General features: G+C 38.6%; 1 protein-coding gene across 6 annotated transcripts; it reads right to left on the reverse strand.

The window, feature by feature from the left end:
• Positions 1–858: 858 nt before the first annotated feature.
• On the reverse strand, positions 859–50844 carry CCDC68 (coiled-coil domain containing 68). Of its 6 annotated transcripts, none has more exons than XM_068563253.1 (12): positions 50710–50825; positions 45352–45477; positions 33873–34001; positions 32656–32742; positions 30607–30747; positions 29483–29608; positions 27808–27936; positions 22166–22248; positions 14117–14222; positions 12714–12797; positions 4274–4350; positions 859–1849 (listed from the first exon to the last, which is right to left on the reverse strand). In XM_068563253.1, exons 3-12 carry the CDS (start codon positions 33987–33989, stop codon positions 1792–1794), a joined length of 1008 nt encoding a protein of 335 aa, XP_068419354.1. In that variant the 5' UTR covers positions 33990–34001; positions 45352–45477; positions 50710–50825; the 3' UTR covers positions 859–1791. The 6 variants fall into 6 exon arrangements, with proteins under 6 accessions (XP_068419354.1, XP_068419355.1, XP_068419356.1 ...); XM_068563254.1 differs by having other exon boundaries at positions 45352–45496; XM_068563255.1 differs by having other exon boundaries at positions 50760–50814.
• Positions 50845–72089: the final 21245 nt, after the last annotated feature.

The following is a 72089-nucleotide window of genomic DNA, read 5'->3' on the forward strand; positions in this document are numbered from 1 at the left end:
ACCAAACATTTCTTAATGATAATTTGTAACAATATATGTAATCAAAGTGAAACTAAGTTTCTTTTCACTTACCACCTCCATGTGGTTACTTCATAGCCCACCTCAGACCTTCTTATCCAATATTTTGATTAGTATAATTATAAGTACAAATACTTTGACTACAATTGAGGTTTTTGTTTTTGTATTTTGTGTGGTACTACTTTTAGACTAATAAATTTCATTCTCCATTGTAATGATTTTTTAATCACTCAGAAATGTTTATTTAAAGAAACAATTCAAATGATGAAGCCGAAACGATGAGGAGATAGGAAATAATCCATACCTGACAAATACATGATCTACTGATGTTAGTAAAACAATACTTTTGTATTTGAAGAGTTCAGATCTTTTTAGGCTTCTGAAGCTGCTTATTCTTATTCTCAAGAGAGCCAAACACCATCCCAAAGTGAAGCTGGAGACCACATGAGCAGGTCCTACCTGTATTACATTGAACTGTACTTCTGTGTTCAAAAATGAATATAGTGAAACCCAAATAAAATTCAACAGTGTCCTTCCATTTTTGATTTGAAAATTCATTATTCTAATGGAAATCATCCAGGTTGTTAGGTCAGTTAGATGGGTCCATTCCAAAAGCTCACATTTATTACAACCCAGCATGATGGTTGGGGTATAAGAGGAACCTAAGTGATCTCCAAGTGAAAGGTGAAATCTCCTACCACACAGCAGATGCTTAAAGCAGAATTCATGATCCCAACACCCCTACACATGTGCCAGGAAATGCATTACCAAAAATCTTCAATGTGGCATAAATAGGAGATGAATTTATATCACGGTAAGATATTTGTTATTATCCAAAAGTCAACTTTAAAATATATCATTTATTCACACACATACACACACACAGATATCGCAGGTTCAGTACCAGAGCACCAATTTAAAGAGAATATCACAACAAAGCGAGTCACATGAAATTTCTGGTTTCCCAGTGAATCTAAAAGTCATGTTTACACTATATTGTAGCCTGTTAAGTGTGCAATAGCATTATATCTAAAATATATATATATACATACCTTAATTTAAAAACACTTTATTGCCAAAAAATGCTAACCATCATCTGACAATGCAAGGTTGCCACAAACCTTCAATTTGTAAAAAAAAAACCACAGCGTCTGTGAATCACAGTAAAAGGAAGCATGCCTGTATATTTTTCCTTACATTTATGTACAGTCAGCCCTCTGTACCTGCAGGTTCCACACTGATGATTGGTTGAATCCATGGATGTGGAAACCATGGATACAGAGGGCCAACTGCACTCTGCCATTTTATATATGGGACTGAGCATCTGAATGGGTTTTGGTACCCGAGGGGGCTCTTGGAACCAATCTCCTGTGGATACCTAGGGATGATTGTACATAAAAACCACTATCAAAAGGTCAAAGTTGACAACCTTAACCAGTCCCTTCAGCAAAAATCTGCCAAAAAAAAAAAAAAATTCAGTTTTCTTTTTTAAAGTTTAAAGCAAAATTCATCTTCCATCATGGGAAAGCATCTGGTTTCTTCATCCATTAGTACGTTTTGAAGAAAGAGTTCCTTTCTTTGAATATATATTTGTTTGATTTTCTGAAATGTCATCTTCCCGCAAAGTTATTGATGTATACATTAAATATAATACAATAAATTCCATTAAATACTGGCACTGAGCAGTTTTAATATGTAAATTTAGACTGTGTTTCAAGGAGTAAATAAGACGCAGGTAGTGATCTTTCTCATTCAGATCTTCAGCCAGGCGGCTCATTTCCGTAGCCTAACCAACATCAAATATGGGGTCATGCCTTCAGTCTTCAATTCACTGTGGAAAAGACCACACAATTATCAAAATCGAGCACATAAAACTTTACTGATATAACTGCTGTACCACTCCATTACCATCTCCACTACTGCTGTACTACCAAGTCTGAACTAATTGCTTTAACCTAATTGATGATGGTTAATTGATTGATTCTAATTCCCCATGAGGCACAGTAGAAGCACATTATGGATGCATTAACCTTATGTAAATGCATCTGGTTGTAAGAGGACAAGAGTGAGAAAGAGTGAGAGTGTGTCTGCCCTTCTACTCAGTGAAGACATGCACCAGAGTGACTTGGAGATGGGACACACAAATCGACTGTTCCGTCAGGACGTTTTAGTTCTGTGGGTTTCTCATAGCCTAAACTTCTCTCCTCACTGTGTGAGTCTAGTTTTAAAAACATGTATATACACACACACACACACACACACAAATATACACATGCATATATCAACATGTGTGTGCACACATATATGTATATATGTGTGTTTTATTGTTGCTGTTTTCTAACAACCTGATCCTCAATATCCAGCAAACCATTTCTTTGGTGTTCAACTTAAGAAACATCTATACGTTCTAATGCTTGGGGAAAAAAAACTTTTTTTTTTTTTTGTACTGACTGAGAGAATTCTATCTTATGAGTGATTTAAGAGATTTGCCAAGATTAATTTTTAAATATATGTGATGCTTGTTTTTCTTTGCATTAATGGCTACTTTTACACTCTAATTCCTCCCGAGAGTTATAATTCCATTCTACGTTGGTGAATCTAGACTTACCGAACCATACAACCACTTACATTCTCAAATGGCCAATTGGTCAGATTTCATTTTGCAAACATGAGACCTACCATTATAGATACATCATTACTATTGGAATTTCTACCAAAATCATAAAACAAAGGGCATATTCATTCCAGCTTCCCTATTTCAATTAGGAAAATTTCCCATTTGACCTCTCCTCAGTCATAGGGAGAAAAAAAGTCTTTAAAACTACCTTTATGAATGAACTGCAGCTAAAGAACTAGCCGTAGAAGTCATTCTCTCAAACTCATCCCCTCTGTACCAGCCTGAGTCTCATCACGCAATACTGGGGTCAGTACAATATGGAGACCACGTGTTGCTCCCTCCTCTGCTCTACTCTGGCTCCGTTCCCTCCAGGGTCAAAACAGCTGAGGGGGGCCATGATACCTCACTACCCCAAGAGGATGTATCTGGTAAGGGAGCTAAAATCGACCGTCCTCCCTTTCCTTGGAAAGTCATGCTTCCCTTTCTATTCTAAACTCTTCATCTCTTCCTGCTCTGAAGTGTCTGCGTCTCTTACTGCTTCTGAAATGTGGGCATTTCACTTCCTCTTTTAATACTTCTCAGGCTTAATTTTTCTTTATTAGATGTTGCAGAGCTATTGGCCAAAAAGTTAATGACTTAGCATCCGGGGGCCCAAAGATTTTAGAAAACTTGATGCATAATGCTTCATCTCTAGTCTCTAATTACATACATCATTAGCAAAGTGAAGCATGCTTGCAGGGTGTCTTGAAGAGGGAGAAAGATCTACTTGAATCCCTAGACTGGGGCTAATCATGGGGGATCTGATTCTCCACATCAGGCACTGTGCAGAAGAGAGTTTCAGAAAATGGGTTTCGGCCCTAGAGAGAGTAGGCTGGGAATTCAAAAGTTGCTAGAACAGGAAGTTTTTAATCACTTTCTAAATGATTCATGTAATTACAGACTATGTTTTCTTTTAAGTGATAATTTCATGGAATTTTATGGAAATGAGACTTGAGCCCAGAAGTCTTTTTTTTTTTTTTACAAACCTCTCACTTCTGATTCTGTCAACATTAGAAAGTGATGTGATGGTTTCAACTATTATTTCCATTGCTTTAGGGGTCATTATCATTGCTTCATTCGTTCGTTATTAGGTAGTTGTTGAAGAAACTTGTCCTTAACAATGCAGGAAATAAAGTGAAAAACAAGGAACTATTCCTGCCCTCTTGACGTTTACAATCGACTTGAGAGACAGACATGGAAACTTAAATAAATACACATGATTTATGATTAAAATGCCCATCGGTGACACAGAAAATATGAGCAATGGAGGAACAAGGATGGTAGAGGAGATAATCTGTACTGTTTGGATTAAGTATTGAAGCCAAGACTGGGCTTGTTTTATGCCAAAGAAGAGGAAAAAAGATATCTAAATTTGTTCATTCATTTACTCATAAAGTAAGTATTTGTATATCAGGCTTCAAGGATTCAGCGGTTAACAAGATTAATAGAGTTCCCACTCTCAAAGAACTGGGAGACAGACCGTAAACACGTGATTACGGAAGTATTAATTGATTGGATAATTTCTCAAGTGGTATAAACGTCAACCGTGTTCAACAGGAGTCGTGAAGGCAGATGGCGGTGGGGGAAGAGAGGCCTTACCTTGTAGAGACAGCTTTGGATACCTTCGGCCTAGGAGTTTCAGACCAAAGTGCCACCTTGGTCTTTAGTTCTTTGTTCTGAAATAGAAAAAAAAAATGTGCAGCGATCACATGTGTGTTAGCACATTTACTAGTCACATGCTTAGTGTTTCTGGGCGACCCACCATCTACATCCCTCCTTAGCAGTAAGTCTGTTGCTCCAGTCACTGTATTAGAACACAGAAGGTAGCCAGTTGCGAGTCCCCAAATATTACTTCTGAAAATACAAACACTCCTTGAAAAATGCATAATTTACCAAGGGATTCAAATTTAGTATTCTGACTTAGCCTCCGAAATCCAACAGCTGAACTCTCTGTTTCAATTTACAGTTTCTTTTATATGGACAGATGCAAAAAACTTCACGAAAGAACTCTATTAAAGAACCTTTTGAAAGACACGCACGATATTTATTGCACATTTGTCTTTCTCGTGCAATCTCTTGATTAGAAACTCCATGAAAATAGGCACCATCTGTTCTTTTGGTTCACGGCATCCTTAGCCTCAATATTCTCGTTGAAGCCTCAGTTTCTTCATCTCTAGTAGTAGCGGTCCTGACTACCATATATAAGGTGGAAGAAACAGATATCATATGACCATAATATTTTAAATCTGGAAGCACCTTGGAATTCTGGGAGATAATGCAATGGCTAATGACAGGAAGGGAAAGTGTTTAAGTTTTCAGGTACAAATCCTAGCACAACCACTTGCTAGCTGTGTGACCTCAGTTAGTTTACTTATCCTCTCTGTGCCTAATTTCCTCATCTGTATTAACAGATATGATCATAGACCCTTCTTCACAGGTTCTGAAATGAAATAAAAGTACGTAAACTACTCAGCTCAGTGTCTGGAACAGATTTTAAGACTGAAAGGCAGTTGGTTATGACTTTCTAGTCCAAGGACCGTTATTATATCTAAAAACTGAGGTCCAAAGAGTTTAAGTGCCCAACATCTTGTTCAGGGCAGAACTCAAGACTCAAAGTCAGGTCCTCCCATAAATGGGAAGGAAATCCAAAAAAGAGGGGATATATGTATAAGTATAGCTGATTCACTTTGCTGTACAGTAGAAACTAACACGACATTGTAAAGCAACTATATTCCAATAAAAATTAATAAAAAGAAAAAGTGAAAGAAAACCCCCCCACAAAGTCAGGGCCTCCCAGTCCAGAGACAATACTTTCTCTACAATGCAGCCAAGCCAAACAATTTTCTTTTTACAGATCTGGAAAGTGAGACTTTCCAGCGAAGACTCATGCCCAAGGCTGACTTGCCAGTTGGCTGCATGGGCAGGTCAGAAGTCTTTCAAGGATACATCTGTACAGAAAGTTCTGACCCTGAAAGGTAACCGTGGGGGGAAGGCAGAAGGGGAGCCATGGCTCTCAAAGAACAGCAACACACCAGCTCCCTTCCCTGGTAAGAAACGAAGGACTTAAAAAGTCATATAATTGAAGTTTAAAAGTTATTTTGTAAGACTCCATCTGCTGGTTTGGAGTAAGCCAGCACCAGAATGCATGGTTTTGGGAAATAGACACCAGAATTTTGATGGAAGAAAAAGAGTTGATAATTCTGAGTACCTAGCAAATGTCAAGACTTTTGCCTGGTGTTTTCCAGACATTCTTTTCTTCGATATAAACTCATCTCTGAGGAGTAACTTTCATTGTTATGTATGTGAAAGAAATAAGGCTGGCAAAACTCAAATTGACGAGGAAGCTTGCCTCCAATGACCCACAGGTAGTATATGCAGCATGGGTCTGCAAATGTTCAGGCTTTATGCAGGCCTGCCTGACTCCAAAGCTCATGCTCTTTTCCCTGCAAGATGTTATTTTTCTGTGACCAGAGGAATTCGCCCAGCCTCCTTATATTACAAATAAGCAATCGGTGGACCCCAGGAGATAAAGAGATTCAGTGATTTCTGAAAGGATTCCAGGTATGATACATAGGAAGGAGAAGACAGCGAACTGTCAGGGAATTAATCAACAATGAATCTACCCCAAACATCCAGCCGCCCGCAATACACCCGGTTACTCAGTCCCTGCCATGTCTGCAGCACCGTACCAGGAGCATAGGGAATGTGAGACAGCACAAGAAAGGATAGTATCTTCCCTTTTAGCACACAGGATGCATCGTATGGTGGAGGTGATAAACACGTGACCATTAAAAAATTATAAATAAATTAATTAAATGTGATTCAAGAGATGCCATAAAGCAGCCAGTAATTCAAAGGTATAAACAGAAATCAGTGTGACTAGAATAATTTTCCTACACAAGGACGTTTAACCTGGACCTTGAAGACAAGGTGAAATGGGTTAGGTGGAAAAAAGGGAGAGAGAAAAGATGAAGGCACAGTTCTTAAAGTGTAATCCTGGAATCAACAATCTGAACATCCCCTGGGAACTTACTAGAACTACAAATCCTCAATTCCCAACCAAGCCATTGGACCAGAAACCCCGGGGTGGCCGGGTGATGTGTTTTAAGATGTTCGTCAGATGATTCTGATGTCTGCTCACATCGGAGAGCCACTGGACCAGAGTAGTTTTAAATGTTGGTTGTATATTGGAATTACCTGGGAGATTTACAATCTAGTGATGCCTGGGTCCTACCCCCAAAGTTTCCATTTAGTTTGGTTGTAGTCTAGGTTCAGGAGTTTTCAAAACTCCACAGGTGATACTAATGTACAGTTAAGAGGAAGAACTACTGAACTAAGGAAAGCAGAGACAAGATGTGAATTTTGTACCTTCTTATCCCTCGGCATCTACACGGAATAATAAATAAAAGATGGAGCAAAAATCTTCACACATGAATCATTTCACTGTGATATTTCAAGAGTTAAGCACTTAAGTCTCACTCAGGAAATGTACTTCAGATTTCACAAATTGAAGATATAGATGTTCCTTGTATAATGGAGATATATCGAATATACACTCCAAACAAGTGCAGGCATATATCAGGGCCAAGTACGTGGCTAAGAAAAACTCCTCTCTGTACCATACTTTACAAGTTATGAAGCACAACTTGAAACACAATATCATGATGACTACAAGCATTGGAATAAAAATATTTTTGTGGCTGGACAAGTATGTAGAAGCTATTTGGAGTTTTTCCAAAATAAACTCCTACTTTCTCAAGTTGTTGCCTTCCAAACAATGCAGAAGCATAAGAGTTATCAGCTCAGACGGTCTTTATTTTCATATATTTCAACTTCTGTGATGATTTATTTCATCTACTGGATTTAGGTCTTTATTTTTGATTCATGGGATTTCATATGCTTTTCTTTAACTAGAACAACCAAATGCATGAGTTTTCATCATTAGTTTACAAAATTATAAATCAATGACCAGAGTAAGTCCACCATTATTATGACTCTATCCAAGGATAGTTCACTGACACAGTTTTCCAAAAGAACCTAATTTTTGCATACTTAAACTTCTAGCAACATGCTCTTGGAAGTAAATTAAATTTTATGGATGATGGTGATTACATAAAGTAGGATATTCTTCAAAGTCTAGAAAGTGGAGTAATTTCTGAAGATGCATTTTCATATGAGCATGTCATTAGTGAAGAAGTTAGAAATGTGTGAAATGTGAGACGAATTTCAGAGCTGTAAATTAAGATGATGAAAGATATGCCAAAGTAGAAAGAAAAGTAAATAATTTTGGCAGAGTTAAGCAGAAATTTTCTGGTGATACTTAAAAGAGGTTTAATATCCTGAAAGACTGAAAAGAAAAAAAAAAAGGACAGAGTTAGATGAGTGAATTTTATCCCCTTGTGGAGGAGGGGGAAGTCCTTGGTAGGATAGAAAAGAATACACAGAAAAAAGTATTCATTTCCATGAGTCAAAAAACTGGAAAACAGAAAAACATTTAATGTAGTAACTGTGACAATGGCTAAAATACAGACAAATGATCCTACAAATTTAACATTATATCTGTTCATTTCTAAATATATAGAAATATATATCATTTTTAAATACAACTGTATGTATATTGACACACATGCATATCTGCACATACACACACTTATTTGATCACTCAGATAAGTAGATATTGGGAGATGAAAAGCATGTGCTTCAAAGTCAGGAAGACTCAAATGCAGCTGAGTGATTTTGAACAAGTGTCTTAACTTCTCTTAATCTCAGTTTAACCCCCGAGGGAGTAAATAATAACTTTCTCCCAGAGTAGCTTTGAAGATTAAACAAAATGAAGTATGTAGCATGCCTTAAAAGAGACGAGTTGTTTATTATGGATGAGAAAACTATGCTGTCTGTATGGTTTAGAAAGTTGATGTCTTTAAAAGGGTTGTTCAGCTCTGGTGACCAATTTTTCATAAACTGAATCTGCTCGCACAGTTATTTCAAAATAGGATAGTCCTGAGTTTGTGTGCAAGATAGTACACCCCTGCATATATCCTCCCAGTTTAAGATCTTCATAACGAAGCATTGACTAGGGCTAGACTAGAAACAGGTTCACTCCAGCTCAAGCACTTACTAAATTCAGGTACCTGGTCCAAGATCACAGGCTCAGAGATGCTCTTCCTGACTCCCATCACTTTATAACTGTCACATTGTTCTACTCTTCTCGGAGCAGTTACCTCTCCCTTATTAAGTTGTGTACTTACTTGTTTATGTATTTACTGTATGTATCTTCAATTAAAATACAGCTAGATGAAGTCAGGACAGTGTGTCCTGTTCATACCATGTACCTACCACTTAGAACATTTCCTGGTACATCATAAACACACAAAACTATTTGCTGAATAAATAAACTAATGTGGCTTGGACGGGCTTTTTAAAGCTGAAAAGGGCATTGTAACATTCCCTGCAGTGAAGGAAACGATTTATCTACTGAAGACAATAAATTCTGAGGTCATAAAAGACATTCATCAATACTGCTATTATCTGAAGACTTTTTTAAATAAAAGAGAATGTTAGAAAATAGTAGTATGAATCAATTTCATACAGAGAATCTTAGGCAGTACTGAGAGATGCTGTCCCATCAACGTGGGCAGACTGCATCCAACCAAGAAGTTTCCATGAGGGGAACACAATCTATTGCTTCCTCCTATCACACTGAGTGGCTAGTCAGAAATTATTTGCTAAATTTGGGGATATAGAAGCAGTGCAATGGAAGCAATACATTATTCTGGTCTAACTATTACACCAAAAGGCCAATTGGATAATGTAGTGTATAGGTTAAGTTGCCAGTTTACTTAGGACAATAAAATTAGCTTTGGGGATGATATAAATAGAGACACAACTAAAGAATATAAGATTGAATTAGAAGCAGTAGCACCATTGATGCCCTGACTCTGTGATGAGGGCTAACACTTAATTAGACATGACCAGAGCCTAGGACCATAACGAAAGATCAGAGAAAGACCACAATCTCTCCAATTAAAATGTATTACAGATGTATGATAATTAAAGCAGTAGGGCATTGGAGCCAAATAGGCAGATGTACACCATTGGAACAGATTTCCAGCATAAAAATTTAGTCTAGGATATATCGGCATTTCAAATTCATGAAGGAAGGCCAGACTGCTCAATAAAGTGAGACAACTAAAAAAGTAGATCCCTACCTTACACCGGACTGCCTTGAATTACAGATAAACTTGGGTCTAAATGAGAATTCCGGCTCAAAATAGGAATCTGAGCACGTGTGTTTTTCATCTCTACTTTCTTAGATTTCATTAGAACGATACCAAAGCATTTTTAAATATTGAAATCACTTAATAATAAAGAGGAAAAAAGAGGGCTATTAGCAGATCAGAAATGTCAGAACTGAAAGACTGAAAGAGAGTGAAGAGTTAACTGAAAGAGCAGAGGCAGCTGCAGGTGAGGCCGTGACAGCTGAGGGAGATGTCTGATCCAGCAGACATGGAAATTCAGAGAACACAGATCAACAATCTTAAAAATGGATAGTCTTTGAGTTACCAATTCAACTTCTAAAAATGTATCTTAAGGGAGGAAGTAATTATACAAATAATCAGTAATGTTTGTAAAAGTTTGTTGAATTCATTGCTGTTTACAAAAGCTCTACTGGAAAACAATCCAACAGCAGAGATTAAGTTAACTAAATTATTTCATAGCAATACAGTGGAAACCTTGGTGGCTCTTTAAAAAGATAACGTAAATTTAATTTGCCTGCTAAGCAAAGACCTCCTTGTTATACTGTTCTATAGAGAAAAAGAGACCTTAGTATGGCCTAAAGGCTTTTTATGATCTAGTCCCTTCCTACCTTTCCAATGTCATCCTATGCTATTTACAGCTCTTTCAGATTAGAAGCACCCACATGGCCTCCTGTCTGGCTACCTGACATGCCCTACCACCCAGTTTTCCACAAAGGTCATATTGAAATTCATTTTCTTAGAGAGATTGTTCCCACCCACCAATCTAAACGGTCCATATACATTCTTCCAACCAGGTATTATCGTCCAGAGTATTTTGTCCTTTTCCTGCAGAACCTTTCCAAGATATTATTAGTTACATATTAATTTATTTGTATCTGTCTCCCTCACTAGTTAGTAAATTCCAGAGAGCAGGGCTCATGTCTATTTTGTTCAACATTGTTTATCCAAACTTAGTGCCTACACCATAGTAGCCACTCAATAAGTATTTACAGACTTATGTAACTCGTGATATGAAAAAGTTGATGAAACAAATAAAAGTTTAAAAACACAATAAAATGATGCCATATATAGTCTGTATCTCTAATATATACACACAAGTATGTAACAGGCACAAAATTCCCACAGAAATAGAGATATACACAACTGTGCTGAATAACTGCCCTTGGATGGTATGTTTGAGTGGTTTTCTTGTTATATTAGCTCATCCATATTTCCTAATTTGTATGGGATGAATGACCATATGTCAGTTATGTAAAAAAATAAAAAATAGTTATTAAAATATTATAAGAAAAATATTTATAAGAAAAAACATTTTATCAAGTAACATTTGTCAAAAGCCCACTACATAAGAAACGTTGGGAGGAAATGCCTTTAAAGACATTTCTTAGGAGGAAGGGGCTCTAATGCAACATAAATCACATCACTTGATGTAAACTAACCAATTTACATCTTACTTAGGTGAGAATCTAAGGAAAACCCAAGATGCGATGAGCTTACCCTCTAAAATAAAGAGAACAGTGGTCCCAGGAAGGTAGAAACAGCAAAACAGGGGGATGGTTACAAAACTTAAGTTGCAAAATATTTACAGCCTCTTTATGTTATTATGATTTTTTTCTTCTGTTTGAGGAAAGCAGAAAGAATGTGGTGGTGGAAAGAATGGTGAGGCGTGTGCTGGGAGTCCGATCATGGAGCTCCTCTCTGGTCTGTCCTGGGGAAGAGAACAGCTCCAAAAGAAGAGCAGGTTTCAATGAAGACAGAGCATCTCTGTACTCCACAGGACAGGACAACGTGACACACAGAGAAGTCACGATGCTGAGGGATGAAGCAGAAAAGGTGACCAGGTCTAAGCAGTCCGTGATGAGCTATTTAACAGAGACAGAAGGGGTGGCACTGAGCACAAAGCAGAGCTGGGCTGGAGACACCTGGGGGTCATCAGGTGCTCCAATAACCGCAGGGCTTCTCTGTACTTCCTGTGAGGTAGGGGTACCACCAGCCTAGGACTGCAGCTGAACGCCTGAAAAGGGCTTCCCCAGTCAAGGCGGGGATGAGTGGGCAGGAGTAAAGCACATCTTATCACAGTGTATTTTAAAGTTTTATGATAAGTTTTAAAACACCGAAACATAAGAAAATTTCAATTGGCTTCTTGAAGTAGGTGAGCCCTGAGGCAAAGCCTGGATGCCCTGATGGATATGGATGGAGAAAGAGGAGGAATAGGACGTCTCAGGACGGAGGAAAGAAACAAAGACAGGAGACAGCAAACCCGGCTATCTGGCTAGAGCTGAGTTCACGCCAGAGTGGCCTGGACCAAGCTTCTAACTCAAGTCCACATCGAGAGATAGTATCACTGGTCTCCCCAGTAGAGAAAGTATTCTGGAACATTTGAATAAACTTTCAACAATTATTTAATAATACTTAATATTAATAATTTAATAATATAAAATTATGTTTAATACTTAATATTTTAATAATTATTGAGTACCTCCCCCACAAAGCTATAATTCTTACACATAGAAGACGCACACACACACTCACAAAAAGACATTCATACCCACATAGAGACACATGCATGTCCTCACACACACACATAGACACAGTCACACACAATCACACAGACACACACATTCACATACAGACATACTTGGACACAGTGTCACACTGGCACGCCATTGCACACAAGCACTCACACACACACAGGACACATTCACACACAGGCTCACAGATATACTGAACACACCCACACTCACATTCGTACTGAAATATAGAACAGATGCCCTCCCTACCTGGGCTTCCAGTATGTTAACTTTTTCTTTCAGATCTTCAATTCTTTTATCCTGTTCTTTTAAATTATTTTTTAAGCCTTCCATCTAAGATTTAAGAAACACAAATGCAAAAATCTTGTCAGGCAACACAGAATAGTTCCTTAAGTCAGAAATTGTACAGGTTTCTGTGGTCAAGTAATGTTAATCAAATCAACAAAATTAAATCCCAAGCATTAGCGGACTCAGCAGGCTACAGAAAATAACAGGACAAATTGGCACCTGGGGACGAGAGCACACAGACAGTGCAATTAAACACTTTAATCTTTAGAAAACCTGTTTAAACCAAACTCAGCAGGAGTGCATCCTGTGGGAAGCAACACTGGTCCTTGTTCTGTGTCTCAGACACCTAACATTTTCATCCTGCATAGGCAGAGGCCAGGGGACATGATGCAAGGCCGTGGTCTGGCATGGGGAAGCTCCCTGCATCAGAGATCTGGTCAACCAGCAGCATATTAAGGTGAGCCCACTTTGCTTTGGAAGAAAAGCATCTGTTAAGAGGCAACGTCGAACTGGGGGATGTGGGGTGATATCCAGGACAGTGCCAGAAGAGAAGAAACATGTGGATTCCAAGGCTAGCTCTGTCATTTAACTACTGTGGGCCTCAGTTTTCTCATCTGTAAAATGAGGACATGGGATGCCCCCTCTGTCCTCCCTGACTCTCAAGTGCTATGACTCAATTCTCTGGCTGTTTGGTGAGGTCCTACCGAAGCAAGCATGAATGTTACATTTAGGTCAAGAAGGCATTTGAGTTATTTGGAAGGACTCCTTTTAGAAACAAATATTAGGTAGTTTTAAAATAAAAGAATGGATGAAGGTCTGGTTTTAAGTCTAAAGCAGATTCCCAAACCAGATCAATACAAATCTTGACATAAACTATATGAGTATGCAATTCACCATCCATCTGGCTGCCTTCACGATGACCTCTTCTCTTTCACCTGCCAAGATGTTCCCAGTGAAGAAGGGCCAGGTTACAGGCCTGTGCTAACACACCCTCTATGTAAATTAACCACTTATGAGGTTATGAAAAGAGATCATTTCTTCTTCAAGAAAGGGCTGAATGTCCTAATCTACAAAATCTGCTAAAGAACAGTGTGCATTATCTGGCTCAGAACACTTAAAAAAAAACACCAAAACATCTAAAGAGCAAACACAATTTCCCAAATATCTTCATTGAGAACATCACAGGTGTTGGCATAGAGACAAAAGAGGACACTGAAAACAGAGCCTTGTCACATGGGGATAAAAAGGAAACGTCAATGCAGAGAAGAATCTCAGTGCTCATAGAGTCCAGGCAAGCCACACGTATTTGGTCTTCTCACTGTAAACATACTAGCTACCAGAGAAACACACTTGATTAATCTGACCTCCTGGATGACACTGCGCAGGTTCTGATGCTGGGAGTGAATCACAAACTGCAGATGAGAGATCTGCTCCTGGAGGAGGGAAATCTCCTTTTGAAGATCCTGGCAACTGGAAATGCAAAGGAAAAAAGAGAGATGGATTTGCTAAAGCATTATACAGCTATTTTTACAGCTGTGCTACCAGGATCTCCTCACACATGACTCTACTACTGGGCAACATGTGGGTAAGATGCCCAGGGTCCCTTATGCCAAACAAGACACACCGAAGATAAACAGTCATGAAGCACGCTCTGATTAGCTCAGACATGAACTTGAATGAGAAGATCAATTCATGTCAAAAGCTCCTCTCTGGCCACCTGTGACTCCCTCCCTCCATCAGGTAGTTGAGTCAAGTTGCATCGAACCAGGTGAAGCACTTATATATCTAATCTGTCTCATCTAAGAGCATCCACAGACCTAGCAACCATCAGAACACACACATATGGGATAGAACATGGGGCCAGGAATGGAGACTTAACACATATATCAGAAACCAACTTCCAAGGATACAGGGGTTAGTATAGGTTGTGAATTGCCTGTGTTTGTCTTTTTTTTTTTTTTTTGGCTTCCTATTTTTGTTAATTCTACTACATGTAGATAAGGCAAGGAAAGAAAAATTAAATTCCAGCTAATATTTTGAGTCCACATTAACCATGGTGAAGAAAGATGACTGAAGTTTGAATTTAGATTATTCATCCTTTCCCAAAGCTCCATTTAAGTAACTGGCATTGATTACATGGCTTTTGACTATTTCTCTTCTTGCCTATATTATTAGAGTTTGAGGCAAAATGCCTTGAGACAAGACCACTAAACTTGGGAGCATTGTAATTTTGGAGTCACATAACCTTTCTAAGCCTCAGTATAACAGGTATAACAATCCCTACCTTTACAGCATTAAAAGATTATACTGTACACTTAAAGAGATAAAGTGAATGTGCTTTCGGAAAATGAGCGTTTTATAAAGTAATATATTATTTTAGCTTATTAAGGTTTCACAATTAGTAGCCAACATCCAATTCAATCGCAATTCTGATTTTTACAGTCTCTACAAATATTACAAAGGTCATAGAAATTCATGTGACACTATGGCGGAACTTGTTCTCATTTTTTTAAAAAGAGTCTCCATTTTGTTTTACATCATGTACTAAAACATTGCATCTCAAACTTAATAAGCATTGGAGGATCTTGTTAAATTGTCAGGGATCTTGTTAAGATGTACATTCTAATCCAATAGGCTGGGGTAGGGCTTGAGGGTCTGCATTGCCAACATGCTCCAGGTGTTCCAATGATTTTGCTGGTCCACGAGCCAGGCTTTGAGTGTTTTGAGTAGCACAGCACTAATCTACTACAGTTGTCTCAATAATGTTTAATATACAATAAGGTCGCTCAAAGCCGAGTAACTTTCAGGCAATTTGCAATATTTAAGACAGTCTTGATTTTTTCCCTTGTTCAGTTTTGTATGAGAGAGCTTTTAAAAGAGTTTGTTTTACTGTAGAAAAAATTAATTTCTATAAAGCTATAGAAATGTTTGCACAAGTACAAATGATGTATAATGATAGCCATTACTATTTATTTATCCTATGGAACGAAATCATTTATATTATAAAATACTGTACAATTACACAACATATATGTCATAAAATATACGTGAAATGTAGTTCATTATTGTTCATAGCATTAAAAAATGGAAACGATCTAAATGTTCATCAACAGAAGACTGATAAAACAAATTACGCTATATCCATGCTACTTTTATTTTACATATACATATATATAACAGAGATAGACCAATAGACAATTGATATCAAAGATGATGTTACAGAATATTATAAAAAGGATAGTCTTTTCAACAAATGATATTGTGACAACTGGATACTCATAGGAAAAAATGAAAAAGAAAATTAATCCTAACCTCACTTCATCAAAAAAATAAATTCCATGTAGATAAAACTGGAGACCCAAAAAACTCTCAAAAGATAATATAGAAGAGCATCTTCATGAATTTGGAATAGAGAAAGATTGTTAAAATAGAACTTAGAACAATATTAACTGCAAAGTAAAAGATAAGTTTGACTAGACAAAAATTTTAAACTTCTAGTCATCAAATGAGAGTGAGTAGGATAGCCTCAGAATCTCGGTAACATAAATTAATAAAGGCATTGTATCCAGAATATATAAGGAACATCTACAAATCAATGGAACAGGAACCCAGCAGAAAAATTAGAAAGTGACTCAAAAAGGCACTTCACAAAAAAAGATAGGTTGTGGACATAAGGATCAAAGCAACACAGAAGGCAAACAGAAATCTGGCCCACAGCTGGTGCTAAGATTCAAAATTGCTCCAGAGAGAAGGGAAAAAAAGAGAAAAGAAAAGGAGGAAAGAGCAGTCAGACTCAGGACTTTCCTGGGGAATAACGAGAAAGAACTTGGGATGCTTTGCAGAGCCAGGTCAGCTTTGAAAATTCATAAAATATGAAAATACTGTATATTATTAAAGGTGAGTATTCAAAATGGTCTCATCGTGTCTTATGATGACCCAGAACTCGCGGACTGAATGGAAAAAAAAGTCTTTAGAAGGATGGGAGTGGGTAGATATGTTCTCCAAAGTAGAAAACTCAGGAAATTTCCCCATATATTTCATGAGAATATTACCATCAAGCTCACCGTAAATAAATAAAAATCTGAAGCAGGTCTTAAGATGGAAGAAAAGTATTTCTGGAAGCACTCTGGAAAGCGTAGGGGTTTCAGACTTATCTGCATTATACACTAGAACAGTGATTTAAGGAAGTTGCAAAAAAAAATATCTCTTAGGTTTGTTCAATAAACAGAAAACCTAGTCATCCATTTAAGGTCTTTGAATGTGAGAATATAGCTAAATAAGCTGCATTTGAGCTCCCTTTAATCTCTGTTATTTATCTTTCACTTGAAGCACTCAGTGCTTTCAGTTGAAGCACTCAGTCTTAATGTACTAAAGCAAAACAGTAAGAAGAAACATAATGAAGGCCAGGCCTGGGAAAGGAGGCCAAACGTCTGTATCTAGGATTTATGCTCTGCCTCCCAATGCCTCAATATAAATACAAAGTCAATGTTGAAATTAAAATAGAATTGAAAACTGCTGCTTCCAGAAAGATGTAGAAGATGTGTTTTCCCCTATTCTTCCTATTAAGTCAACCCAAAACCTGAACATTATACATCAACAAACACAAGAAAACTCTGAAAGGTGGAAAGAAGAAGGAACACTAGCTTGGGACCTTGGGATCCAGGGAACAACACAATGGTGAGTTCCCTGGGTTTTCTTTTTGCTTCATACATGCTAGGCTTGGAGCTGAGAAAGTCCACAGCCTAGAAACGGCAATGGGAGCAGAGAAAAAGCCCAAACAAAAAGAGGGGAAAACCTTGGCTCCACCCTTTTGAGAAAGGGAACTGAGGATGCTGTCTCAAATCACTACGGATGGAGAGTGAACAGAGTACCATTTCTGGTCTTCATGTTAGATTCCCCAGTGTTCAAGAGAGGAAGTCAATCTTATCTTTAACTTGCAGAAATGTGAAAACAAATGGTGTGTCTTTAGTAACATGGGATGACCGTGGAATAAGTACTAGGCAAGGAGCACATCCTCAATCTCTCTGCTGGCCAATGTCTGCCAAAGACTTGGTCAAAGGAAATCAAGGTCATGGAAGACTGTCTCTCCATCCAATTGTCAGGATACTTTAAAATCTATTTTGGGGTTAACTTCCACCATCCGAGGTAGCATTATTGAGTCCTGCCACACTGCCCTCTGCTGCTCACTGTTAAAATGGCTTTGATTGAATTGTTCTTTGGCGGCATGGTATCCTTTTTAAAAGTATTTTCTGAGGTACAGCTTCTGTGTTTACTATAATGATTTTGTTGAAGACATCGTTCACGGTACTTTTTATGAACATATCCTGGAAATTTTTCTCTCTGGCCTTATAGATACATTAAAAAGAACTGGACATTTCCTAAAGAACTGGTTGGGTTTAGTCACTTGGACATTGTGAATCACAAAACTAATCATAATTTTCTCGTTGGGTTGGCTGCTAGAAAATTTAAAATTGAGTCAGTGGTCCACTGTGAGCACGTGTAAACATTTTGTGGGCCAACCTCATTATATACCTGTTCTTGTATCTCCTTGGCCTTCTCATCTAATCTATTTCCAGTTAAAGGATTATGTTATTTTTATGTAGTTTTTGTAAATGATCTTATATTTTCTTAGAACTCAGGGTACATAAATACGTAATTGCAAAGGGTATGAAGAACATGAGGATGGCCATATTTGCACAATCCCAGAACATAACCCTTTTAAGTCTTTATAAATTGTACTTATTATCAGGGATTCATGCATTATGCTGTTTACAGGAATGAAAATTCCAGAAGAAATAAAAAGAGCTAGATACTGAGAGACAAAATGAATGCAATAAAAGTGGCAACTGAAACTATGTTGCATGTACCAGACGCTGCTACTTCCGGGCACACTACTCATAGCCAGGCATTGGGCATATGAATAACCCCATATGGAATTCCCACTTGAGAGAGAAGATAGTGAGATTGGTGGCATCCTGGAGCTTCTCTGAAGGTATGAAAAACTCATACTAGAGTCACAGGGACTCAGGTTTCCTGCTATTTAGGATTTGATGTTTCTTTGGACCTTTATGGTGGCCATTACTAAATGTGAGTCCCCACTGGAAGAGAGGGAAACTGACGATCACAACCATATGAACAGGAGACGCCAGGTCCTTACCTTTCCCAGGCCAGACCAAGGTGAAAGAATAAGCAAGATGTAGGTATAGCTCTGTTCACATTTGAACCAAAGCTCAGGAATATGTATTACTATTGCCAGTCAAAATCTTCCCCATTGTTGTTTTCAGTGGTAGCACTAAATGGGTGGGGGATGGGGGGGGGGGCTTAAGACAGCCCTCAAAACTACCAAAGATAAATGTACAATGTAAGTAACAACAGTATGCTTTGACAGGCAACCACATCTTCAAGATACCCTGTTTCTTCCTCTAAGGAATGTACCATCCCCAAGCAGCTTCTACAGGTATAGAGAAGCCAACACACTACTTGTCTTTACAAAGCCCAAATGTGTTCCCCAAGGGATAACTCTAAAATGGGCCTGTGTGTTTGTCTGTGACATCACAGGGCAGAGAGAGAAGTTGGAAAACTGCCTTCTACTCGTAGCCACACAGGGGACTGAGGAAACCAGTCAGAGAAAAGGTCTCTGGAGTTTCCAGAAATAAGAGAAAAAAAGTCAAGTCTCCTCTATAGAAGGACAAGCATAGGCTTTGCTACGGCAATACTAGAGCCCAAACTCCCAGCCCTACAACTTCTGGAAAGCTGAGTGATCTTGACAACTCATGTAACCAATTAGAAGCTCTATTTCCTTCCTGAAAGGTCGATGGAAAGATTAAATTAAATAAGGTACCTCGGGTTACTTTATAAACTGAAAGGCACTACGCATGTGTCAGTTAGTACTGATGGTAGTAGAAATATGGGGTCAACCTTGTTTTTAAAAAAGGTGCTTCTGCCAAACCTTTTTACTCCCGTTAACAGTAATTGTGAGTTTCTGCTGTATAACAAAGTGAATCAGCTACGCATATACATACACACCATTGTAAAGCAATTATACTCCAATAAAGATGTTAAAAAAAAAAAAGTAATTGTGAGGATTAGCTTAATATAATGGTATGTACATATCCATATGCAAGAAGAAACTCATTTTCTTCTGAATTATAAAAGCTTAAAAGTTATCCTCAGAGATGCTTTCTAATATTAGAAATGCCAAGTTACAACATATTGAATTTTTTTATCTCTTTATCAAAATTGTAGAATGAAACTCACTGCAAGTCAAGAAAGTCATGGCACCTATCAAACTATCTGTTTAAGGGAAATTAAATCACCCATAGCCCCCTGCTCAGGGAAGAAGCCCTAGGCTATTCTTTGAGTAAGGCGAGGCCACCCACAAGGATGGGAGAGGACGCCTGCCAAAGGCTATTGGTTGGATGTCAATGCAGGGGTTGGTCAAGATGATCTATCTGTCCAATACAGGAAGTAGTATTAGGACAGTCAGACTCTTTCCTCTGGAATCTGAAAGGAAAATACAGAGACTATAAACCAGCTGGTGAAAAATGGTGGGAAAAGGTAATGAATCATCCAGGAAGAGCAAAGAACAAGAAAAGAGTGAAACTGCATAAACACGCATCACTAAGTGGGATCAGCAAAAGAATCTGGGTTTTCAAATCACATTAGGTGCTAAAGGGTTGTCCTCCTGTCTTCCCATGAGTACATCTTCTTTATGGCCATATCTATTCAGTCTTAACCTAACAGAAATCCTATTTATGGCAGCTTAACCAAGTCTCTATTGCTTTAGCTAAAAGAATCTGACTCATACTGATTTCATTTTCTTGTCACTTAGCAAAGTGAATACCTCTACACACGGCTCAAAATAACAAGTAAAATAAATATTTGTGATACCTACAATTTATGGAAACTGCACAAGCCAGGATGTCCAAACACCTTTCTGGAAACACAGAAGCTCCATTTCCCTCAAGATATTTCTAAAACCTCCTCAAGAGCTTTTTGAGAATTCTTTATCCTGACTGCTCATATATAATAGGACTGAAAGAATAGATCAGTTTGGTTTTTAAAACCATTACATTTTTGGCTCAAAGACTGACAAAACCTCTATTATCAATAAAAAATCATTTTGTAAAGAATAAATCAAACTCATTGTCTGGACTCTTAATGGAAGGCACAGTGTACCAGCTGTAGTTCTGCTGCACGGAAAAGCTCTCTTTAGGGAAAAAAAAAAGAAAGAGGTAAGCCAAAAATGTACTTAGAGTTAAATTATGAGTATATACAAGTAATTCCAAAGACTTATGGATATTTTCCATAGTATTTCCTTTATCCTCTACAGAGATGTACAGTGCTATGAAACTCAGACGTCCACCTTCTGGGGCTACATGCGTGTTCACAGGGAAGCATACGAGGTAATTAATATCAGTGGTATCCCAGTGTGTTTCAAATATGTAGGTACAATTGCCAGGGTCAGCCCAGTTCTGGACTTTGGCTTATGAGGTCCAATGAAGAGAAAGAGAGATAATGGGAAAGGAAAAGGAAATAGGAAAAACTCAAAAGACCAAGAGAAAGTGATGTCTGAGCATATGTTATTGAATAAATGAGAATAAGAATATGTACATTCTGAGATTCATAATAGTGCCTAGAGCAATAGCTCTAGAGGGATGAACTAAGATCTTGAAATAGATTTGACTTTGAATGTTATATCAGAATATATAACGATTGTGGTAAGCTTAGAATTAAAAGAAAAGAAAAAAAAGAAAGGAAAGGAAAAGAAAAGTTCAGGAAATTTCATATGATATGAGTTATTCTATGATATTCCAGAGAATTTTTCTAACAGCAGCTGAGTAGTCAAGCCATTCGAGATCCATAAACCCATAAATCCACCCCTACCCCAGCACACAAGGATCAGGACTGCTTGTGAATTACTAGTATTTGTAAGTAAGTCCCAAGAACTAAGGATGCTTTTCACAGTATTTCCTTCCTTCTCTACAAAGTTGGGAGCACGACAAACCTATCTTACAATTCCACGTGTGGGCTAGCTTTAGTGCCGGCTGTAGCAGAGACCCATCAACAAAATCAGAAGCATCAGGGGAATGGAGACCTCAACATCATCCTCTTCAGCACCAAGGGTAAACAGGGAGGGGACAGGCTCATTCACTCTTCAAAAGGATTAACGAACCACCACACACACGTACACACACCAGTTTCCCTGTACCCCCAGCGACCTCTGCCCCGTCCAGATTCCCCAGTGGGTAGGGAGGGAGAGGCACATGACTGTTAATGCTAAGAAATCTCCCTTCCTCCTGCACTTTCAGGCTTCCTTTCCCTTGGGGGATAGTTGCCGTCTATCCACTGGTCAGTGGACCCGAAGAGAGGAAAGATACCAGGAACTGCTTTTACTTAGGAGATCTGCAAACCTTTTAGCATATGTAGCCTTGGATTTGAGATGCAGCAGCTTGTTTTCCAAAGACAGTTTTTTTTCTAGCAGTGTTCTCTTTTCCTAGGAGAAGATAAAATACAATTTTTGCTCATTTCTTTTCCTTTATTTCTCTCTCTCTCTCTGTCTTTTTCTCTCTCGTTCTTTCTCTCTATGTGCGTGTGTGTTCAGCAAGGAATTCTTGCAAACTGTTCGCAAAAGATGCTTCTTGTAATACTAGAAATATGTTTTGAGCTAAAGAGCTAATTTCATCTGGAGCTGTTAAAACCCACCCCAGTGAAGTCCGGGGCAGGCATTCTCCTGCATGCTTTACAAGTGTAACAGGGAAGAGCCAAATCAGACTACATGTTAAATCTGTTTCTTTTACTTGAACCTTTGCTTTCCGCTGCTTCTGTTCACTAAAAGGATACTGTCTATGCATAACGGCCTGCCTCGGGGAACCCTGCCCCTCTGCCTGAATGTTAAACCGAAGTGCCTTTGTTCAGGGAAACATGCAGACCCTGTTCCACCCGTGGATGGCTGCAAGAAACAAGAAATTAACACATCCCCTCCCCGAGGCTGGCCATTCCAGGTGATATTTGCAAAACTTAATGGCCTTTTTACTTTACTTCCTCATCCCCTCCCCCTCTGTGCTATAAAAGAAACTGACATCCAAACCCCGATAAGGTGGTTATTTTGAGACTTTAGTCCGCCATCTTCTCCGTCTGCCGGCTTTCTGAGTAAAGTCGTGTTCCTTGCCTCAACACCTCGTCTCCGATTTATTAGCCTGTCGTGCGGCGAGAAGAGCGATTTTGGACTCGGTCACATACGTCGCTCAAGGACAGGTCAAGACTAGTTGTCTTCACTGCCCTCGCTTGTCTGGAGAGCTTTGCTTTGGCCCCTCCCCCAGTCCACTGCTCAGTTCAAACTTCTCTTCTGTCTCTCCATCCCGCCCTAAATGCTAACTGCTTGCCCATCTCTCTCTCGACACTGGCTCTCCTATCATTCCACCTGCTTCTCCTCCGTTAGTCTGAGTTGTTGGTATCCAAGGATATTATTGCACTTGTCTTGATACCTACCTGCTTACATGGCATCTGTCAGAGGTAGAAAAGTAGTAAATGTATATTTAGTGAAGGATCAAGGCCATAAGTGATAAAGTCACTTCCTAATTAGGATATAACAGAAATTTTGACATTGTGAAAGAATCCCTAAAGAAATACCTTATTGTCATCATTAAACCAAACTGTCTCCATCCAACAGGAAAATAGACAAGTCCATGAAAAACCAAGCTGGGATGATTGTGTTCTTTTTTATATCTGATGGAAATAGATGCTTTGACAGTATTTACAATGCTGTTTAAAATCATTCCTTCTGTAGTATTTATATGGGTAAAATACAAGACAGTGCCGTTATAGCAAAAATCTCAGTCTTTGGACATGGACCAACCTGGTTCTGAAACTTTGTGACTGTGTTAAGTTTTGCCAAGGTTTTAACCCCTCTAGACCTTATCACTGTTAAGAAAAATTAACCAAAACTTGTAAATCAAAATATATTATTTTAATGTCATATTGGGTCATTGTTTAATAAACTGACACAAGGATTTTTTAATTCTCTTGGAGAATTTCTTTGTGTGTGACTTTATTAGTTATTATTTGATTAGAGCCCTGACTTTGTGAAGTTGCATGTTAATTTGTGGGTTTCTTCCTAGTAGAAAAGGTAATCCCAAAGGTTATGGTTTATTGCCTTAAAGAATATTAACTACCTTTGTATCTAACCTAGTAATCCTATTCTCTATTCCTTTTTTCAAAATGCATGTAAATAGCCAATTTCAAAAAAATATTTTATTTAAACCAGCTTTACAGTCTTACTGGTTCCCTCATTAATTAATGAGTTGACTAAAACATCTGACATTCTATATTTGTTTGAGTCATGTTTTTGACTTTTTGAGCATCCCTAAGATGGGGATAATACTATCTATTGAAATGTTGGGACGATTGGAGATGTATGTGAATGGTCTACATGCTTCTCTGAAACATATTAGGACCTCAATATATAATAAATTGAAGGTGCCAAATACTTCATATCTTATGTGCTCTATTATTTTAAAAATGTATACTTTTTCAAAAATTTCCTGTAGCATTCTTGTCACATACATTAGATATTGTTCTGGTGTAGCCTTAGTTGATCTGACGGATCAAGATACTCTTTGCAAGCTTATTATGACACTTGGGTCATCAAAGAAACACATCACTGATAATATATTTTGAGTTTATAGGAGGAAAAATGGTGTTTAACGAACATTCTTTCTAATGGGCTTACTCTCAATTCATGAATCTTTATCACCAGGGTTCAAGGAGACCAGACAGCTGGAGCAGGAAATGTTCTGCCTTGGTCAAGCCTCCAGTATTTAGCTTGGACTCTGTTTTTAATTTTTATTTTATATTGGAGTATAGTTGATTTACAATGTTGTGTTAGTTTCAGGTGTACAGAAAAGTGGTTCATTTATACATACACGTATATCCGTTCTTTTTCATATTCTTTCCTATATAGGTTATTACAGAACATGGAGTAGAGTTTTCTGTGCTCTACAGTAGGTCCCTGTAGCTTGGACTCTTACTGCTCCCTCTCTGACAACATGGAAAATCACACTACATCAGCTAGCACTTCTCAGGGACAGTGTCTTCTGGGAAGGGAAAGGCGTTCACAGCACCACCCAGTGGGCAATCCACTCTTGCCAAAACCACACCTCTGAGGAGCGTAAGGGTTCCCTCACCTTATTGATCAAGGTGGAGTGGACACCAACTTAAATCATTGCCATATGTTAACATCTAAATGATTTAGGAACCAATGATATCCTTTTTATCCCACATCAGAGAAGATGTGGGCATAATGGAAAGGATTGTGAACTGCTACCTGGAGGACTGTGGAATAGCCCCTCATTCGCACTGTCCTCGTTTATAAAATGATGATGAGGAATTAGGTGGTCTCAAAAGAGCCTCTGAGCTCTAAAATTCTAATAGAGCTAAATCAATGACACTGGAAAACAAGTATGATGCAACAGAAGTGCACTGCCAGCCAAAGGAACATATGCCATATTAAAATGCTCTTATTGGGCGGTTTTGCTGGCTTATCACTGTGTTTATGGAATTCATTCTCACTGCATTCCTGATTAAAGTGGGACAGATGGTGAAGGTTTGAAGTAATGTGTTCATTACCAGACCTCATACCACTAATGGCTATTTACTGGTGCAGTGGCTTGTGCAAGTGAGTAGAAAATGAATCCTTCTCCAGGGGGTACCCACCACCAGGGCAGTATTTATCAACCTTTGTTGTGGATGTTCATTTTTAATTTTCATTTCCTTTTTGAACTCCTGGCCTTTTCTTACTAATACAAAGGCCTCAGTACCACCTCCTCTCATTCCGATACACACTTCCCTCCTGAGAAACCCTTCATCACAGCCTTTATCCTCACTATCTCCTTAGACCAAGATGTTACCAAGCTTTGCTTCTTATAGTTGTATTTATTTGCGTGATCATTTTACAAATGTAATGTATCTTTAAACTAAATATGTTTAAAAAATAAAAATAAAACTCCTGCACATTTTCCTTCCACTGCATTCCCACCTACTTCCAGAGATTCCAAAAGACTCCACTCTAGGAAGCCACTGAACTAGAATGTTCTGGAAGGTTCCTGCATGGCCTTGCTGAACCATGGGCATTCTGTCCACTTACTATGTCACAGAGCTCCTAGAGACAGCTCTCCATTATGGGTCAATATCAAGACAAATGCTAGGCCATCACTTCTCAAAAATGTCTGCCAGTCTCTAAGCCACTTAACCTTACTCTGGGGTCCATCCCTACCTTCAGTTGGATGTCAGCTTCCCTAAGGACCCCTGGGAGAATGAATGAAAGGAGATCTGGGCGGTTCCTTGAGTCTCACACCACCCAGATATATTACATTGCAATCTCCACAAAGAGACTGTATCTGGTTCATTCACAAATAGATATCTAGCTTGGAGCTCTGCCTGGTCCACGGTGGGAGCTCAAATATTGTTGAATAAATAGTCCAGTGACTATACCCCGGAATTCTGAGATGAACTCACGTCCAGTACAGATTTCCTGGGGTTTCTAGAAAATAGAAATTACATTACACTATTTTTTTGTTAATTTTCAGGGACTGACAGCTGACCAGTAAACATGACCCAGAGTTACTGGGTTTGAGGTGACCGCAAATCTAAATTTAAATGTCAAGCTGGTTAATCAAGTAGTTTGATTAAACAACTCTGTTTGCATTCCAGAATTGTCTTCCTTTCCGAAATGCAAACGTTCCCTGTGCTATCTTAGTTTGCTAAACTATTTATTACAGGATAAATATTCTAACATTGCAAAGTATTCATCCAAATGTTACAGTTTGTCCAAAACATCATAATTATAAACTGTTACACGAGGGCAAACCAGCTACTTGAGGACATTTTAGCCCTGTGATTTTGGCTAAAGTAAAACACTCAGCATCACCCACCGTGCAACACAGATGTAGCTGTATATTATTATTATTAGATTCAGTTAAGGTTGGGCTTATTTAATTTTCGTGATTTCCTCATAGGACCTTCATTAAGATCACAAATTCAGCCAAACTCACAGTGTTATAAATTAAATTCTTGGGAAATATGTAAAAAATTAATCAAGGTTTCTCAGGCAAATATCCTGAATGTTGAAATGTGATGCTTTTGAAGTGATAGTTCTAAAATAGCTTCAATTCAAGGAGACTCATAAAAAAAAATAAGACTGAGAAGAGTGGAGGAAAATCAGGGAATTCATGTAATAAATATAAAAATGTACTGGGCAATATTTACTGGAAGTTAAAGTCTGTATTCTTATCTACTCCAACTCAGTTTCAAAGATGCCAGTTTTCTATTGGTTTGTTTTACTATTAAAAAATATTGCTTGCTTTACCTGAATTCTAAATTCTAAGGCATGCAAAACGAAATTTATGTGCTCACCTTTTGTGTGTATTTGGAGGGCCAGCTACTTAAAGGAACACTGCATGAAACTTTTAATAATTTTTGTTCTATTATTACTCTTCCCTAAATTTGGCCGAGCCGTGCGGCATGCCCCCTGCACTGGGAGCGTGGGGTCTTAACCACTGGACTGCCAGGGAAGTCCCAAGAATGTCTTTTCTTAATTGTGAACTATACCTGTCCTAGGGCAGCCATAGGTTTTTATAAATCTAAAGGGGACTTGGGTGGCCAAAAATAAACACTTCACTGACTCCAATACATAAAAATGCTACAATTACAGGGATTCGCTATATTATTACTAGCAGTAGGTAGACTTTGTGATCTTTTCCATTATTTCTATTCATAGCCTCACGTTTCCCCTTTCTAAGCCATACATTTACCAGAAAAAAGAAGTGACAGATAATGAATGATTCGACTGCAATATTTGTAAAGAGGTAAATCAGTAACTACAATACACATCATATTAAATGTGTAAGGGAAGAAATGAACATTATTGAGTCCATCCTAAGATCTTACGAGTTGCAAAGAGCACTTTCACTTAACGTTATTTATTTTCATATTATCTTCTTTAATTCTCACCCTAACCCTGTCAGGAAGAAATCCCTTTAATTCTCCACAGGCCTACCTTTTCCATCCTCTGTACAAGATTCTCCAGTTCTGTGATTTGATTATGTTTTTCTTCAAGCTTTTCAGCAATTTGATTCAGATTTTCAACATGTTGCTTCAATTTCTGTTCTTTTTCAAGTGTGTTAACCTTTTGTCAGAAAAACAGTTGTCAGACTATTGTTTTCATTAAACCTATACAGCTATTATCTCCCTCTAAAATTTTCTGAGTAGCCAAAAATATTTAATAATTCACACTTGTTTAGAATTACTTCCTTGAATTCAGTCTTTCTTCAAAATAAACCTGATGGACTACAGCAACACTAAATCAATGGAGAATTAATAACATATAAATATTATTTCTAGAATGTTGACATATGCTACCATAAAGCATACTCTGTGAACTGGTATAAGAAAGAGAGACAAAAATTTAAGAAAAGCAAAACTTTTGACTTTTTCTCAACAAAACTTATCTAGAACAGAAATAGAATCTTATAGGTTCAAGTAAAAAGTGTTTTCTTTTTAACCAGAAAGTGTCATAAAAGCAGAATAATTATCCCCCCTGTGTCAGGGGGTTATCTCCTAGGCATAGAGCAGGAGTTATACTAAAAGACATAGGAGAGAAGTCTTCAGCGGGCAGCCCATAGGCCACACTTGGGAGTGTTTCAACTGACTTGTAACTGACATGCGCACCCACATCTGCTTGTGTGTTTAACAGAACTCAAGATTTTACGGTTAGAAAAAAAAAGTGTCTGACTTCCCTTGAAAATACCAGGTGGGCATTCCCGCCCAGACACTCCCTTTGCTGGGACGTGGGCACTCCCGTCCACACACACCTGCTCACTCTTTCACGTAGGTACTTTATCTGCACCCTGCATGCCTAGGAGTTTGTGACCATCATCACCCCAACCTGAAGCTTGAGGGCGCGTCGCCTGTGCAGTGGATTCCGACTGTGCTTCCCTGGGGACCCTCCTAGGGCCTGAGCTGGCAGAGACCCAGGTGCCCCACCCGCGCCTGAATGAGCTTCACTCTTTTGAGTTTTGGCCAACACACACATACACGTTTCCCTTTTCCAGTCCTAGAATACATTCTCCAGATAAAGCTCTACCGGCCCTAGGACACATATTTCAGATCCAAAAACAACCAAAGTGTAGGTGTGCGTCTATGATATAGAGACACCCATATATACACACATATATATTTGTATGATTTTATATTTAAATTTATATATTAAATATAAAATATATAATTTTATATGAAATATACATATGTACATATACATACATGTTTTTGTTCGTTTACTCTGAAGAATGTATTCCAGGACCAAAAAAATTTTGAAACCATTTATGTAGCCCAACTTTTTCATTTTAGAGTCAAATCAGAGAGACAGAGTGATTCGAACTGGGTCACCTAGTTAGTCAAAGGCAGAAACAGAAGAGAAGCCACTGGCCAGTGTCATGAGGCCAGCCCTGATTTCTAGGCTGGGTGGCAGGGCTCTGGGCAAGGGGGGCATAATATCCGGGTACCAGGCTAAACAGGGGTGGGGGGAGATCAGGGCAGAAGACGGGCAGCCTGCCCTTCCAGGGGCTTGCCAAGTCACGTGGCCATTGCTTGTTTCACATCTAACTCCTCCCCAAAAGAGAGACTTGAACAGCTTGGAGGTTAGTTCACCCGTATGCAAGCTGCTAGCTCGGTACCTGGAGTAAGTGTCTACTGTCCTCATGCTTCTGTCTAACTTCTTTAGACTGTGTTTGATAGTTTTCAAATAATCTCTGGGCCACATTTCTCAGAGCCGCTGCTCCTGCTTCTCTGGAGGCTTCGAGCTAGAAACAAAAGGTCGCTGTGCATGTTTTGACTTTTACAATAAAAAGGGTTAAAGACAGAACAGTTTGATGGGCAACCAAAAACACAGGGGCTGTAACCGTACCATTTGCACCTTCATAGACAATGGGTAAGAGGAAAGATGCTGTTATCTGCTAAGAAGAAAACATAAAATGAGAACCCCCTATTTATTGGGGCTGCCATGCAGGTGATTTGCACTGGCCAGGCCAAAGCGAGCTGTATGAACATCAGTGCCCTGCATATATAGACCACACCCCTGCAAAGTGTCCCCCAGTGCCCCATCGGCTTATACACGTATTTGCAAGCGTTTTCGTATCATTGGCCACAACAGTACTAAAAGACATATTTCCTGAAATAGAAGGAGGACAAGATTGAAGTATTAGGGGCAATATCGACAAAGTGTCATGAATCTTTCAAAGATTTAACCTAAAGAAATAATCAAGGATGGCTGCAAAGATCTACCTACTAAATCACTGTAGGACTGTATATAAAATAAGCCAAAAAAGGAAAATATAAGGCACCCAACAATAGATTCGCTAAATAAACCAATGAGGCATTTGACTATGAGTGCTCTAATTAATATGCAATTTTTAATATCTAATTATTACATATATAAAGACTTTTAAATTTTACTGTAGTAAAAACACAACATGAGACCTGCCCCATTAACAGATTTTTAAGTGTACAGTACAGTATTAAATATAGGCACAATACTGTACAGTAAATCTCTAGAACTTATTCATCTTGTACAACTGAAACTATACCCAGTGAACTTTTGTAAAATCTTTTTAATAATAACAATCGCCTTCAAAATAGAACAGTGAGATTTAATTGATCAAATGTAAAAGGGCTTCTCTAAGTATGTGAGCACATGTGTGGATTTATGGATGTGTGTGGATGTCTATCTAATTTCACAGATCCACAAATCTATCCTATTGGCACAAAGTACAAAATTAGAAATTTCTCCTACTGGTCATACCTTGATTTTCAACACTTCATTCTCTTTGTTCATTTCTAAGAGCTGTAGGTCTTTTCCTTTTATCCTTTCCATGAGCAGATCCAAACTGCAACAAGAGGGATCCAGTTCAGAGTCAAAGCCATTTTGAATGTGTCGACAGTGCTGAAATGAACAAACAAGAAAATCATTCACCTGACTTTTCCTTTTCTCTACTAACTTTGATAACAATAATTATCACTCAGTATTACATATGTCAAGGAGGATTCAGATCAACACAAATAAATCTTTTGAATCTTAAATATCAATGGGAAGTTCCAGATGAAATGCAGCTGGCCTCTATATTTGCTCAAATTTGAATAGATTCTTATATTAAAAGGAAGGTAGAAGTACATCTTTCATGCCTTTTATGTTCCCTACAGTTTTTTTTTTTTTAATAGAATTTTTTTTTAAATTTTATTTATTTATTTTTGGCTGTGTTGGGTCCTCGTTTCCACGCGAGGGCTTTCTCTAGTTGTGGCAAGCGGGGGCCACTCTTCATCGCAGTGCGCGGGCCTCTCACTATCGCGGCCTCTCTTGTTGCGGAGCACAGGCTCCAGACGCGCAGGCTCAGTAGTTGTGGCTCACGGGCCCAGTTGCTCCGCGGCATGTGGGATCTTCCCAGACCAGGGCTCGAACCCGTGTGCCCTGCATTGGCAGGCAGATTCTCAACCACTGCACCACCAGGGAAGCCCTCCCTACAGTTTTAAATATACTATTAAGACCTTTTAAGGAGATAAATGATATCCACAAAGCCAGTTGTTTGTTTTTTTTAAGCTAACTTGTCTGCTGACCTTCTGTGGTTTGAGATGGCCGAGGCAGACATACTGGCAACACAATTCATCTGCATTCCCAAGAAGCTATTCCTATTAAGGTCTCCAACAACCTCCCCATTGTTATAGCCAATGGTTGACAACTAGCCCTCAATTTACTTAACCCACAGACGCCATTTGACACAGTGGTCCCTCCTCACTTTCTGAAACCCATTTTTTCCTTGTCTTCAGTAGCTCCATTCTCTCCTGTTTATCCCCCTAATTCACTAGTCTCACTTCTCAGCCTCCTGTGATAGATTCTTCTTCTTCCCAACATCTAAATATCAGAACTCTCAGGACTAAATGCTTAGATGTTCTCTCCTTTCTATCCACACTGATATGTTTGGTGATCTCCTCCAGTTTCAGAACTTTAAATACCATCCTTACTCCCAAAATCTCTACCCCATAGCCTGGACCTTCTCTACCAGACTTCTACCCTCAACTCCAGAATCAGATATCCAACCTCCATCAGAAACCTCCACTCGGAAGTCTGATAGGCAACTCAACATAGTCAGAACTGAATGTTTGATCTTTCCTATCATTCACAAACATTAACCTCTTTTTCAGTTTCAGAGCACTTAAGAAAATAATTGGAGTGAGTTGTGTTAGTTTAGGAGCTGAGGATGATAAAGAAGACTCTGTTTATACATCTTACGCTATGTTCTAGTGTTCTCTGTGGCCGTCCTACAGAGTGGATAACACTGGCATTGATGAGGTGCATGTGGCTCAGGTGAGGTTTAACCTGGCATAATCCAGACAAGGCTAAGTGCACATTGTTTGACCTTAAGAATAAAAGGCTGGTCACAGGGGAAGGGGTGCATTTAAGCTTATTGACTGATCACACAGCCTAATGGCTTCAACTGGGTGTCCATTGGTGTGGCCCAGGTGAACCTAAAAGCTTGTACCTTTGTCTGTCATTGGAACATGTTGCTGCCATGTATCCCGGCTGAGCCAATATCTTCCCATACAATTTAGGTAAGTAAGCCAAGTTTAAAATATTCAAGTAAGAGCTGGCCATTCCAATCTGATCCTACTAATGACATCTGTAGTTAAATATTTCATACATATGCCCATTAACATCTTTAGATACCAACAAAATATTTAATACTCATCATTCAAAGAATAATTTAATAATATCAAAAAGTTATTTAAAGGAAGTCTGTATGGCTTTATGTTCATTTACTGAAGGAATAAAAGTGGTACATTTTGATAAATTCATTACCTTTGCATCTTGTTTGTGATTTGTACTATTATGTCTTACTTCATCTTTAAATATTTGATTTCGGATCTTTTCCAGAGTAGTTCGAATCTAAAAGAAAAGAAAATATTTTTTTCAAAGGCATTTAATACCAAATACTTTTTTTTTCTATACCAGTTACAGGGTACCAAATTTATCTAGAAAGTGTTACATATATGTCAATCTCAGATTTAAATAACTGCCATCAACCTAACTTGCATTTAGGCTAATATTGTTTAGATTGCAGAAAATGAGCATTTGGTCTTTACAACTGTTTCTTAGGCAAACCTAAAATATAACCCGAATGAATATTATACCACAAAATAATTACTATTTAGTAATTAGTATTTAATACTAGTTAGTTCTATTTTTTTCTATATAGTAATTTAGTACTAATTTGCTATTTGGTAATTACTATAAAACAATTACTATTTGGTAATCACTGCAGAATAATTACTATCCAGTAATTACTGCAAAATAATTACTATCTAGTAATTACTAGAGAATAACTACTATTTAATAATTACTAGAGAATAATTACTCAGAGGAGATCATACAAATTTATGCATGAAATACAAGCCCTGTGTCTTGGTGACCTATGGAATTGCAAGACACGCAAAGATGAATTAATCGCTCTAAGTCACAAACTAGCTATGTCCAAATTTTTCCATCTGTTCTAAAAAATAGTTCATGAGAATACACACCTTTGTCAGACATTATCATTGGATTCTCATAAGATTTCACATTTTTAATGAAGTAACATGCCAACATGTACAAGTCATTGGCGATACTCGCTTTGAACTGCTTGAGAAGGAACAAGGTAAGGAGAGACAGAAACTCAGCAGGCATCATAAATATCTACTTGGCAAGAAAGTATTAATACTTATGAAAGAACTGAGAAATGATGTAAAACAGTAGAATGCAGTGGTGAATAGTGTGGGACAAATTAAGTGCTGATAGGTGTTCTGAATCCTCCTGGCCCTTTATTCAGTCTTAGTCCAAGTGTAGGAACAGAGTTTCGTACCCTCAAGAGAAATGACGACGCATGTGTTTAAATTTCAGCTATCAAGGTTGTCCTTTGCCAAACTAGGTTTGTTCTTCCTCACATGTTCTAGGGAGGGAGAAACAAAGCCCACTAATTCATATCAGACTTTATTGTAAAAAATCATACCATGGTAACATGATTTCCAGTGCCCACATACCTTTTTCACATATTCGGTTTCTTCAGTAATGTGAGCTGACGTGGACTCATACGAGGCAGAATTATCTTCTATCTTCCCCTTCAGGGCAACTGTCGTGGTCACTGTTACTGCCGTCATTGTGAAGTCCAGCTTTAGGAAAACATAAATCAGTTGGACAAAACTAATCTCTTTGATGTTATAATTATGTAGTTTGTAAACTGAAAGGAGTTCTGTATTAGCACTGTAATCAAATATAGTAAAAAATATTACAAATTATGGAAATCTGTATATATCCAAAATCCAGGAATTAATTTAATATTAAAACGACACCAGTTGAAACAATCATTGATTAGAAACTTAAAAATTAAACTCTGAGAATGAAAAATGGGAAAATTTTCTTTTCATTCAGTATCAATTAGACTATAAAACCTCGAGTAGAGACTATGCCTTATTCATATTCATACTCTAGCACACTGTGTAAGTGCTTAATAAATGTCTGTGGGGCTAATAATATAACAAAATCATATATATATATAAAATTTATGCACATGTATGTATATCATTTTATACTTTACAGAGACCTCTAATGTACTGCATTTTATTTAACTCTCAGTAGCCTATGAAGGCCATTTACTGAAGAACTATTTGTAATAGTAAAAGATTCGGAAAAGCCCAAATGCCCACAAAAAGAGGACTGACTGAATGAACTACCTACTTCTATAGAGTTTTCTCTAGGATATATTTATTCAGTGAAAAAGCATGGCGCAGAGAAGGATACATATAATTTCTCTAAGAAGAGAGAGTAGGATAGAAGGGGAAAATCTGTAATTTACAGTTTTGACACTGAAAAATGTAATTATTTTACCTAATTATAAAATAAAACTAAATTAAAAAGAAAATATAAAATCCTCTAAAATAAAAAACAAATTAAAAAAATGAATATATCTGCATACAAACTTGGTGGCATATCCTCATGAATTACTTGAAGTGACTTTAAAACCCGCACCAGGGACTATTTTTCCCCGATGTGATACGTCCTAAGAACGAAAAGAACCCCAAAACAATCTTAAACCGTACTCATTAATAATACTGTTAGTGGAAATATTGGTATTGCTATTTTGAAACTATTATATGTGTGTGCACACATTCACATGACTCACTCACATGAATGCATGATGTAGAATAAAGTCAAGAAGTCACTGTCTTAATGTCTTAAGAACCAAGATTTTTAGCATAAGAGAAAAAGAAATCCAAATTAGAACCAAAAATGTTATGTAAAAACCTTACAATCCAAACTGGAACCGTGAGTAGAAAATAATGATTTATTTTCCTTTAAAAATGTATATTCCAAGTCTATCCACTGAAAATTTAGAAACAAAAGCAATTAACACTCCCAGTGCCCAGACTATGGTCTCAGTACACTATTTTCTACTAAAATGCAACCAGGGCTTCTTGAGTGATTTAGATCTGGAGCAAGAAGTATATAAGGTGAGCCTGAGATATCTTGTCATACCAGAAAGCAAAAAAGTAACCAAATACTACTTGTTTAAGACACAAAAGCCAACCTGAAGAGGAATGACTGTGATGGATTAAAACATATCAAAACTTTTTTAACTCCTGAAATTATGTTGGCAAGAGAAAAACCACCACCACCAACAACAATCCTCAAACTCAATGGAGACGGGCCACGATTATACTAAAAATTAGCCCAGAAAAAGGGGTGAAGGGGACACCAACAAGCATTGATCTTGCCTTTATGATATGAATTTACCATGTATTGCTTGGTAACCAAACAGTTGATTAGGAAAATTTTGCTACAAAATTTCTGCTAATAAACCCAAAAGGACTGATAGAATTAGAAAATCTATATTTTGCAGCCCCTTGTGAAGTAATGGATCTAAGCCACAGTCAACCAGCTCTAAAAACATTAGGTGAGAGGCTGATGAAGAATGCATCAACTCGAGGGACCCCACTAATCAACATTAACAGAAAACTAAAAAAGAGACAACCAGACACTATGTTCTCTAGATGTGGTACAAACACAAGTAGAAAGCATCACCTATGAAGTATGCAGTCCCTCTATCTACCAACGGTAGACATCTGAGAAAGAGGAAACTGTTCAATGACTCTACAAAGGTGAAGGTTGCAAACAGCCAAATCCAGATTATGTAAAATTTTACAGGGCAAATAATTATTCTTTCCACAAATCAATTATATGAAGAAAGATGGGGAGAAGAGAAGAGAAATTGCCAGAAATTATGAGACTTAAGAAACATATGACCAAATGCAATATATGAATTTTCTTTGGCTCCTGATTCAAATAAACCAGCTATATAAAGACATTTTTGAAACAAGTAGGGGAATTTTAACACTGACTGGATAACGGATGATGTTAAAGAATTATTGCAATTTTGCAAAGCATTATTTGTAATTATTGTAATTTTAGGTGTGATAATGGAATTGATATTCCTTAGCAAGATCTTCTCTGTTAGTTATACATACTGAAATATTTGCAGGTGAGATAATATTACCTTTGAAATTTTAAAGAGAGTATTTTACTCTAGTATTTCAAGAGAGGAAAAAATGGGGTGAGGTAAAAATGAAAGAAGTTTGATAAAATGCACGGAATTGTAGAAGCTGGGTGAGGGCACATGGGACCCCTACAGTCCTCTACTATTTTGCTTCTCTGTGAAATTTTCATAATAAATAGTAAAGGACTAAAAAAATAAGATAAAATAAAAGTCCTGTGAGGTAGGATTATTAATCTCATTTTACTGATAAGGAAGCCAAGAATCTAGTAGGTGCTATTAATTTACCCAAGACCACAGTAAAACTAACAAACAGAGCTGAAACTCAAACCCTCGTCTTTTGGACACCAAGATCAAGAGTGTTTCTATCACATTAAGGTCAGATTCCCTAGTGAGAAAAAAATTAAAATTTAGCAATGACCTATGCTGTTAAAACACACAAAGAATTTTCATATTTGCTAGCATCACTTTAAAACTAAATAGCTTCTGGGGATGACTCAAAGTCCTGCATTTATCCTTTAATCTTCAATGAAATTGACAGAGTATGCCAAGAATTTTCCATTTTATGTTAAATCCTCTTAGACAGCCACCGTGGCTTCTGTTCTTTTCAGGGGAACTTGATTTGGCTGTAGCAGCCCTGCAAGTCTGTTTTTTGCAGAATGTGAGCGGAACTACTTCTGTTACTTGGTCCTCTGAAGTCTCTTCCGGGATTAAGTTCTTAGTCCAAAACAACATTTAAATGCTGGAAGTAAAAGAAATGTCCACAGAGGCAATAAACGATGTGTTTGGAAATGAGAGAGGGGTGGTCAGGCTGGAGTGGTGGTCATCAAACCACGGCGGGGAGCCCAGTCTGGCTTCCAGCCTGTTAGGACAGCTTATGAATGGTTCTTACATCTTTTAATGGTTCAAAAAAAAAAAAAAAAAAAAAATCAAAAGAAGAATAACATTTCGGGACACATGAAAATTATATGAAGTTCAAATTTAGTGTTCACAGATGAAGTTTTACTCTAAAATAACCATGGCCGTGCACTTACGTATTGTTTATGCTGCTTTTGCACTATAATAGCTCAGTTGAGTATATTCAACACAGAAAATACATGGCAAACAACGTCTAAAATATTTTCTATCTAACAGGTCCTTTACAGAAAAAGTTTGCCCTCCCCCGGGGTAGAGAATGGCAGCAGGTGGGAGCAAAAGCAGGGGGAAAATAGAGGCAAGCAAAGCAATTGACTTGGTCTGAGTTGTTTTCTTGTTCTTCAATTCAATCTCCCTTGATCTATAGTCTTATTTGTTTGATTTACCTTCTCTTTTCTTTTTAGTGTGTTATATTATTGTGTACATTACAAAATGATAAGGGGCATTTCATCATAGGAATTAATATCACTCTTTAGAATGGATCCCACTGCATTCTCAGTCTTTCATAATTTGAAAATTGCACCAGGCCTCACATTATACATCCTAAAATATATTCTCTTACGTGACTTTTATTCTTAATATCAAAAAATTCTGCCCCACAAATGAACCTATTTATGGAACAGAAATAGACTCACAGACATAGAAAACAAACTTATGGTTAGGGGATAGTGGTAAGAGTAGGGGGAGATAAATTAGGAGTTTGGGATTAACATATACACACTACTGTATATAAAATAGATAAACAACAAGGACCTACTGTATAGCACAGGGGGGGAACTACACTCAACATCTTGCAATAACCTATATCTTGCAAGGAACTCCATTCAATATCTTGCAATAAACTTTTCTTTTCAGAAAAGAATCTGAAAAAGAATATCTATATCTGTATGTATAACTAAATCACTTTTCTGTACACTTGAAACTAACACAACATTGTAAATTAACTATACTTCAATTAAAAAAAACTTCTGGGGCTTCCCTGGTGGCTCAGTGGTTGAGAGTCTGCCTGCTAATGCGGGGGACACGGGTTCGAGCCCTGGTCTGGGAAGATCCCACATGCCGCGGAGCAACTGGGCCCGTGAGCCACAACTACTGAGCCTGCACGTCTGGAGCCTGTGCTCCGCAACAAGAGAGGCCGCGATGGTGAGAGGCCCGCGCACCGCGATAAAGAGAGGCCCCCCTTGCCGCAACTGGGGAGAGCCCTCGCACAGAAGCGAAGACCCAACACAGCCAAAATTAAATTAATTAATTAATTAAAAAATAATAATAATTCTGCTCCTTAACCACTGATATTTCTCAAAATATCCTTCCTCCTCCCCTCACTGGCTGGGCCAACTTAAACAAGTTACATAAAACCTGAGCCCCAGCTTACATATCTGTAAAATAGGGGTGATAACACCTAGAGTTGTAAAAATGAGTTTTTTAAATCCCTGGTTGCAGAAGGCACTCAATGGACAGTAATTCTTAAAATTCTTGCTCCGATCATTTTATATTATGAATAACCACAGAAAATAAGCAGTCCGTAACAGAGAGGGTAAATCATGCCTATCTGGTTGCAAAGTTTATATGCAACTCTATTTATAGGAACTCAAATCCCATTTCTCTTTTGGTTCAGGAAACTTTCACGATCACAGTCTTTCATTTGTATAAAGAAACCAAAGGGGAACTTAAGCCAGGAAAGTCCAAATTGCCATATGGCGTTACCATCCTGGGGAAAATCCATCTTAACATTTTATTTCTGCCAGAAGTAGGTTAAGCAGATAAAATTTTCAAAATAAAACACAATCAGTTAATTAAAGTGAAAAAAGAATTTTATTTGTTTTATGCTAGAGTGGATTGAAGACAGCTTACAAGTGGCATCAAGCCAAGAGGTATTATTTCCTAGATCAGGGCTTTTCAAACAGGGCTCCCCAGGGAAGGGGAGGCGCTGCCCAGACAGGGTTTTGCCGTCTGGACTTGAACCAAAGCAGCTCTGCTTTGTTCTGTCACACGCTGAATTTTTCCATGAGACTTTCTGTGAACAAAGAATGTTCTACAGCTAAAAGGTTTGGAGGCAGACTGCCTAGTTTCATGGCCTGACTCTGCCACTCAGTAGCTGTGTGACCTTAAGCAATTCCTTAACTTCTCTGTGCCTCAGTTTCTTTATCGGTAAAATTCAGATAATATTATTATTAATAATTAATAATAATATAAATAATAAACATGTGGTTCTTTGTGAGTTAACATTTGTCAAGCACTTATAATAGTGCTTAGCACATACAAGCAGTCCGACTGATAGAAAAATGTCCGGTAATACTTTAAACAGTCTGCAGATCGAGCTGGACTGTAAAGGAAAATCCATTTGGGGGGATTTTAAGACTAGCAAATCCATAGTATTGATTCTTTCTTGATAATGCATCAGTAATTCGTCAACATCCCCAGCTGATTATACTAACATCCAATGAATACTTTACCATTTACAAAGCAATTCATACACATTATTGTGAATTATTATCCATGCGGTAAACCAGCACATCACTGGGCACCCAGGATTATGTAACCAAACCTACTTTTCTGATTAATGACATAAGCATGGCTCAACCATTAGACAATAAACACAAAGAAGGCACCTGTTACGGGTTGAATTTTGTCCCCCCTTCCATTCACATGTTGAAGCCCTAACCCCCAGTACCTCAGAATGTGACCTTATATGGAAACAGGGTTGTTGCAGACGTAATTAGTTAAGATGAGGTTACACTGGAGTATGGTGGACCCTAAACCAATATGACTGATGTCTTTATAAATAGGGAAAATTTGGGCACTGATGCACACAAGGAAAACTCCATGTAAAGTTGAAGGCAGAGATCAAGGTGATGATTCTACACACGAAGGAATGCCAGAAATTGCCAGGAAATCACCAGAAGGTGAAGGAGAGCCTGGAACAAATTCTTCCTTACAGTTTTCAGAAGAAACCAACCCTGCCAACACCTTGATCTTGAACTTTCAGCCTCCTGAACTGTGAGACAAGAAAGCACTACGTTTAAGCCATTCAGTTTGTGGTACTTATAGTCTAGAGATTTTAACAAAGGAGTTCCCTTCCTTTATTAAACCCTTGATTCATTCATTCATGTATTAAATATTTATTGAATACAGCTGTGTGAGGAGCTGTGGCTACAGAAATGAGTCAGAGACCCGGCTTTCACGGGACTTTCAGTACAGGGGGGAAACAGACATGAAACAAAACAATAAATATATAGGGAACATAATCAGAGGTGGTGTCACGAAGAAAAGCGGAGGCAGGGTAACAGAATAAAAAGCGGTGCTGTTTTGGCTGGGTGCTGAGAGGCGGCCGATCTGAAGAGGTGGCATTTAAGCAAAAGACATGAATAAAGGAGGTGAAGCCGTGTGGCCATCTGGGAGAAGAGGATTCCAGGCAAAGGGCAGAGCAAGAGCAGAGGCTGGAACTTGCCTGAAGTCATGTTCTAAGAACAAGGTATGCAGTGTCACCTACCTTTTTTTTTTTCTTTTTCTTTTAATGGGCAGGAATTTTTTTTTTTAATAGGCTGCAACTTAAGACTTCCAATTTGCCTAAGGAGTTTTCTCCTTAGCCACTTAAAACAGGTCTAGCCCTGGCTGGTCAGGCTCCCTCAGGGTTGAAGGAAAGACAGGGACAGCGAAGTCTGGGACGCTGTCAGGTGCCACAGGGCACATGCAACTGAGTCCAGGTCCATGGAAAGAGTAGCGAAGGGCAGCTGACCACACGGCAGCATTCTCAACTCACTTCTGTGGGTGCTGATTGAAAAGCACCGTGGTGGACGCCTGGCTTGAATCTCCCTCCCAGGTACGTAGGGTCACCATCCGCAGGAGTCTTTGCAGGAAAGATCCCTTACTTCTTCTTCACTCCCTGGGGCTGGAGCTCAGGAACAATTCCTAGACTCAGCCAACTGAGCGCTCCCTCCTGGAAAGGCCAGCAAAGGATTGTCCCTCAGGCATGTTAAGCTGGAGGCAGCGAAAATCCCGTCGCTATTCTGGGCAGGAAGGAGTCTGGCACAGAGAGTGCGTTGCGTCCAGCGGCAGGAACACCAGCGTGGTATCTAGTGACCAGTGGCAATGCCAGAAGAAGTCTATCCCCCTCTTGTTACAGACTGATCTTTGCTGAGGTACCGGGACTGGATTCTCCCATTTCCGTACCTAGTTTTCCCATCGATTCTGGAAGCTGAATTTACTTCCAGTAAATTCCTTTCCTACTAAGGTTAGCCAGAGTCAGTGACTCTGCTTAGTGACGGAGAGCCCTGTTTTAGCACAGTTTCTGAGTTTTCAGCTCCTCAGTTCTGAGCTAACAATATTGACAATTGTCTCATCATTCTTGGTCACTATGATAGAGAGCTTTGGTATTAGAAACTGAAAGAGTAATTTACAATAAAAGTGCTCAAGGGTAATGAGGTTATGTGAGGGGGGAGAAAAGCTAATACATCTCCAGACCCTTGAAGAGACTGGTCATGTACTGAATGCTGAATAGCACACCTGTTGCGCAGCGACATTACACGGCACAATGGTGACATCCAGTGTCAGCTGGCTAAATCTCAGGTGACTGTGCAGTTTACCTGAAAATGATGTACAGTATATCAAAAGACATGCATGTTAACACGGAGCCCAAGTAATTGCAATGCTGTTTGCAAGAAATAACCTAAGATTTTTAAAGTAGAATTAATTTTTATTCATTTCTAAATGCTACTCATTTGTATACACAAATATATTTATATCACAGCCAGTGCTATAGCAAGCTCTTAGATATGAAATAAAAGCTATTTAGTTTGGGGGGAAAAAAGGATTGAAATCCTAGTACAAACACAATGTAAAATATATACTATTGACAAAGCACTGTGCCATTTACCAAAAATTATTTTCCGTATATTGTCAGAATTAATCATCCCAACACACTGTGCTATAATTATTACCTATATATCTATATCTGTCTATATGTAGGTATAAGGCAACCAAGTCACAGAAAAGTGACATGTTTTTCAAGATCATAAGTTAATCTTATCACCTGAACCCAGATAGACCGACCCCCAAATCCAAGTGTCTTTGTAATGAGAAAATCTGTCTTCATAGTTCATTGGTATAATTTGAAACTTTGAAAAACAGCTGAAGGTTTCGCCCAATGTCCGGTATAGCAGCTCCACTGCAGAGTGGTGCAAATCACATGAATCCCTTCCCATTTGGGGAAGAGTGAGGGGACCGGGATCTGATGGCAGCCCACCACGTGCAGGCTGGGGTATGCTGCCTTTAATAATCCTCATGAACACCTGAGGGCGTTAAGTGTTATTGTTCCCATTTTACAGATGAGAGAATGAGCTCCCCAAGATCAAGCAAAGACAGCTCGTTAATGATGGTCATGGACCCCAACCCATGAGGCTTGGGCTCTTTCCAAATTTCCACTTTGTCTCCTGCTGCATTCTGAATGGACTTCCAAGCCTAGTTTCTTGGGTCTAAGCTCATTTAGTAATGGGGGTTTTCCAAAGTAAGTGACTAAGTAACAGTCAAGTGACTCCTGCCATGAGCCCCCAGGTGCATCCTTCAGTAGCCTAAGCAGATGTTGTCGCAATAGATTTATTCCACAAACAGAGGCAGCGTGACTTCATGGCTTAAAGATGAGGGCTTCGGACTCAGTTGGTACTGCCCACAAGACTATTTTACTTCCCCACTAGCTGAGCAGCCTTGGAAAAGTTATTTTTTTCAATTCCTTTATCACCATTTATTGAAATTATTAATTTTTACACATTGAATTCAATTTTATCTTTATCAAAAATCAAATGGCTATGAATGTTTTCAACTGACTGTTTTTGGGTAAATTTCTGGATTCTCTTCTAATCTATGTCGGTATATGTTCTTTCTTTTTCATCTTTTTTTATATTTAATTTTTATTTTATATTGGAGTATAGTTGATTTACAATGTTGTGTTAGTTTCAGGTGTACAGCAAAGTGATTCAGTTATACATATACATCTATCCTTTTTCAGATTCTTTTCCCATATAGGTTCTGACAGAGTATTGAGTAGCATTCCTTGTGCTGTACAGTAGGTCCTTGTTGATTATCTATTTTATATATAGTAGTGTGTATCTGTTAATCCCAAACTCCTCCTTGGAAAAGTTTTTAAACTCCCTTAGGCTTTAGCTTCCTCAACTGAAAAATCCAGATGAAGCTGTTAACTTCTTCATAGAGTTATATGACAACTAAATGGGATACTGTATCAAAAGTGCTTATGGTGTATCTGACCGTAATACACATTCAGAGAATATTAAGTAATTATCTTTATGTTCACAACTTATTGTAGACATTTACTTACAGGGCATCATTTGCAAGTGTCAACACCTAAGCCCAGTTGTGCCCCCTCTTCTCATCCCCCCACCCCCATCAGTCAATTACTCCTCTTGCTTTGTCCTTCTCAGTTAACAATGAACTTAAAAGCCGCTTATGACTCGTCAGTGAAAACAACATGAGAAGAAGCAGTTGTCACGGACATATATCTCAGGCATTTGTAACATTTATAAGGAATGTGCCCTTTTGGAAAATTTTTGTGGCTTTATTAAATATTTTAAGAGCAAAAGGCTCAGACATTTACAAAATATCTGTAGCTTCCTAAGCTGGTCTTGGGATATCTGATCTTCAACACCATCTACTTCATTTTAAAAATTATCCAGCGAAGGAGGGAAAAACAGATGATACAACGTGTGGGTGAGGATGGAGAGTAGCTGACACTCCTGTATGTTGCTGGTGGGAAAGCAAAATGTGCAGCCACGCAGGACGGCAGCACTTAGGCAGTTTCCCATAAAATTAAGCACAGACTGTACAACCCAGCAACCTCTCTCCTAGGGGATTTTTATGTTCCATAAAACACAAGCGTTTATAATTGCTAAACACTGGAAAAAATTCAAATATTCATCAACAGGTGAATCCTACTCATCAATACAAAAGAATGACCTACTGATACCCACAACGATACAGATGAATCTCAAATGCATTATGCTGACTGAAAACAGCCAAATCCAAAAGGATGCATGTTCCACACTTCCATTTATATGACATTCTAGAAAATTTGAAACTATAGGGCCAGAAAACTGAACTGGGGATTAAGAGTGGGGGAGCGATTGACTACAAAAGAGACACTGGGGAATATTTTGGGGGGTTGGAGAGTGGTGATGGAACTGTTCTAAATCTTGATGGTGATGTAGATTCCATGATTGTAGCCATTCGTCAAAACTTACAGAACTCTACACTAAAAAAGATGGATTTATATGCTTTTATTTTTTAAACATTCAGCAGTACCCTAGAAAATGCAAAGTGCAATGGAGATTTCAAAATCCAAGGAACTTCACTGATTATACCAGAACTAACTGGAAGCCACAATTAGCTGCATTTGTTTTCCTTAATTCAAATTGTTAACCCCTCCAGAAGTGTAAATGGCAAAAAGAAAGTAGTGACGGAATCAGAATTGTTAAAAAGCAAGTAACTGAGTTGCTGACAGGTAGCTAGTGCTGTTGCTTCTAGAAGAATAGTCCACGAAATCAGACATTCAATATTGTGACAAAAACAAGGGAAATCTTAAACATCTTAAGAAAGTTAATCATGATTATTATTTACTAAGGTGGAAAAGTAGGAGGAAATATATAAAAATATGTAAGCAGTATACAAGGATATTTGCAACAAGAAGGTTTAAATCTAATTCATGAACCTAGAACTCCTTATCTCATCTACCCATTCCTTTTCTGATCATCTTCTAGATGCATGTTTTCATTCTTCACAGTAGAGCATAAACACATAGACCATTGAGGCAGTGACTACAAAGTCCATTAAGGCTGACCACCCCCTGAAGCAGCCCGGACCCTGTGCTTCACTGCCCCCTCTGACCATCCTCCTATATCAGGAAGAGGTCAGACTGATCCCAGTGTGGCATCCTACCACAATCCAGGGGCTACTAGAAAGATACAAGGGTGAGAAGCAGCTCCTGGCTCTGGATGAAACCAAGTTCCTTATATCAGATCACATGACCATTAGTGATGAGTGAGTCAACTCACCAATATAATTAGAAGAAGTTTACAGCTCAATGCTTGAGCGAGCCTCCTTGCTGTTGGTGAACAGACACAACAGGGGGAGCATGTCCACTCCAATTTCCAAAAGGTGAGAAGGATGAAGATGGATTCCTGTAATTGACATTTGACTCTCAAGAGACATTTGGAATGACATTGTCAGTGTAAGACTAGAAAAATACATTTGTTATAGAAATTTTTAAATTCTTACCAAGTCGAGAGAGAGAGAGAGAGATGTTGCCAACAGAGACTTAATTCATCTAACCACAGATCAGCAAAACATTAGTGTTATGAGCCAAGAGTTCAGCAAGTTGTTTTGATATTACCAGCAGACAAACTGAGCTCCAAATGAGCACATCCAGCTTTGGAAAACTATACTATTTAACCTAGGCTACCTTATTTTCAAACCTTAGGAGCATAAAATTAAAATCCTTGCATTCCAAGTTGTCCATAAAATAGACCTTCAGGTTATCTGAATGCTCTTTTTCTCCCCATAAGATCTTGCAATTTTAGCAGTAACTTAACAGGCATTCAGAGACATAGTGTCTTCTCTTTAGTTTCACAGAATCTGCCAACATTTTACAGAAGAGTTTCCACTCAACTGGAGAAATCTACGTTAGACCATAAGTTGTCAAACGTAACCCACTAAAAATGCATTTGTCTTAAGAGTTAGCACAAAGCAGGGTGAATGGGGGTAAATAAGAAAACAGCTCTGACTGAACTGCTGTTCAAGGTCCCGGCTTCCTAAGAGACGTATAACCAAAGCCAATGTTTTTGTAGTGTTAGAGAGTTCTTATTTGATTTGTTCTGTAGACTACTCATAGAAGAGACACCACCATGTAATAGGAACCTGGAATAATTTATTACTTTGGTCTAGCTCCTCTAAAGGTCCTGGAGGAACAAGGAGTGGCATTTCTTCTGTTTTAGATTTTAAGAGCTCAAACTAGTGCCTGATTTGGTAAATCAACAAACAGCTGTATCAGGTTCATCCTTTAGCACAGTCATAGAAACTACAGAATAATAAAACGAAAAGCATGTAAATCCAGATGCACTCCCTTCTATTTTTTGGCTTAAGGCTATAGATGACTCATGCTTTATGTTAAGTGTGCCACTAAAATATGTTATTAAGAAGTGCTCATATTTTTAAGAGTAGTTCAGTTATCACTGTTGGACCAAACACTCATCAAAATCCCCCAAATTTAAATGCATATCATTTGTGATGAAAACGTAGCAAAGGAGACATAGGCTCTCTACGAAAGTTAATGTCAAAAATTAAACGTCTTTCCATACAGATGGGCAAGAAACACATGAAAAGATGTTCAATGTCACTAATTATTAGAGAAACGCAAATCAAAACTACAATGAGGTATCACCTCACACCGGTCAGAGTGGCCATTATCAAAAAATCTACAAACAATAAATGCTGGAGAGAAAAGGGAACCCTCATGCATTGTTGGTGGGAATGTAAATTGATACAGCCACTATGGAGAACAGTATGGAGATTCCTTAAAAAACTAAAAATAGAACTACCATATGACCCAGCAATCTCACTACTGGGCATATACCCAGAGAAAACCATAATTCAAAAAGAGTCATGTACCACAATGTTCACTGCAGCACTATTTACAATAGCCAGGACATGGAAGCAACCTAAATGTCCATCAACAGAGGAATGGATAAAGATGTGGTAGATATATACAATGGAATATTACTCAGCCATAAAAAGGAACGAAATTGGGTCATTTGTAGAGACATGGATGGACTTAGAGACTGTCATACAAAGTGAAGTAAGTCAGAAAGAGAAAAACTAATATTGTATATTAACGCATAGATGTGGAATCTGAAAAAATTGGTATAGACGATCTCATTTACAAAGCAGAAATAGAGACACGGTATGGATACCAAGGGGAAGGGGGGTGGTGGGATGAACTGGGAGATTGAGATTGACATATATACACTATTGATACTATGTATAAAATAGATAACTAATGAGAACCTACAGTATAGCACAGGGAACTCTACTCAATGCTCTGTGATGACCTAAATGAGAACGAAATCCAAAAAAGAGGGGATATATGTATATGTATAGCTGATTCACTTTGCTGTACAGTAGAAAGTAACACAATATTGTAAAGCAACTATACTCCAATAAAAAAAATTAAAAATTAATAAAATAAAGTAAAATTGAAGGCAGACCTCTCAAAGAAACAATGGAGGTCAGGCGAAAGTGACATTACATGTGCTGAAGGGAAAAAAATGTCAACTAAGAATTTTATATCCAACAAAATTATCTATCAAAAATAAAGGCAAAATAAATTCTCACATAAAAAAAAAAAAAAAAAAAGAGTTAAACGTCTTCCAAGTCCAGCCTAGAATATGAAATGACTGATGCTTCCTGCCACTGGCACAGGATTTACGATTTACTATTTTCATGGAGTATCACAGAAAGATCACAGTTATGACATTTGGTAAATATCAGTAATCCATATCAGGAATATATTTTTCATAAATATAAATACAAATTTGGCTCCTATCAGTTATTTTCAAATTATGCTACCATGGAAGCTGGACCAAAAAATCTGTCTTACCACTTCAATGTGATTGCAGAGATGCCCATCATCTGGCAAGCAAAATGTGGCATAGCCATCCAATGGAATGAGCATTAGTTAGCAATAAAAAGGAACCACTAGTGATACATGCCACAACCTGAATGCACCTTGGAAACATTATTCTAGGTGAAAGAAGTCAGATGCTAAACACCGTATATTATATGATCTCATTGTCTGAAGTGTCCAGAAAAGTCAAATCTAAAGAAACAGAAAGTAGATTAGTGGTTGCCTGGAGCTGGGGATGAGAATGGTGAGTGACCACAAACAGGCCGTTGAGATTTTGGGAGGATGGGGATGATGAAAATATTCTAAAATTGGATTGTGATAATGGTTGCACAATTCCATAAATTTACTAGAAATCACTGAATGGACACCTGGATGTATTTTATGGTATGTAAATTATACCTCCAATAGAGCTGTTTTTAAAAATAGCAAAATGAAAAAAAAAAAAAAAAAAGCAAGAATGTCTTACATAAAGTCACTCTTTTCCTCTGAGGTTAAAAAATAATTATAGTCATGTTTTTCTAATTTACAGGAAAAAAATAACTTGATGGATAGAATGTTCTCGATTTGATTTTTTCACCCCCTAAATGACTGCATCTACTACTACAAGTTTAGTTTTTATTGAATTTGCATGAAATTGATATTTAGCTATTTCAGGTTTAAGATCTCAATATTTCATAACATTAAACCCAGAACACAGGATCCCTAAATTCTTTCCCAACCTAAGCAGAAGAGAAAACTGACTTGAATAACATATAAGTTCCTTTACAATTTTTTAATCTGACTATTTCAATCAGTGTAAAAGAGTCTGTGATTTGAAACTAATCTAGTTTCTAGTTTCGGTCACTGTCAAAAAGTGATGGATGATGATTGCTGTGGTTCCTAATCTGTGGCCTCGGGGTGTCCCGGAGGAGTCCAAAGTTGTGTAAATTCCATGAGGACAGGAATGTGTCTTATTTACACAAAGCTGTATCCCCCTGTGTCTCCTAGAAAGAACATGGTGCCCTACACAATAAATATTCGCTCAGTGAATATATGAATAGGCCCGAAAATCCACAGGTGCACCAAATATTTTCTAAAACCGAGTGTACACACACACACACACACACACACACACGTGCTTTTGTTTTCCAAATTCAGTGGGTGGCTGTTTTCACGCTTAGTAAAATGTAAATTTACTTAAACATGCTATTAAATTGATAGTAACGTGTTGCCATTTTGAAATGCTTTTCTATCAATAAATGGCCATTTAATTTTGATGTAAATGTCTCAAAGAGTCAAAGCCACTACTCTAAAAGACTTTGACATTCCCTTCAGAAATCTTCAGTTGTTCCCTTTTACAGTCATTATTCTAAACAAATAAATGTACACCTCACTTTTCAGGTTTGGCCAAATCTAGCTTAGATTTTCCGGCTTTGTCCAGAATTTGGATTACAACACAAGCCCACTGTCCAGTGCATTATAAATCAATACGCTAACAAATAACATGCCTGTCATTAATTCTCAGAATCATAAAGGTGAATAATACAACTGAAATAGTATCTGTATTTATTTCAAAAAATCTCTTTTTAGTTAGTGCAGGTTTAGTTACTAAATTTATTTAGCAAATCACAAAGGTAAAAACCTTGTGAAGTTTGCCTAGGTCACAGGAAGTGTAAGCCATTTTCATTCTTTCTGTAACTAGTTGAGAAGCCTCTGCTTAGGCGCGAATTCCTGTGTCAGGGACCTTCACTCTCCAATTATCAGTGTAGGGCGAGAGCGAGGGGGGAGAGCCCAGCAGGAAGAAACAACAGCACCAATTGTGTGTCCTAGGCTACCTGAGACTCCAGCTCAGATCATATTTCTGAAAAGCCAGACTTCTGCAGAACTGAATATTTAATAGCATTAGGTAAAAAAGACAGATTATCTTTTCCCTATTGCAAATGAGAAATAATTCCCTTTTGGACCTTTCATCTAGTCTATATATACCAAGAAGTAAAAAAGGTTTTGATTCTTAAATAACAACTATAGTGAAAATGGTAAACAGACACAGCTTCAGCTACATTTGGAGCTGTTTCTTCTGATCATATATATACATATATATATGTATATATAAATTTATTTTCCCTTTCGAAGAAGGTTGAAAAGTTACGGCCATGTCATCATCCAATTTTGCACTGTCCTCTACTGTTTTTTCTGTAAGATGACACTGCCCCTTTGCAAAATTGCCTGGGGCTGAGTAACTTTCAGCTCTAAGATCCCATGACAGTAGAAAACTGTCAACCAATAGGCTGTTCTCTTTTTGCTACACCTACAGCTGCAGAAGCCAGCACGAATGAATGAAGGGTAAGACAACCACCTTCATTCGTTCATTTGTTTATGCTCTTAAAAATTTCGGGCACAGTAAGCTGTCAAAGTTGCCACGCGGGGGTTCACAGGTGACCGCAAGTTTTCCAGACGGCTTTCTCCACCGCCTGTGAATCGCGGGGACCCCTGACCAAGGGACTGCGTAACAGCAATCTAAATAAATAATCAGCTGTGCGCAGGGCTATGGAGGGGGTAGTCTGTCTCGGGGAAGGCAACTCTCTGTTCCTGGAGGAGCACAAACTTCTCGCCCAGGGAATCCGAGCCCAGAAAAGAGGTTTACAGGGAGAATATGCTCCTCACCAAGGATCCCTCTACAGGAAAATGCCCTTGGTACACTGGGCGGCGCTGGGGGGGGACCAGCTCCAAGGGCACCTGGACACCCACTCACCTGGGGGGCGGGAGGGTTGACCTGCCCGCAGATCGCAGGGGCTCGCCTACCTTGGAGGGCGCTCAGCGAGCTCAGGGTCCTGGCGCCGCTCCTCCCCTCTGCTCTGGACCTCGGGCCGGGTCGGCTAGGCCGGGCTTGGTGGCTCCGCCCCGCAGGGCGCGCCCAGGGCAGAGTCCGGCGCCCCAGCGGCTCCGGGGAGGAGCCTGGGCTCCCGCAGCGCCCGGACGCGCACGCCCGGCTCCGGGCGCCCCGGGGTGCCTTCTCCGCATCCCAACACCCGAGTTCCCAACACTGCACACCCCTCAGTAACTGCGTTATGTAAAGGGGAATAGTTGCTGCTGCTTTTTTAAAAAGGTTCTGTTTGCACTCCAGGTTCATAAATTTTTGCTTTTGTTGTTTATAATAAGCCTTTTTATTTTGGGGTAAATTTAGATTTACAGAAAAGTTGCAGAGATAGTACAGGGTTGCTTAAACCCGCTCTGCCGCTGTCCCCTAATAGTCACATCTTACATCACCATGGTACACTTGTCAAAAATAAGAAATGAACACTGATCCGTTAATATTGCCTAAACTAGACTTTACATAGATTTCACTAGTTTTCCGCTAAGATCTTTCTGTTCCAGGATCACGTTCAGGACCCCACGCTCCATTTAGTGTTATGTCTCTTTAATCTCCTCTTGTCTGTGACAGTTTCTTGGTCTTCCCTTGTTTTTCTTAACTTTGACTGTTTTGAAAAATTCTGCTAAGCTATTTTGTGGATATCTATCATTTGGTTTTATCTGATGTTTTCCTCATGATTAGGCTGTGGTTGTGGGTTTGGGGGAGGAAGACCACACAGGTAATATGTCCTTCTCGTTATCACATCCTATCAGGGGCTACACGATAGCAACAGGACTTGTTACTGGTGATGTTGACCTTAATCGCTTAGTTAAAGTAGTGTCTGCCCGGCGGTTGCTATTTCCCTTTCCATACTTTTTTCTTTGGATGAGTCACCAAATTCAGCCCACACTCCAGAGAGGACGGTTGGGGAAATGAAACTCCACCTCCTGGAGCGGGGAGTATCTACTTTATTGTTTGGAATTATTCTGTAAGGAAGATGTGTTCCTTCCCTCTTAAATATTTATCTATTCAATCATTTATTTATAGCAGTGTGGACTCATATGTATTTAGATTATAATTTGAGCTATAATTCAATACTACATTATTTATTTTGTTGCTCAAATTTTTACAGCTTTGGCTGGAGCTCTTTCAGGTTGGCTCCTGTATCCCTTTGAAAGTTCATAAACTTTTAGACCTGTGGAGACAAGAAAACTCACTAATGATTTGCTCTACCCCCTCCCATGTAACAGATTTGGAGAACTGCAGCCCAGATCCCCCCAAATCCGAGGGCTTTTCAGTGTCTTCCTGGGAACCCTACAATTACTGATTTCCACTTCAGTAATAGGAAGTAAAAAGATTTTTTTTTTTTTCCCAACAGATAAACTTGTGCGTCGGGACCCAATTAGACAAGTGAAAGTTGATAGTTCTTAGGTAAGTTTTGGTTAACTAATCCTTGTGGTTCTATTAAATAGATATATGTATATGTAGAGATAAATCATGTTCCAAAGATAGTCATGTATGTTTATTACTACTTTAAACATCAAAGAAATCCAGCTGTTGAGGATCCTTTGTTATATTGCTTTGGCTGACTCATGTTTGCATTTGCAAGTTGGTCCCATAAACATCACATTTCCTCCTTCTGAGCTTGTGTCTGGCTCGGCATTTGAGGCTGTCCTGCTTTCTGAGAGCCTCTCACCTCTCTTCCTGTCGTTAACTCTCCTTGGAGAACAAAATCTACTCCATTAGTCCAAGTTTTGCCTGCTAAACACAGGATGGATGGCCCAGTGCCTGGCACCACAGAGCTAAGTGATTTTCTGTCTTTCATGTATTTTTGACAAAGTTACTAGAAATAATAATAGTTAAGGGAAAATATTTTGTATTTAAGGCCCACTATATCCCAGAAGAAACTGACAAGATTGGAGGAGAAGGTAAGATTTTTGTGCACTTTTCTGGGAGGAGACTTCAACTGAAAGTACCAATTCTAATCAGTATGAAACACTGACTGTATTTCATTGTTCTGCAAATGTACTATTCCCTAGGTAATTTTAATAAATCTTGTGTGGAGGGCAACGGGGAACCACTCATTAACAAACATGTGGAATTAGAAAATATTGGCAACCTACATAATGCAGCTCAGGAGGATCTATAAACCACCCATAAATATAAAATGCCAGTGGTGTGTCTTAGAGGTTGGAAATTGGGGAAGGAGGGATAGATATTTATGGATTTCTTTTATAGCTATAGCAGTTGGTTGCTATTTTGATGACAGAATATGTACAAATCATTTTAAATAGCCAAATATTCTAAAGCTTCGTTTCTTTTCTTCACACCTTACCTAAGATTGTTTATTTTTCTTTTTTTGGGAAGGGGAGGGGTGTCAAGTGGCTTCACTTTAAATTTATTATCATTAACTTCAAACGGGACTTAATGCTGCCCAGTGATCATATGATACAGCCCCCCAGACCTGTGTCTCTCCTATTCCCCTACATGACTGTTTCAAGTTTCCTCCTCTCGTTCCAGATTTCCAGCAACAACTTCTCTCCAGCAAGCTCAGCTGATGACCTTGTCCTCTGCTTACCTGATAAGATCAATGAATCTGAAGATAAACTTTATCTGCTCTAACCTATTTGGAGTTCATTCCTCCAACTCCAAAATTCTAAATTTCTTTTCAGATTTGTTTTTCTCCATCACATTAGTTACCATCTGCACATTAGTTAAAAAGAGAGAGAGAAAGAGAGAGAGAGAGAGAAATTTGCCTTTTTCACTTTTGTACCTCCATTGCCTGAAGCAGTTCCGGACACATGGTAGTTGCACAGTAACTGTGGAATGAATGAGGGCAATGAGTGGTACTTTACTGACGATGGTCGAAGAATCCTTAGGGGCTTGATGAGGGTGCTGTGGACAGGGGGAGAAAGCTGAGCAGAAGATAGTATGGCCTCCACACCCGCTCCAAGCAGAGCAGCTTCCAACCTATCTGCTTTATAAGATTATCCATATGTTTATAAAAGTATTAGTATTACGTATTTTTTTGGAATAGCTTGGGTTGGTCCGATGGAGATTGTGTAGGGACTAAAGCATCCCCAAACCACCATCAGTACCCTCACTGTATAAATCCTCTGACAATGCCCCTGTGAAAGGGGACCACCAAAGAGGAGGGATTTAGGGGCAGAAGAAAGTGCCTCTTGCAGTCTCCCCTCCTGGAGCACAGCGCACATTGTCGCCCAGGTGGGAAGAAGGGTCTGACTGCAAATCAAGTACCCACATTTGGAGCCTGTGCCTTGTGACACAGCCACTGAGGTTTATATTTGAAATAACTGCTGTTTATTTCTGATTGGAAGTTATTTGCTAAAAGGAAGAATTACATATATACATATACATTATATGCATATGTATATACTATATATTATATATGCATATATATGTGCACATATATGTATATATGTACATATATGTATATATGTATGTGTATTATATATACATTGTAAGATATATGTAAGATATATTATATGTAAGATATATTTTTTAGTGCAAATCTTTACCATGTCATTCCAACCCCCCTTTACCATGTCATTCCAACCCCCCCCCACTTGGGGACAATCTGTTCCTTGGACTTTTCCATCCTTTCCTAAAGGCTGCCTGCATTTCTTGGCTCGTGGCCCATTTCTCCACCTTCAAAACCAGCCCCATCTCTTTCTCTCAGTCTGAATCTCCCTCTTTCACCTACATTCGGCCCAATTGGGTATTTTAGGATAATCTCCCCATTTTAAGATCCTTAACTTAATCACACATACAAAGTAAGATTACAGGTTTACAAGTCCCTGAGATTAGGACGTGGACATTTTTTTGAGGTCATGATTCTACTAACCCCAGCTGTGCTCCTAAATCACTTTATAATTCAAACATCAATTAGATTTTGTTATTAAATATTTCATTTTTTAAAGGCATAAGATTAAGAGGGCTTGGCATGCTCCCATCTCCTTTTTAGTGATGCCTCTGCTTGCCTTTGTCTCCTTTCCACTCCCTTTCGCACAGCCCTCCCACCATACCGCCCTAAGGAGGGCCTGGTGCTGGCAGATTTTCTAAGCTTTTCCTCCTACCCCATACCTACAGTCTTCCTGGGCTTTCTGGGACTTGTTGGATGGAGAAAGGAATGCAAACATGGCAATGAAGGCATTTGATGTTGACAAAATCAAACTCTGTGGGTCCCCCCTGAGTCTTGCAGACTGAACTCTGAGCTTGGGAAAATGAGTATTTAAATGTCTCTCACCAGTTTGGGAAAACAATCCTTCTACTCCATGCAAGCTGCTGTGCTGAGTGTTGGGGTCAATTTTTATAATTTTAAATCTTAATGAGTTTGTACTATAGGTGGATAAGTCACCCATGCACATGGAAATAACTATAAATACAATTACATAATAAATTAAAAGTGTCCCAAACAAATCGTCACTGAGTAGTAAGAGAGCTAAAATGTACTAGAAGACTAAGAGAGAAAATTGACTTTAGTGAGCAATCAAGGGAAACCCTCAAGAGAGGCAGGATTGGATCTGGGTCTTGAGTGTAAGTACCATGTTATACTGGAGAGAGGAGGAGCCTTTTGAAATCAGACAGAGGCAGAGGCACAAAAGCAAGTAAATGTTCAGGCAGATTTGGGAGCTACCCAGTAGACCAGTCCAGCTGGACCATGGGAGACTATGGGGAGATAAATCAGAGAGGTGGAAACACATTGTGCATAACAAACAAAAGTTCCAGGTAATATCTTTTTCTTGTTCATCTCTGCTAGGAGCGGAAAGAAAAAGTCACTGTAGGAAATGAAACTCTGGTTGCTTTGAGTTCATTAGTAAAACACTTAGCAAATATTTATGAACAATATACGAGTGGCTACTTGTATCTACATGTCTGTCTAAACAGGTAGATCTCTTTCTAAGACTCCTTTCATATAAAGGATACAAAAACCATGACATAACCAAGCTTGACATTCCAAATATGTGCCTACTGGTTGAGCGATGGCACCAACCAATCAGAAAAGCTGCCGGCCATGATGAACTGGTACAGATGAACCAATCTGGACCAGCTGGAGGTCAGCCCTAGACATCACTACTTAAAACTACTGCTGCTCGCTTAGCAAGACTAGGTGTTCTTTCATTTTCTTTCAAAGTACACAGTTGGGTATATTCTTTTGGACTTAACAAGCTGTGATTTTTATAACCTTCTTTTCCATGATGAGCATGGTTCACTCTGCCTTAGCTCTAGCTGGAATTAGCAATGTCACTTCCCTCTGTATCGTAAGGACAAGAAGACCACCCAGGTCTCTAGAAAAGACCAATTGAACTTCAGGACATGTTTTCATATGCTGGGATGATAATCTAGGCCCCTGCTTCAGAGTCTAATACAAGAACAGATGGCCAGTTTGTTTTTGGTAATCGCTGGGGCTGCAGTTGGCTGATGTATCTTTCCCAGATTTTTAAATGCTACTCCACAGCCACTGTGATATCAGAGGTTTGAATAACTCATTCTGCAACAAAAAGAGCAGGAAACAGTAACCCTCCCTCAACGACAGGCAACACACTCTGGACAAGCTCCTGGTCAGTAAAATTATGGCAGTGGTAAAGAGCTGCATATCCTAGATCGGTACCCTGTGGCCTAACATTATTTACTTTTGGCCAAAAGAAGAGACTAAGAAAGAGAAATTCAGACCCTGTCAGCCAAGAGACAGCATGGTGCTATCAACTGGCCTTGATATTGCTAGGCAATGATCTGGCACTCACAACTAGACCATCAGACAGTATAACAAGACCACTACAAGAAAGGAAGATGAAAGCCAATGTCCTTCATGATCACATACATAAAGTGCTCAAACAAATATTATCAAAAAATGTACTATACCCTAACCAAGTCGGGCTTATTCCAGGGTTGCAAGATTGGCTTCATTGTTAAAAATCAATCAACACAATTCTCCACGTTAAGAAAGCAGAAAAATATCTGATAATTTTAAAAAATGGAGAAAAATAGTTTGTTAAAGTTCAACACCTGTTCATGACTTAAAAACAAACAAAACTCATAGAAAACTAAGATGGAATCTTCCTTAATTTGATCAAAGAATATCCACATAATTTATAGAAGATGTCATACTTTTGGTGAGAAATTGAAAGCATCTGATCTGAGATCAGGAATGAGGTAAGGATGCTTTCATCACAGTTTTTATGCAATATCATATTGGAGATACTAGCCAGTGAAATAAGGCAAAAAAAGGAAATAAATTATATGAAAATTGAAAAGGAAAAATTATGTCCTTATTTACAGATAATGTGATTGTATATGTGGAATGTCCACAAGAATCTACACATAAACTATTAGAACTAAGAAGTGAATTCATCAATGTTGCTAGATACATGGTTAATACATGAAGAAAATCAATCAATTCTATTTCTACATAAAAGCAACAATCATCATAGAAAATGATGATTTTTAGAAAGATACCATTTACAGTAGCACCAGTGAACATAAAATAAATAAAACAAAAATGCAAGATCTCTACACAGAAAACTACAAAACAGACTGAGCCAAACTGAAGAAGGTTTGTAGGAAAAGGAGAGCCATAATATGTTCATAGTATGGGAGCCTAATTAGTAAAGTGGAAGATATACTAGAAAGATGTTAGCTGTCCTCATATTGATCTTTCTAGTTTTAAAGAAATCACAATCAAAATGATATTTTAAAATTTAAGTTGACCAGTTATTTATAAATTTATACAGAAATGTAAACGTCCAAAAATAGTCAAGATAAACTTGAACAAAATGAACTGTGTTGGAGGACTTATACACAATCAGATATCAAGACTGGGTAAAAAGCTATAGTAATTAGCTTTGCAAGTGGCCCAAAGATAAACAGTAACACAAATTGAATAGATTAGAAAGTCCAGAGATACATCACATATAACCAGTCACATAATTTATGAAATGAAAACATTGGAAAAGATGTTTTTTAATAACAATAATCAATGATGAATCTTGTACTCTACCTCACACCTCACATAAAATTAATCCAGGTGAATTTTAGATCGAAATTTAAAAGACAAAGTAAACAAAGCTCTAGAATTTAACACAGGAGAATATCTTTCTAACTTTGGCATGGGCAAACTTTCTTACACAGAACACAAAATCACACACCCTAAAGAATAAGATTAATAAATGTCGCTACATTAAAATTAATAAATTATTTTCATCAAATTACATCATTAAGAGAGTGAAAAGCAAATCACAGAGTGATATGATACACAATTAAATACTGTACAGAAGTGAGAATAAATGCCCTCCTCCTGCATGAATAAATCTCACAAACATAAAGAAGGAAGCCCATCACAAAAGTGTACACACTAAATGATTCCATTTATAGAAAATTCAAAAACTGGAAAAATAAATTTGTGGAATCAGAAGTCAATGAAATTGTTACTTTTGGGTGCCTAGTACCTGGACTGGGGTACAAGAGCAGCTTCTGGGGTGCTGGCATTATTATATTTTCTGGTTTAGATAGTGTTCACCTTATGAAAATAATTCACAATCTATGCTTAGAATTTTTGCACATTCTATGTGTTTTTGTACTTCAACTGAAATATTTAATAAAAACAAAGAAAAACATTGTCTTGATTCCATTTCCTCTGCCTGTTAGATCTCCATGCCTTTGGACCAACATACAGAAAAACTCTTAAACAGAGATATTCTCTCCAATGTCTCTTTTCTCATCTCTTAAACCGATTCCCAATGCTGAACTCCCTCACCAGTTTCAAGTCTTTGCTCAAATGCCACCTTCTCGGTGACATCTCCCTCACCAGCTTATTTAATGATACTGGCCTCTTTCCACTGTACCCCGATCTAATTTTCTTTTTTCTTTTTTTACAAAGCACTTATTTCTCTCTGACACGCTAGGTAATTTATTTAGGTGTTTTATTTGCTGCTTATTTTCTACCCCTTCCGTTTTTTGTTCCCTGATGAGTCTTGAGCAATATCTGGCATATAAGACGTACTCAATAATACTTGTTGAATAACTAATTTGTGAGATTGGAGTAATAGAAGAAAGAACAAGTCTTAGAGAAGATGGAGTGTTTTGTTCAAACTTTTATGACTAAAATGCCTATTAGATACCCAGTGAGGACAGATAACGCTGAAGTAGTTGAATATATGAGTCTGGAATTCAAAATTGGATATAAATATACATGAATTATTATAGCCATGGGAAAAATATAGAACTGGATGAAGGAACTGAGGAAATGAGAACAGAGAGTAAATATTGAGATGACAGGAATAGGAGGAGGATGTAGCAAAAACTGAGGAAAAACAGCCAATGAATTGGGAGAAAAACTGGATTTATGTAGCTTTGAAGTCTCAGATTTCTTTGTAGATTTTAGGATGCCATGAAAATAGAAGGATTCAATCACAAGTCCAATTAAGGAATCAAAATGACTAGTATGTAAACATTGAAAGCTTGTATGTGTATGTTATCATGATGACGAACTGGGAAATTTAAATGTTATTAAAAATAAAAAAGGAAGCTATTTAGGACAGCTCAAACAGGTGAATAGGTTTAAAATCTGGAAAGAAGTCTAATTTGCATCTTATTCCTGAAAACAGAGAGTGGCCAAAGGTCACAGCTTATCTTTACTAGCAAATAAACGTCCCCTCTGAGTGCACACGATTTGTACATATGGTGTGAAGCAGTCACAGACACCTGGGGAGGAGCATGGCTTTAGTCACAAGCAGGCATTTGGCCCCAAGTGTCCACAGATGATCCTGAAATTCTCCCTCTGGTACCTCACCTCCCCCTGTCCACATCACTGATTCTCCCTGGGCTTTTAGACTCAGACACTCCCACACTTCAGCCCTAAGAAGACACTGCTCCCCTCTCTATGACCTTAAAGAGACCCTAAAGGAGTGATATTTACTTAAAAATGTAGCTAAACCAAATGACTACTATTTGGTTTACTAACTTTTTGACCAAGCCAATACACTGCTTGGAGAGAACTATCCTGCAAACTGAAGTAAAATATGGCTCCTGCAGACGTGAAGTGCCAGCATCATGGGTTTTAGGTGTGACAGGAGGTTCCATTAGTCCTAGAAACTGTTTCTTTTTGTTTTTTGTTGGTTTAAGTTTTTTTCCTTGTGGTAAAACATACAGAAAACTTACATATCTTAACCGCTCTTAAGGGTACAGTTGAGTACATTCACACTGTGGTAGAAATGTCACCACCCTCCATCTTCAGAACTCTTTTCAACTTGTACAACTGAAGTTCTGTACCCATTAAACAGCAACTCCCCATTCTCTCCCCACTCCCAGCCCCTGAAAACTACCATTCTAATTTCTGTCTCTATGATTATGATTGTCCTAAGTACCTCATGTAAGTGGAATCATACAGTATCTGTCTTTTTGTGACTGGCTTATTTCACTCAGCATAATGTCCTCAAGGGTCATCCATGTTGTAGCACGTGCCAGAATTTTTTTCTTTTTTAAGGCTGAATAATATTCCACTGCAATGGATAGACCACATTTTGCTTATCCTTTCACCTGCTGATGGACATTTGGGTCGCTTTCTATGTTTTAACTATTGTGAATAATGTTACTACAAAACATTACAAATGCCTCTTTGAAATCCTGCTTTCAATTCTCTTGAGTATATGCCCAGAAGTGGAGTTTCTGGATCATATGATAATTCTATTCTTAATTTTTTGAAGAATCTCACCATACTGTTTTGCACAGCAGTTGTATCATTTTACATTCCCACCAACAGTGTTCAGGCTGGAACCTGTTTCCTGACCATCGCTTCCCACAATCCTCTCTGGCCCTTTCAGAGCGGAGTCATTTCCTGTCTGCTTTCTTCACTCTGCCCTCCCAGAGCCCTCAAGCTTTGCTCTAGCCCTTGGTTTAGCAAAAGGAAAAAGAAGATCCCCATCCCCTCACCCCTGAGTCCTCCCTGGGCTTCTGGGCTTCTAGTAGGTTCCACATTCCCTCTACAGGAATGTTCTGGAGCACCTTTTCCTCCAGAGGACCAGCCCCACCCTCTTGCGCCATGTCCCTCTGCATCTCTGCCCTGCACGGCTGGTCAATGCCACGTTCACTGCCGTCTTCCTCACGGAAGCGGAAGCGAGCATCTTTACTTGTTCTGACCCCAACTCTGGATGGTCCAAGTGACCACCTCGCAGTTCAGTGCTCTTCTTAAGCTACTTGGCAGGCGTTGCCCCTCTTTCCCAGCTAGAGGGAGAATCCCAGCCCTTGCACTTTCCAACCTCTGAGCAATCTTTGGCTTCTCCCAGCACATCACTTTTCCAGGCTGAAGAAAATCTCCCATTCTTATTTTATTTGCAGAATGGAGATTACTGCTAAGTCATGTGCCAAGGGAATGATCTCCTTTCTGTGGAGTCCCTGAGACTCCCGCCAATATTTAAGGAAATAATTCTCTAGGCTTTCACAATGGCAAAATGATTTAAGTGTGCACTGAGCACAACATTGAGATAATTCCTACCAAAGGCAGGGCTGGGGCAGGGGAGATATTTTTCCACAATTTCTATATACCTCTTTGCTTCTAGCAATGTCGTTTAACATCCTGACAAGTACAAAAATAGAAATATGTTTTTGAAATTGAAACTAGAATTTTAAAATATATTTATTTACTCTTCACATCTTTCCAAAAATAGCTTGAGATAGAATATCATAAATATTCCCAATTACCTTAATAGTTGGAAGCACATAACATTTACTAGGAACTGGGAATTTAAAGTGAGCTAAATATCTGAGTGAAATTAACTCAGAGAAGGGGCTCCAAGTATTCAAATATTGATTTTCACTGAGAGGAAATACTGTTCCTTGCCTTACAAAATTAATTAAGCTCTGTGTTAATTAATCACTACGCCTCTATAATGAGAGGCTGCCAATCACCCTGTCAGATTGTTTACAGCTGAAATCCTAACCGAAAATTCATCTAGTTAATCATCTAGGTTAAATTTAACCCATGTCTCAGGACCCCACACATGATTCTAGATCACAGCAGTGATCCTAGCTTTTGAATCCCCTGTCTGCCTCTTTGCTTCTCCATGAAAGTAGCCAAGTTCCAAATCTCACAGAACCTCGGACTGAAACTTATCTGAACCTTCCAAGGCTATGAAAGTAGAACTAATACACAGAAAATCTGTGCATCTGTCTGTTCTGTCTCATAGAGAAATAGTTTGATAAATAATTTCTTTTCGGCTTGTAACTATAAAATGACTAAACTCTTTGACAACTTTGCAACTTAAAGAGTTTCAAATATGAGATCAACATGCCACTGATCTGTGAAAAAAATATAAACGATAGTCTCAGTTATAACAGTCTATTTGTGTTTTATTCAGGAACTTAAGACTTTTGGCCTAGCACCTTTTCATGATTTTTCTTCTCTTTCACTTGCGTTGTTTATATGGAGCCAACTTCCTTGAACAGGAAAGCTATAGGAGTCAAGCTATCCCAGGGAAATGTTAGTCTCTCTGGCACTTATGATTTTAAAACCAGATTGAACAAGGGCTTCATGGACTGAGACTTTGGTTAAGCCTCCTGGGTGATGGGTAAACCTTTCCAAAGCAAAGAAGCAATGGTCTCACGCAACATTTCAGCCACTTAACGTGACCCTGGATGGGCAACAAGGTCCCTTTAAGCCCCGTTAGTTATTTTTGACATTGGAATTTTCATTCATGTGGTTTCCTCTCAAGCAAAGTCTCAGGAGTGAGGAGGGGAAGGGCAAAGGTAGGAATTTGGAAAAAGGAAAAATCATAGAATACAACTGGCCTGGGAACCAGCCCAAGTCTGTGGTCAGAGAAGAATGCGGTGGTTGGACCAGGTGATCAGTCCAAGGTCAGGTTGTGTCCTCAAGTTCAGAGTCAAGCAGTAGCTTCAAGCAGCACTGTTCAATAAGACAGCCACGAGCCGCATATGGCCATTGAGCATTTGGGATGTGGCAGCTGGTCTTAACTGAGATGCGATTTAAGCATATACACCAGATTTCAAAGACTTACTATGAAAAAGAAGAATGTCAATGACCTTATTAATTCTTGATAATGGTTACAGATTAAGATGAAGGAAATACTGGGTTAAATAAAATCTATTATTTAAATTAGTTTCATATGTTCTTTTAATTATTTTCATGTAACTACTAAAATTTTTTAAATTATATCTGTGCCTCACATTGTATTTCTATGGGGTAGCTCTGGTTTAGAGCCATCTTCTTAGAGATAAGCCAAGCTTCCCATTGCCCTGGAGGGAGGGGCACACATAGGGACCCTGTTGGAACTTGAAGAGTCCAATAGGGAACGGATTTTCTTACCCACACACCTGACCTTTATATAATCCTCATCTCCATTATAAGGTATTTTCATGTTCAGCGTTGCTGATGAAGATAAGCATGGTATCTGCTCAGAGGTTTTCTCCCAGTCACCAATTTGTATACATATAAGGCATGCATTCAGACAAATCTAATGCTAGATCAATGGTTCTTAAATGCGGTTCCCAGATCAACAGTTTCCCCCAGGAAACTTGTTAGAAATAAAAATTCGTCTTCCTCATCCCAAATCCACTGAATCAGAAACTCTGAGGATGGGGGCCTAGGACTCGATAAATCTCTCCAAGCGATTCCGTTGCACTCTCATACTTGAGAATCACTCGCTGCTCTGGGATAAACATCAGAGTAGGGCTGCCAGATAAAATTTAGAATGCTCCACTAAATTTGAATTTCAAATCAAGAGCAAAGAAGTTTTCAGTGTCAGTATGTCCCAAGCAATATTTGAGACAGACTTATACTAAAAGAAATCTTTACTGTTGTTCTAAAATTCTAATGTAACTGTGTTTCTGTATTTTTATTTGCTAAATCTGGCAATTCTATTTTAGAATGGTGGGTGTCAACCCAGACTGTAAGTTAATTCATCTGGTGTGGTCCCCAGGCATTGGGATAGATTTTTGGTTTTTTTTAATCCCCAAGGTATTCTAATGCACAGCTGCATACTGTTGCATTAAAGTAAAGCTTTTCAAACTTTAATATGCATTCAAGTTATCTAGAGATCTTGGTAAAACACAGATTCTGATACAGTATTTCTGGGGTAGGGCCTGAGATTTAGCGTTTCTGACAAACTCCCAAGTGACGTCATTGCTCCTGGTCTGGTCTGGGGACCACATTTTGAGGAGCAGAGCAGAGGGAGTGCAGAGACAAGTGCTCTAACATCTGGCGAATGCCACACAGGAGGCCACCTGGAAGACAAGCACAAGGCAGGAGAGAACATGATGCAAATTTTTAGTACCATGAGAGAAGTTCGATGTTCCAGTACGGTGAGAGTTTCAAAAAGGGAGAAATCACATCTGGTACAGGAAGAAAGGCTTCATGGAAGAAGTGGCATTTTTAAAATGTTGTAATACATTAAAAAACATGACTTGCAATTTTGCAAGAGACAGAAACTGGTCATGCAGACGCTGCCACAGAAGTAAACGAAAATATGTGGCTTTGACTCTGTGTCCAGGCAGCAGGCAGAGGCTGGAGCTGTGGTAAGGGGATTGTTGGTGGAATATAAAAAAGTAATACTTAGAGAATTAAAAAATATATCTGATGAACTTATGGCTCTGATTAAGGAGATGGGAACATTTTTGTCTCAGTTTTCTATTGCTCTGTAACAAGCTATCCTAACATTTAGTAGTTTAAAATAACCATCATTTATCAAATCTCACAACTGGATTCTGTGGGCTGCTCACTCATGAGTCTTCAGCGGGAGGATTGCTGGCGGCTGGAACTGCTTGCTCCTTCACCCTCAAAAAGGCTAGACTGGATTTCGTCACCTGGTGGCAGCAATGTTCTAAGAGGACAAACCCCAGTGCACAAGGGCTTTCTTTGAAAGCCTCTGCTTCTGTGCATTTACTAATGTCCCATTAGCCAAAGCCAGTCACATGGCCAAGCCCAGTGTCAATGCAGGAGGGACTCTGCAAAGGCATGGATACCCGGGGGTGTGATTCACTGTCAATCTTTATTATGACAGTTATCCCAGATGGCTAAGCTAACGTCAGGTAATTTAACGACTAGAGAGCAGAATGTAAATAGGAAAAATAGTAGGAAATAAAACTTGAGAAGTAGACCATTATTTTATTTTGGGAGGCCTGAAACTTCATGGAGAGGAATGTACACTTAATATGCCAGATCCTAGGGAACCATTGAATGTTTGGACAGAAAAGCCCCATAGGCATAGGCCAGGACACTCCTTTAAGCTGAAGAAGGTCAGTGCCTTCGGCAGCCTGCAACAGAATTTGGGCCCCATCCAGAACTGATTAAATTATTTAATTGGAAGGAGGTCACAGAATCAAGGGAAAAGCTGAACAACCAAGTCTCAGGAAAAAGAGAAACCCAGATAGCTCTACTAGGCCAGGGTTCAAGGGGCAGGACCGAGTAGGAAGTCCTTCCAAGACACTTCTGTTAGAGTGAGACAACTCCCAAAATTCTGTCCACCCAAGATTCAAATTTCCAAGACAGAGAATCTTATTGGTCTGTGTGAGTCATTGCTCATTATTTGGCCAAAGGTAGGAAGAGAATCTTGGTCAACAATCCCAACAAGAATGCAGGCAGTGGAGACAGATAATCTTCCAAGGAGTTTCTAAGGATAGTTATATCACTAAAAAGGCATCACAGCTCTTAAACTCAACCCCAATCCTGAGATTGCTCAACAGCTCAAATATCAGGCAGCTCAGAGAAAGCCAACCCCACACTCCTTCTTACTTCAAGGCCTTCTCGTTACTCAGACCACATTCAATATATATTCCACGTTCCAGTTCTCCAATCCTATTTCCCTTTGTGGTTTCCCCCCTCAGTGTAACCCTTCAGCCCTCACATTTGACACAGTTTTCCTGGCTTTCCCTCAACCACAGTTTGGATTGTTTTCTGTGAACTCTGCTTATTTGTTCTACGTGGTTCATTCAACTTGCCTCTGGAACCCCTGCATGCATCCCCATTCCCCTCCCCCTCTCCCAGGCCCACCCCGCTTTATCAGACCTATTCCTGCCCAGCCCCACAGACCTTTCAGGTAGGACTTGGGCAACCTGAACAGAGCTGTATTTTAGGAAGATTAATCTGGCATCCATGTAGAGTGCCGGCTGGAGGGAGTGGGCTAGCTGGGAGTCTTCTACAAAATCTGAGCATCTGAATGTGGAATGAACAGGGAATGGAGGGAGAATGAAAAGGAAATGAAAGACACAGGCCCCTGGCTCTGGTGCTGGGCTGTCAGGGGACCCATTTAAGATCACCGAAATCTTGATTCAAGGGTTTAAAGGGGAAGAAAGGTAAAGAAATGGAAGCAGGGGCTAACTACACTTTAAAGAGTTTTTTGGTTAAAAAAAAAATTGCAGTGGGATCCAAATAGTTGGTTAAAGTGGTAGAATCATAAAAAATGGTATGTAAATACTTTAAACATTTCACTTTAACTTAAAACATAAGTGTACCTTTATTCATCAATATTTTGAGGCAGGGCCCAAGTCTTTAAGTAAGTGGCTGACTTCTGTTGAATCATCTTTGGGCATCTTGATTCTAAATGCATACACCCAAAAGGGCATGTACTACAATGTCCAAATTCAGTTTCTTTAAAAAAGCAGAGACTTTTAAACGCACTTATGAAGCCATCTCAGGGTACGCCCCTTCTAGATTTTTACTGTTTCTCCTAATCCATTAATTTTCTCACCTATACCTATTTCAAAAGCAAAAAATTTTTTTAGCAATCTGTCTTTAAGCCTTCAAAGCATTCAACTGGTTTTCATAAAAACAACTACTCCTTTTCACACTATTTTATCAGTTTACATAATATTTAAGTAAATTTAAAAACCAAAATGTAGAGTAAAACTGGCATAAACAGGTCTGGGGAAAAATGTAATTGATACTTAATAAGCATACAGATCACTGGTGTGAGCAGAAGTGTCTGGGGGCTCTAGAGACACACCTTACCAGCTGCCCATATCCAGGGACAGTGGGTATCACTCACAGATTTTATCAGTGGAATGGACACTGGAAGTTAAATCCAGTGAGTCAGTGAGGTGGGGATCAGGTAGAGTTTTGTAGATTCTGTGCTAGCTTGAAGGATCACAGGGTACCAACAAAGTGGTCGTGTAACATGTCAACTGATTATTTGAAAGATCGTTAATTAGTTACATTAAACAACATGGGGTTTTGTGGGGGTTTTTTGTTTTACATGTACAAATCACTGATTTAGTAGACTTACGTTCCAATATGCAGTCTAGGCAAACTTTCTTCTTTTATTTCAAATTTCCACTAGCCTGCTTTCCCATCATTGCTATATGTATTACAAATGTTTACTTATTGTCTGTTTTCCTATTGAAATCTATGAGTAATTGTGAGGGCAGAGACTATGTCTATTTGGATCACCACTGAATTCCTGAGGTCTAAATCAAGAAGTCAGTAAATATTTGTTTAAGGAACAATGATATACTTCGTTCTTGCTAAGGCTAAGTTTCCAGCGCTCAGCAACTACAACTTGCAATAACTCTAAACCATTCGTGTATACCATTCATGTGCTTTTTGCAAAACAAACAGGTGAGACAGCACTATACGACATTTGCGGATATTCATGTTTTACCATCTAAAGGCCTACATCACGAAGTCAACAAATATTTGTTTGATGAACAATGATATACTTTATTCTTGCTCAGGCTAAGTTTCCAGCTCTCAGCAACTACAACTCTCAGTAATTCTAAACCATTCAGATCCTGACAGGGTATTCTTTACAAAACAAACAGATAAAACCCTACTATACAACATTTGCAACTATTTATATATTACCACAGGGTGACTTTCAATATAATTGGAAGTTTATGCTGGATGATCCTTCCTCAATAATACATATTGTAATCAATAAGCCTCCTTTTCCACTATGGGCCCCAGTACCATCACTAATAACAGCAAAAGTCATTTTTAAATGTTGCTTAAAAATCTGAGTTTGAGAATGAGAATTTTATAATAGGCCAACAGGTTCATTTTCAAGCAATAATTTGATCATGAATGACTTTTAATTAAAAAGTAAAGACTTAGCATGTGTATTGATCAAGAATATATTATTGTTTTATTATAAGCAGTGGGATTTCAGAAGCAATGCCTATAGACAGCACTTGTTCTGGAACTTCATTCATTAATATCAACTATTCCCCATCCATTTAATGCTTTACAGTAAAAGTAAGTAAGCAATCAATTGTGTCATGGCACTTTCAAAGCACTCTCAATAACGTACTCAAATATGTATTATGTAAAGTAACAAAGTTTCATCATACAAATATTTTCCAATTCATCTCCTTATAATGGTTTTGTTATATAATTGCGCTTTCCCTATTTACCTAAACACTTCCTCAGGATGTAAATCTTTAATGTCAATTGGAATCACTAGGAATGTTTTCTACCTCATCCACAAACTTTTTTATGTACTCCTTGGTCTCTCGTTGATAGCTGTTTCCCAAAGCTTCATGTCAGGTTCATCAACTTCTTCTCCCTTGTGCCTTTTCCATGCCTCTCCAAATAAACACACTATAAAGGGAATAGCAGAAGAACATAAAATAGAAGTTCACTTTGGAGAGATTACTCTGATATTTGTGAAAAAATGCCACCCTTGTTTTATCACACAATCAATCCCATGTGCTGTCCCTTACTTTTTCGTCTGCATCAGTACTTTGATCAAAGAACACAAAATCCATGAGAAGAGAAAACTTTTTTATCCTTTGTCTCTCTACGTTGTTAATATCATGGCAAATGAAAAGGGCAGGCAATGAAATTTTTTGAATCATGGATATGAACATCTCCTAAATTCTTCATCCTTTGTCAGGAAACCAACAAGTTAGAACATTCAAAATTCAAATAAAGAAGAGCCCAAGAATAGGAAATAGACAAATCCTAGAGTGTCATAGTTAGCATTACATTACTCTTATGATACAAGGATAACCAATTCAAACATGTGAATAAAAAATGTTATTTTTTAAACAAGAAGCCACTAGTTGAAACATTTCCTTTCTTCAAATGATGAATGTAGCCAGAGCATTTTTGTTTGAGATAACAAAATTCTTAATTTATCAGTTGAGGGGAATGTAGTCTCTCAGGATTCTTGCTACCAATTTAGACAGTGAGGACAGTAAATATGACAACATGTTGCCACCTAGTGGACATTTCAGAAAATGTCTAGACATCCAGTTTCCTGATGCTGTGTTTATACTTAGGGTCATAAAACCCAGGACTTCGGGGTACCTTCCACACCACCTTATACATCCCTCTTGTTTCACATGGTCATCATAGGCTCTAGAATCATCAACATCTGCCTTGTAAAATCAAGGATCAAGACCAGAAGACAGAAATGAGAAATGCCTAACATTTATTGAGCATCTACTTTGTGCCAAGGTTTACCTGGATTATCTTATATGATTGATATATCTCTGATGCATATATCTCCCTATTTTACAGATCAAGAAACCATGGCGTAGGACAATTAAGTGACTCACCCAAGTCACTTGGTCCCAAGCTGTGCAGCTGAGGTTTGAATGCAGAGTCCAGTTTCTTAACTGAACAGACATCACTCACTCCCTCAGTTTATCTTGTGCAAAAGATCAAGAACAGCCATCATCTTATAAAAAATGGCATTGGGTGGGGAGGCTAGTGACGTCATGTTTTTTTGTTGAGTGTATACGATACTTGATACTTGGAGTAGCTCTAGGCTTCCACGAAAGAAAGCAAGAGGACCTCAAGTAATGTGTCCCCTGGGCTGAAATAGAGTAGGCAGTGCCACTGGAGTGGGATCACAGTAGGTACATCCTCCTTACTCCTACATGACAAAGCATCTCCAGAACTCAAACTTGAGTGGTCACTTTTTTTTTGTAATTTTTAAAAATTTATTAATTAATTAATTTATTTTTGGCTGCGTTGGGGCTTCGGTACTGCGCGCGGGCTTTCTCTAGTTGCAGCGAGCGGGGGCTACTCTTCATTGTGGTGCACGGGCTTCTAGGCGCGCGGGCTTCAGTAGTTGTGCCACAAGGGCTCAGTAGTTGTGGCTCACAGGCTCTAGAGCGCAGGCTCAGTAGTTGTGACGCACGGGCTTAGTTGCTCCGTGGCATGTGGGATCTTCCCAGACCAGGGCTCAAACCCGTGTCCCCCGCACTAGCAGAGGGATTCTTAACCATTGTGCCACCAGGGAAGTCCCTTGAGTGGTCACTTTTTAGGGGATAAAACATTGTTATCTGGGACGGTAACCCAGAATCTCTGAATATTTGATCGAATTAACTCAGTTTTGCCTGTTGTTTCTGAACTCGACCAGCCCTGCTTGCTGGGGTAGGAGGGAGGAAGGGTTGAATCTAAGAACTAAAAAGTCAAGGAATTGTCCGCATACTAGGGATGGAATTTGCATGTGGAATGGAGAGACAGTGTTTTCCTCTAGTGCACCCACACAATTTGTTCAAACTTGTTCTTCACAGCACTTGGTTCTGTTATAATGAATATTTCAGTCTACTCATTGACTCCTTATCACCTCCATCACCTGCACCCCTGCCTCATACAGAATCCTAAATGCAAAAAAAAAAAAAAAAAAAAGGAATTAAAAAAATCCCTGCACCCTCTGGTATCTAGCACAATGCCAGACTTTTGGTATTTATTTAATAAATGATTTCTGTGTGAATAAAATAAATTTAGGTATATCTAAAATTAAAACACTAAATATGCAATTGTATGGTATGCTAGTTTTCTCAGCTCTGTTGTTACTTTGCACTGGAAATGATGTAAGGGATGATTTGAGAGATTTTTTGTGATATTGATTGGTAATTTACATCACCAAACAAAATTCATAATTTGGAAATAACATAACTGGGTCTATCCTGATAAGGAATAATTAAATTGTGTGTGCAAAGGTTTAGGTCAAGTTATTTAGAAGGGAAACTAAAGCAAACAGATGTTAATAATCACCACCCTGCTAGAAAATCAGGAATTTATGGCTTTCTGGTTTGGCTTGTATGATTTTAAAAGGAAAATGTAGTTTTTCCAATGAATCCAGAAAGTAATATCCTAGTTTAACTTCCTATAGGATGTCTCTATTTAAATGTCTAGCAAATAGCTCACCGTTAACATGTCTAAGACAGAACTCCTAGTCTTTGCTCTAAACCCTTTTCCTCTCACCGTCCTCCCATCTCAGTGAAGGGCAACCCCATCCTTCTAGTTTCTCAAAGCCTGTAGTCATCCTTGACTTCTCTCTTTTTCTCATACCCCTCACCCCATCCATCAACAAATTCTTTCCCCTCTACCTTGAATATATACCAAGAACCCACCCCCTTCTCACCACATTCTCTGCCAGCACTGTGTCCAGCCACTACATGTCACCTGGATTTCTGTAGTGGCCTCTTAACTGATCTCCACCATACCCCAGGGCAGTGTAGCCTCTCCCAGCAGGCAGCTGAGTCAGATGATGACCATCTCCGTGCTTGAAACCCTCCACGGGCTCCCGTTTTCTCTCCGAGTACAAAGTAAGGTTCTCTTAACCGTCTTCGAAGTTTTAGACAATGTTGTCTCCTGCTCCCTCTCTGAGCTGTCTTATTACTCCTCCGTTCCCGTTTGTTGATCAGCCTCACCAGCTTCCTGCGCTGCTTTAACCATGAGGCCAGATCCCACTTCAGGGCCTTTACTCCACCAGCTCCTTTTCTCTGGAGTCTCTTCCTCAGATCTCCACACACCTCACTTTTCTCCCCTCAAGTCTTTGCTTAAGTGTCACCTTTAAATTGTAACTGCCCTGAAGCCTCCCCTGTGGCACTCCCAATGCCTCTTACTTTATTTTTTTCTCTCTCCAATAGGCTGTCTCACCTTTCAGCATATTATATGATTTACTTACTATATTTATTGATTATTCTCTCTCTCCCTTCACTAGAACAGAAGCTCCACAAGTAGAGGAAGTTTTTATGATTTGTTCACCGATGTAGCTCCAATATCCAAAATCGTGTCTGGCATATGCAAGTTGCTGAATAAATATTTGTTGCATGAATGGATAGATCAGTCTACCTATTTTGGACATTTTAATAGATCCAAATGTCACCGTATCTTGGATAGGAATTGTACTACATTTAGTTGTTTTCTTTTTGTTCTATTTCTCCTAAGTTACCTGAAAATATAGTGTAACTGGCATGTCCTTCTTACAAAAGACGCTCATATCTCTTTTATAGCACTTGAGTCTCCAAAACAAGCCCCCTTTTTAGCAGGAAGTACAGCATCACCACCTGGAGGA

The sequence above is a fragment of the Eschrichtius robustus genome, chromosome 14 (genome assembly GCF_028021215.1).
Source record: "Eschrichtius robustus isolate mEscRob2 chromosome 14, mEscRob2.pri, whole genome shotgun sequence".
Classification (NCBI taxonomy): Eukaryota; Metazoa; Chordata; class Mammalia; order Artiodactyla; family Eschrichtiidae; genus Eschrichtius; species Eschrichtius robustus.

Bases quoted from the DNA above. Each gene is read 5' to 3' on its own strand.
- CCDC68 (XM_068563252.1), bottom strand. From the start codon at position 33,989: ATGACGGCAGTAACAGTGACCACGACAGTTGCCCTGAAGGGGAAGATA. The intron at 22,249-27,807 runs GTAGGCCTGTGG...ATCTTCTCCTAG, and splicing joins TTGTACAGAGGATGGAAAAG to GAAAAGAGAACACTGCTAGA. The intron at 12,798-14,116 runs GTCAGATTAATC...CTTAAATCTTAG, and splicing joins TGCGCAGTGTCATCCAGGAG to ATGGAAGGCTTAAAAAATAA.